General features: G+C 45.3%; 2 protein-coding genes across 7 annotated transcripts in view; one reads left to right on the top strand and one right to left on the bottom strand.

The window, feature by feature from the left end:
- MAEL (maelstrom spermatogenic transposon silencer) overlaps positions 1 to 2,844 on the bottom strand; it is an 11,970-nt gene extending 9,126 nt beyond the window's left edge. The window contains exons 1-3 of the mRNA XM_014882787.2: positions 2,695 to 2,844; positions 2,186 to 2,272; positions 29 to 131 (exon numbers count right to left, since the gene is read on the bottom strand). Coding sequence (XP_014738273.2) covers positions 29 to 131; positions 2,186 to 2,272; positions 2,695 to 2,826 — 322 coding nt within the window. The 5' untranslated portion in view covers positions 2,827 to 2,844. The remainder of the gene's footprint in view (positions 1 to 28; positions 132 to 2,185; positions 2,273 to 2,694) is intronic.
- A 10,681-nt stretch (positions 2,845 to 13,525) lies between these two features.
- ILDR2 (immunoglobulin like domain containing receptor 2) lies at positions 13,526 to 52,532 on the top strand. 6 transcript variants are annotated; one of them, XM_088158090.1, is made up of 10 exons: positions 13,526 to 13,631; positions 22,259 to 22,591; positions 23,674 to 23,793; positions 33,509 to 33,565; positions 37,858 to 38,004; positions 38,755 to 38,931; positions 43,897 to 44,013; positions 45,415 to 45,625; positions 46,573 to 47,269; positions 48,093 to 52,532. In XM_088158090.1, exons 1-10 carry the CDS (start codon positions 13,586 to 13,588, stop codon positions 48,126 to 48,128), a joined length of 1,941 nt encoding a protein of 646 aa, XP_088014216.1. In that variant the 5' UTR covers positions 13,526 to 13,585; the 3' UTR covers positions 48,129 to 52,532. The 6 variants fall into 6 exon arrangements, with proteins under 6 accessions (XP_088014216.1, XP_088014213.1, XP_088014229.1 ...); XM_088158070.1 differs by lacking the exon at positions 13,526 to 13,631 and adding an exon at positions 14,827 to 15,566; XM_088158079.1 differs by lacking the exon at positions 13,526 to 13,631 and adding an exon at positions 15,162 to 15,566 and having other exon boundaries at positions 43,900 to 44,013.
- Positions 52,533 to 70,856: the final 18,324 nt, after the last annotated feature.

Here is a 70,856-nt window from a genome sequence, read left to right as displayed (position 1 = left end):
GGATCACCTGCTTTAAAAATCACCATACCCTGATCATTCCTCCAAGACAGAGCAGAGGCATCTGGCAGAGGAGTAACACTGGGCACCTTTGTGGTCAGAGGAGCAGGAACTGCATCAGGCACATTAAAAGTCTGGAAAAGATGAGAAAGATAAAAAAACCCCAACAAACAAACAAACAACAGCAAAAGTCTTTTTGCTCCAAATAAAGTCATTCAGCTCCTTTTATCAAAGGAAAATGCAATATCCACTAAGAGCTGTGGTTAGCTGGAAAAGTTTTCTATATAAAAATGCCTGTATACTTGCAGGTCAGGAAGGCAAGATTTCTCTCCAGTACCTTTGTCAACCCATTACAATTTTAAAGAACTACAGCTAAATTTACAAAATGTAATACAAAAGAAAAGAAGGTTCAACCACTTGTCAGAGGCAAGGAACTCTTCAAACTAGAATTTAAAACTTTTCTCCATAAGTTTTATGAAAAAAGCACCTGGCACATGTGTTAGTTGTCGTTGACTAGGAAACAAGTTCATGAAAAGCTGATAAAGCCTTAAGGAAGTAATTGCATAGCTCTGAAAATCCATTAATGAACAATAAGCTTTAAAAAGGATGGGAAAAGAAACCTGGCAGCCTTACAGAATCTGATCATTCAAACCCGAATTGGGAATAACATCCACACCCAGGTACACTGACTGAGGATAACCATCTTAGCCACAGTTAATTGGTTATCAGTTTGAAGTATTTAAAGTAACATGAGGAATTATTCTCATCTAAGTAAGCTCTGGCCACCTCCAAAAGAGAAATATGAGCTTTCACTACACAAAGTGACCTTGGCTGTCTGTGTACAGGGCTGGGATTAGTAAAATAAGAGCACATAATCTCATACATTCATATTTGCCTATTTCCACTGACACAGTAAGGATGGTGATCTTTATTCTGGTAAAGCAATTATTCCTCTCCATGATTACAATCTTCTAAAATGCTAACTTGTGGAAGGAAACACAGAAGTCTCCATTTGTGCCATTTCACTTAGTTCTCTTTGACACATAAAAATGGAGTCTCATTAATTACACATGCTCAGCCTGCTAAATAACACAATGATGTTTAAACATTTTAAATAGCTTTTTCCCAGGCAGGCAGGCCCCCAAAATCAAAAAGCATTGCCTAACACCTCCCTTCTAGTCTAGACTGACTAATTTAGCTAATCCATTTTTACTAGCACTCCAAACTACGATCATCCTGTCATTCCCTCTATCACCACGTAAGTGTTTTGGTGTCCTGGAATTTATCCTCACCATTAATTCATAGTTCACAGTCATTAAAAAGTAAATGCAGTATTATCCATTTACTCAGTCAGTAAATGTGACTTTCTTTCCTTGGACACACAAGTGTTTACCCTACCAAAGAATACTGAACTGAAATAAACGGACACCTCACATAATTCAAACTCTTAAGTAACTCTGCTTCAGGGAAGTACTAGGAGAGGAAAAGCGACACAAACAAACAAACGAACAGGACAAACACCTTTTCAAGGCAATAAATAGCAGAAATTATCTGTTTAGCACCATTTCCAACCACAACCATACACACTTCACTGTCTACTTCTACACTGTTCTCCACAACAGTGTTACCACTCTCTCCCATATCCAACCAACCTGAAAATAATGGCAGGGTGTAATTATTCCATTTGTGCATAGACCACAACATTTTATTGACCTGGTTCACCACACAGCTCAAGAACAACGAATCAGCTGCTTCTAGGATGTCCTTTCAGGCCAGGAAACAAGAACTGCCTAAACCAACGATACCCACAAAGCAAAAGCAACATGAATCTATGACAAGAAGTAACACCAATATACAGTATAATTAAAAAAAAATTAAGACAGGCACTGCAAAATACTGTTAAAGCTAGGGTGTTAGAGAACTACATTTTACTTGGTAAAAGAACCGAAAGGAACAAGTGATGATTTAAAGAGGTATTGAGTATTTTCATCCTCGATTCAAACCAGAACAATCACCTCCAAAACCCACATGATGGCATGTACTAATACTGCAGCCATAACCTCCAGAGTTGGCTGGAGGATGTGGAGAGCAGGTGAAACTTCCATAGCATCCTATGGAATTGACCACACAGAGCTCAGTATCATTCACTCCTCCTTCTTATTGAGGGCATTCCATTCTCAGCATTTACCTGCTTCACTGTCTCCTGAGAGCGCTTCTTGCTATTCCATTTACGAGCCTTCTCTGCATACACTGTCTTCTCTTCCTCTGTCAGGGACTTGAAGGAAAAATCACCTGTTATAAAAAGGTTTCTACCACTTCGTTCTAGCAGTGCCACAAACCAACAAACTCCATGTGTAAGAAATCATTGCTGCACTTCCAAAGGGCATTATCGATGGCTGCCAAGCCTGACTCAAACACTCCCAGTCGCTTTTTTGGTAACAACGCCATGAGCCTTGAATACAAACACCGCAAGGCGAAGGTGGAATACCTCCGGATGAGGGCAAGCCACAAATAAGAAACCTCCTGGAACTATTCCTGCCAGCCAGGGATGCCACCACCCCACACACGGCACACGAACCGCAGCTGAGGGGAGGACGGCACGGCCACCTGAAGCCACACAGGGCAGCCATGTGAGATGGCGCCGAGCCGCCTGCCAGCCCACCCTCAGGAAAGGCCCCGCCGCCATCCCGCCCTCACCTGCCATGCCTGGGAGCAGTAGGGGACGGCGTCCGCCATGTGGGCCACGGGCAGCCCGCGCCGCTCCAGCTCGGGCAGCTGGTCGTGCACGAAGCACGAAAAGGCGCTGCGGCAGCCGCCGCGCACAGCCATGGCGTCGCCCAAGGGCGCTGCCCACACGCGGCAGCAGCGCGGCCCCTCATGAGGGGCGGGCGGGGCGGCGGCCGCGCAGTCCTGCGGTGAGGGCGGCGCCGCCATGACAGCGCCGCCATGACGGCGCCTCGCCGGCCCGCGGGGCGCAGTGAGGGTGTACTGTCCGCCCGTGTTCGAGCTTTACCTGCTCCTCATCAGCCCTAAAGGAGACTTTATGTGGGACCGACAGCGGCCAACAGGCTCCATAGAACGTTCGGGAGTTGGAATGAACCGTGAAGATGATGTACATCCAGGGACGCCTTCCAGCAGAGCAGGTTGCTCAGAGCTCCGTCCAGCCTGGCCTTGAACGCTTTGCAGGGATGGGCAACTTCCTTTGGCAGCCTGTTCCTGTGCTTCACCATCCTCACACTAGAAAATTCCTTCTAATATCCAACCTAAGTTTCCTGTCTTTTATAAAATAGACTGAGATATTATATGTCAGTAGAAGCAGATAAGTGGTTTGCACTCCTTAGTTGAGGACATCCTGTAGTGAACAAGCTCTGTGGGTGAAGTAAATCCAGGTGTTGATGTATATATATATAATATGTATATATTGCCAATCTGGCAAAAGGCTTAAGGCACATGCATCCTGTAGAATCCTAAAATCATCAGGGTTGGAAGAGACCTCTAGGATGATCCATCACTATTGCTTTAAACCCTAAACCACGAAACCACATTATCCAGTGTCACATCCAGATGCCTCCTGAGCATATCTGGATATAGGTGAACTACCTTCATTGTAATATTAAAAATCACACCTCCAGGTTAAAAAGATCCCTGTCTAGGTGAAGATCTTCCCCTGAATATGCAAAGGAGACAGGTGGGATTATGTAATTGTATTGTAATTATTACCAATCATACTTGGGACATACTAACACATTTTTGTGTGTAAGTAATGGCATGGAAAGCCCAGTGGGCTGTGCTTGATTTTTGAAATACCACCAAGCACCCAAGCTTGTGCAACTCCAAAATAAGTAAATAATCAATGTCTCTTTCAAGTGTGTAATTATTGGCTGAATCTGAATCTGAATTTTGTGGACAACAACCTCACAGCAGGTCCTGATGAGAGTGTGGCATGGCAGCTTTTCTTAATTTATTATATTTTTAGTGTTCTTTGGGTGCTGAAGGATAAGAAATACCCCATGGGAGCAGGAGCTTGCACCAGGTTCAGGAAGGAGAAGGGGAAAAAGTAGAGACCAACTTTAGGTGAAAACCCTGGGTTTAGTTTTGAGATATATGGCAGGAAAGTGGAGGAGGTGAGTGAGCATGTGTGTGCTTGGAAGGGCAAACTTATTAAAGGTTATTTTATTTATTAAAGGTTATTTGGGATCTCATGTTGCACAAAACTGAGGCTGCTGTTCAGACTCTCTTTGTGGTTTTGGGTTGTTTTTTGTGGCTGTTGGGGTTTTTCCCTTTCATCTGTCTCATTGACATAACTGACACTTCACTGAAAGTGCATAGGGAACCACAGTTCAGATGAAATAAAAGCTGGAAATAATCTGACCTGCATCATCTTGATAAGTGGCACAGAGTTGCTTCCTGCCTTAAGCTTATTGATCTCTCTCAAAAATCAAATGATCTTCACTGGCCATAGTAAAAATAAATAAATAAAGAGAAGCTAGCAGGGCAGTAATCACAGCAGGTCAATAATCACAATTGGCTTTAAAACAAAGTTTAATCAGTTTGCAGAAATCTGGTTGCCTGGAACAGAGGACACTACATTTGACATGAGACAGGGTTACTGAAGGGGCAATACTGGCATAGGCCCTGATTAACTTCTGGCCTGGGTTTCCTTGGTCAGGGCATGTGATGTCTCCCACATTCCTCACTGTTCCCCTGTCTTTTGGGGAATTCCCTCAGCATCCCTCTCTTCTCATGCAGCCATCTTCAGTGGAGTTATCCTGACAGTCTCCATGAAAATAAATGGTGTAGCACTGACATGGAAGATTCTTTGCAATTCTCCAGCCCAGAATCCTCTTGAATTTACTGTAAACTTAGACATGAGGATAAAACCAGCGATGAGACACACCCATGCATTTCCAAATAATTGGAAAAACCTGCCTCTTTACCCCAATCTAGTGCTTTTTTTCATCTTTGGCTAAGTCTGCACAGCTCCAAAGGAGGTAGCTGTTGTTCAGGCTTAAATCTTTGACTTAGCTGATTAAGTTTGTCAGTGCTGGAACTGCTATCAGGTAAGGTCAGACCAGATAGCTCTTGCTCTTGCATCTCCCTGGTGGCTGGTTTCTCTGAGGGTTAAAAAATGCTGGCTCATTCTGGAGGCAGTTCTGTCTTGCTCAAATCTTGTGAAACAGTTTGGTTTGTGTTCTACTTTTGAAATTTGTGTTAAACATACAGGAGGAGTCAATCACATTGTTAAAAATGTAGAAAATCATGACACAGCCTCAGTGAGAACAGGTAAGCATTTCAAAAGTCACTTTTACTGCTGTGGAAAATAATTTATATTCCAGTCTAGTTCCAGATACATTAATGCTTAAGTCTCTAAGGAAAGACTGCAAGAAATGACTTGTATCTTGTAAATATAAACATCTGCACAGAGCCTGGTTCTTTCAGGCAGAAAGGCAAGTGTTTACTGTTACATTACTGTAAGAGCTGTTGCTAGGAGTGCATCTGTGCACTTGTGTTTTATTTTTCTTCACATCATATTCTTTTCTCTCGTGTGCAGCTTTGGGACCCACCCTTCAGCAGCCCTTCCTTTCAAAGAAATTCAGATAATGTGTGCATCAACTGTTTGAAAAACACAAGGCTCCAGTGATAGCTCTCCTAGGGCTAAGAGGTGTGGTTGGAAAATAAAATTTATGAGCAGTAGAGAGAGAAAGGATTTTCCTGTGTGGGGTGGGGGTCAGATTAAACAAACAGGGAACAGATCATCTTCAGAGCATCATACCATCAGTATTCTTCCCCAGAGCCCTGAGGAGAGCTCACTGCCTCTGAAGAAACTCATGTTTTAAATCTTCATTTGTCTGCTGTTTAACTTAGCAGGCAAAGGACTTTTCTGGACCATTTACAGTGATTTGAAAATAACATTTGTACCACTGGAGCCCTTCCAGCAGATAGCAACAAGTGTTGTGTCAGTGTTTTATATTACTTGTTGAGTTTTGTTGTTTTGTTTTTTTTTTTTCATTTAAATGCCAACACTTTAAGTCCTCTGTACCTGGCTTTGGAAACACTTCTCCAGAATTTACAAAATCAGTATAAATGGTCCAAAGAACACCTCTGCCAGCCTGTGCTTTTCCATCAATGCATGGAGTTTGCCAGTATCTTAAAATAGGGTGTATGTACCCTGGTACTATAAGGACAGCAAAACTATCTGGAGCTTTGCTGCCAGTAATGTATTTTCATTCATTCATTTCATTCAAGGCTATAATCTTTCCTTGCAGTTTTTTGGTAAGAAATAATGGGCATAAAGAAAGAAAGTGATTTTAAAAAATATGACAGTAGCAGTGACTACCTCTGCTGTTCCCCTTGATTACCTGCTGGTCTGAGTCTGCAGCACTCCCCCACAAAGGGAAATATTTGGTGTTTACATTGGAGGAATCAGGCCAGATCCATCAGCCCAGGAGAGGCGAGGCTGATGCAACTCCACACTCCAGGTCCAAGTGAAGGGAGGTCAAGTATGTATTCCCAGCCTAACCCAGCTCCTCCTCTGGTTTTCCCATTAGAGATGAGCCCTCCTCTCCCCCTCCCTGGCTCTCAGGGCACAACCACCTTCCCACAGAGAAGTCCAGCTGGATTGTAACTAACGCTGTCACACTCAAACCCTCCTGGCAGCACTGACATGAGGGGTGCTGGCTGCTGGGCTGCTCTAGGGGACAGTAATGCTGGTCACTCCCTCGGGGCTCTCCAGCTGCTGGCACCCAGCCACACCAGTGCCTGCAGTCCAGACCCAGCTGGTGGCACCCAGATGTCATTCATTCCAGTTCCTGGCCCCAGGGACACGTAGGGGCTCTATCTACCGACAGTCCCACTCCACGTGCTGGCATTTAAGTCGACTTACTCCTGTCTGTCCAGTCGCTGTCACCTAGGCACACGGAATCTCCCACCCATGGCGTGACTAGAGGCTGGCACCAGACCCCCATACATATGCACGCACCCAAAACAGAGAGTTGTTCACTAAGAAAAAAGTTTTAAAGCAATTTAATAAGAAGAAAGGAATGCAGTGTACCTGAGGGATAAGCATATCACCCAACAAACTCTTCACACACAACTGGCTCTTTCTATTGCCTTATCCATCTACTTCTCTTACTTATTCCTTCCCAAATCACCTAGATCTCTCCCTTTCTTTGCCTTTGATTCTTTCCCTAATCATTCCACAAGGAGTCCTATGCAATCCTGAAATGCTCTTCCCTTTGCATCCTCTAATAAGTCCTGTATCTGTAGGATGCAGTCCCCCTCAGTCCTTCAGTTGTTGTGGTGTTGGCTCATCTTGATAGGCTCCAGCCTGCACCCTGGGGCCGAGGCTTTCCTGGGACAGCCCTGGCAAGAGCCCAGAATGGTTTTCCTTTGTTTTGAGTTTCTGTCCTAGGGTTCTCATCTTCCATTGTGTCCCTGCGTTTCTTTGGACTTGTGAAAATAGGCCACTGATGAGCTTTTGTGATGAGTGTGGGAGGAGCCAGGGCAGGGTGTTAGTTGGGCTACCAACCATTGAGGTGCCATTGTCTGCACTCCTTTGTGTGCTTTGGAGACAAGCTTTTGTCACATAATCTCACGGCTGATTTCTTTCTCAGCCTGGTTATGGAGATTTTAAAACCTACAAATTCTCCGGAGAGTGATACAAAGTATAGACCAGTAATTATTATTGTTTCACACTAATGCATAAACATCTCAGGGATGAGAGCCTGCAGGCTTCCCTTTCCCAAGAGAATGATTGAACAAGTCAGCTACAGCTCCCAGCTTCTCTTTTGACCTTTTGATTTAGTGAATCTTGGGTTTCTTTTTGAATAGTGCCATGACTGCAAGAGGAGTGCACAGTGCCTTACACCTCACCTGTGTGATTAAGGATGCAACTTTGAACATGTAGGAGTCAGGAGGCCTTTTTATAAAAGCTCACCCTGCCTTGTTCCCATGCCTGTCTTTGCAGGGTTTTGCTGAGTGTTGCACCTATTATGAATGTCCTGGACCAGGCCTCATGGGTGGTATCAGCAACTTTCTTCCAGGTTTATCAGGGAACTGAGATGAGAGCTGATAATGCTTCTGTCTTCTCTCCAGAAATGGTAGCATTTTTGTTGAGGGTTGCAGTGCAACAGGTCATGGAGTTGTGGGATACAAGGGACTTTCTGGGCAAGTGCAGCTGACACAGGACCCAGCACATCGCAGGACCACTAAACCTGGTACATGGCAACCAGCTGCCCAGGTGTGCTACAGCTGCATCCCCTCTATGCTATCAGTTTCAAATATCTTTAATGCCATGGCTCCAGTGAAATCCCCACATTGTTCCAAGTATCTTGGACAAAGTCTGGGAAATCCTTAACATCAGATCAGACCAGGTTTTTACATAGAAAACAATGACCTGGCTGTGACACACCAAATGTATAAAAGCCTTGCCTTGGGTGTTTGTTAGACATCTCTGTGCTCAGGACTATCTGGGTATGCAGAGAAGGAAAACTGTAAGCCTTTAGGCAACTTTGACAGTACATGTGCGCTTTCAGTCTCAATCTGCTGCTGAATGAGGTTTTTTTTTAAGATTTGATAGTTCTCAATGTTAGGTACTAAAAATTTTCCAAACTCTTGTTTTGGATCTGGACCTAAGTAGGATGACCTGAGTAATTACGGACCTGTTAGACTGACAGGGAGCCCAGGCAAAATAATAGATTTTGCTTCAATAATGAATTAAAGAAAAGTAACGTAATTAATGCCAATCAGCATGGGTTTGCAGCAAATACATTCTGTCACATTGGTTTGTAATTGCATCAAAAAGATATTAAGTGTGGTTACTAAAGGTAATGCATTCAGACACATGAAGCATGTGACTCGACCACACAACACTGAATTAAGGATACAGATTTATGATACAAAGACCATCCAGTCCCTGGTTAAAGCATTAGCTTAAGGTGTCTCAAAATGTAATTTTAAATGAGGAATTGTAGTCACACTTTTTATTAATATCTTTCTTAGGTTGTTTCTTGGCTGCATACTACAAAATACTTGTTAGTAGCTTTCAACAAAACATGTAGTCATCACGGTTACTTGCAAAAAATGCAGAGATTGAAGGAATACTTAGTAAGGTAGGTGATAGAGTGGGATATCGACCAAAGAGGAGCTCTCTGTGTGATTCTATGTCAAGAGGACTAATAGCATCATCCCTGGAAGGATAAACGAATATTAAGCAGGGGTGATGATGCTGTAATACTTCTGCTTTCATGCTTTTAGCAAATGGGCCTGGGATGCTCTCTCCAGTTCTGGTGTTAGCTCAGGAATATAACAAACAAACTAACAGTCTGGAGGATATTAAGGGTGCTTTGATCACAGCCTGCCATTAGCTCTTCGAAAATGCCCTAAAACTGCCTTGCCCTCTGGCTTGGCATTACTAGAAAGTGAAGTTAGATTAAATTAGGGGCAGGGTGAGGTCCCTTCCCACCCAAAGTAATCTGTGATTCGTTTTTGTAACATACAGGCTGTAGTTTAAACTAGTCGATATAGCGTGGTGAAGTGATGTGGCCTGTTTTATTCGGAAAGCTGGATTGGACAGTCACAAAAGTCCAGGTTATAAACTCCAAGTCCTTGAAGGTATTTGTGCTGCCCACAGTTTCCTCTACAGCCAAAACCTTAGAGGATTTAACAGCTTGTTACCTCCCAGGTTATCTGTAAATATGCAAGCAGAGTTTGTCCTATTGTGTATTTTTGCCTATAGTGACACACAAAAGATGGTGAGCTGGGATGATTCACTTGTGATCTTCTACCTGTATGATAACTTCATAAAACATTATTGCTGACATGCCATTAGTGTTTTAAATGAAAATTTCTGGTTCACTCTCTAAGTGTAGCAGAGGCATACTATGATTTTTGGTGTCTAAAAAGAAGTCAGGAGCAGCATAGGAAATTTATACAGTGGAGTAAATACTACAGGAGGATGCTATTCCTTGGGGTTCTTTCTAATGCTGAATTTATATTACAGACCTGAAGATTCATTGTAGCGAGAAAGCCAAATTTCTCCATTAAATACTCTAAACATTTCTTGGTGCAAACATCATGATTAAAAAACAATAGCAGTTTATATATACATATCACTCACTCCTGATGTTAATGGGACGCAAAAGCTTTGTATTATTGTGCTATCAAATGTAGCCAGGCAGCTTGGAAGAAAAAAAAACAACATAGAGAGTAAATATATTTCAACAATGTCTTGCTGTGAAGCTATCAAGGATTAATAGGGGATTCCAGTGTAACACAGCAAACGAGGAAAAGTTTTACTTACTAGCTATCTGAAGAGACTCACTAAACGCTATGAACTGATGGTGCGTCACCCAGGAAGTTCTGCGACCTGCTGATCTCAGTACTAAATCAAGGGAGCCATGTCTAATGGCTGAGTCTAGCATGGCATCCCAGAAAAGCTGTTGAAATCACTGTTTCTATGGAAATTTCTGCAAGGGAAATCCAGCCAGAGGGCTGAACGGCGTGAAAATCTTCATGCAGCAGAGTGGGCTTTCAGGGATGCTGAGGAGATGGGTCATTCTGATTGAGGTGCTGGTGTAAATCGTTCCACGTGGTGGTAACTTAAAAAGCTGACTCTGCGTATCAGCAGAGGAAACGACCACAAAAGATTGGTACTGGAAGATGAGACGAGGGAGGGAGGAATTAAGCACTTGGCAAGGAGAGAAAGGAGCCAGCAGCTGCCACAGCATGAGTAAAAATTTGTTTGTTTGTCTCCCCATGTTCAGCTGAATTTGTTCATGATCCCATCGCTTAGAGAGCTCCTTCAGGTGGAGTCACGGTATCAGCAGTGAAATCAAGCAGTGTTGCAGTGTGGTTTTCCTCCGGTTCTGCCTGGGACTAAATTACGTAGGGCAAACACCGGGAATTTGCTCATCCGGCGTCAGGGTTGTCAAGTGACTAAGAGAGATGAAGGTTTAAGTCCATCAGTGTGTTGTTTTTCCAAGGACAGAGGATCCCTGCTGGGCTGTGGCTTGAAGCCATCTGGCTAATTACATAGGAATTTCCCCACCGTTTGAAGGTGAAGTGGGGCTAACTGCGGTCATCCATTCTGTCTTGGGCTAAAAGGAAAGACAACATCCCAACATTAACTATTAAGCCAGCTCAGATGTTGCAATCATGAGATCAAAGGTCTACAGAGATCTGGAACATCTATTCAGGGCCTGGGCATCCATTTTAGGTGGTTATATACAAATGGCAGCTCATGCTAAATGAGAAAGGACCCTACAGTAAATTTATGAGAATTTCAAAGCAGATATAAATCCAACGTTACATGCGAAACAATGGTGCTTCCTTCTATTGAAAATCTTTCCTTCCTTTGTCGTGAGTCAAAAGTTTAGCAAAAGTGATGCCTGCCAAATTTAATTGCAAAAGCTGGAGTAGATTAAAAAAAAAAAACAACCTAACAAAAACCCCCAGTAGTAGCTAACAATAGTGATGCATAAGGGACTGTACTGCTCCCAGTGTTAAAAAGAGGAGATAGTATCAACATCAATATTGTCTCAGGAAAATGGATCAGAATTCTGGCCAGCTAAGTTACAATAAAGCAAGGAACCAGGATTTCACTTGAAATTTTGAGGGTTATCCGGAAAAATTGTTAGGGGAAGGAGAGAAAAATAGCTTTGTATTTGCCTTTTAGGAGTCTTAGTTCAACCCATACAAACTTTCATGGATTATATCCTACAGATAGGTAACAGTGGTGAGGCAGGCCCTGTGCTGATGCAAAGTATTATATTTCCATCTGAATTTTCTGGAACCACGCATTGCTGGAGGCTGAATTTGCGGCCCTAATGAGAATTTCTACTTTGTCTTCCACCTGCAAGTATGCATGAAGGCAGTGGGGTGTCAGATCAGTGTGCTGAAGGAGAGCAGCACTGCTGCACCTATATATTATTTAGTGTAACAGTGTAACTTCTTAATCGTAACTTTTAGCTAGTAGTGTAAAAAGTAAAATTCATAATGTATCAGGTCAGAGGAACATCAGGACACTGATTAGGGTGGGTGTGTATTTTTTTTTTAAGCAATGCTGAATAAAAATAAACTTCCACGTGAAAAATATTTTTAAATAACACTGAATAGCTCCAAATAAAACACTTAAAAACAGATCAACTGCCTAAGGATTGTCTCCTTGCTTAATTCCATTTTAGCTGTACTAACAGAGGGACTACACCTGTCTGAAAACAACCAAAGATGTTTCAACACATCTTTTATCACAGCAAACATGCTGGTTTGGTTTTTCCTTCAGAAATTATTGATTTTTTCATTCACAATTTTTAAGAAAACCTTATCTTGCCTGTAGAGAAGTTCAGTCTAAAAGGAGAAAATGATGAGGAATCTACAAGCAACTGGAAAACACCTGCTAGAATGTGAACAGCTTGTACAGATTTACTGCAGGCGTCCCAGTGCACCCTGCCTTTAGCAGCAGGACACACCAAGCGCTTTGCTTTAGAAAAATCAGAATCGTTTATGGTTTTTGGCAGATTCCAGATGAGATGAAGTTGCAGACTACTCCCATCTCTCATGTGGATCACTGGTGCCTGCAGCATCCCAGCTTTGGTTACAAACAGCAGCCAAACCTAGGTAAGAAAAGTGCCTGAGGATGAACAGCGCTCAAAGGGAAGCTGTGCTGGATGCTGTGAAAAGGGAGTGCCATTTTGCAAAGTGCTTCTCCCCGGTGCTGAGCCACAAAAGAAAGCATGATCCTATTTTAGCCAGCTATTTAGGCCCATGAATAATTCCACTGACTTATTAAGTTTTCACAGAAACTTTAAAAGTTTTAAGTACAGTTAATGTGAATCCACGTGGGTTTGCTGAGCCAGGACAATTTAATTTCTAAGCAACATGGATATTCTAAAATGTAATTTAAGGCTGTATGTGACCCCCTTCTCACAAAAACAACCCACAATAAACCGAAAACAAACAAAAAGTCCCCATCCCCTTCTAGTATCACGTTGGCGCGAAAACTTAACACCCGGCAAGTCGGCTGCCCATTGTTAACAGCCAGAACAATTCCTCACCTAAAACTATACTCCTTTATCTAAAATTGCAATAATTAGTTGATGTGCCCACGTTGGAAGTGGAAACTCCAGGGAAATTTAGAACAGGAACCGTCTACGCTCATTTCCCAAGGTATACATTTAGCTAATTTGGGGAGGACAGATGATCGGCGGGGACATTTTTAAGCGCTTACTAGAGAAGTTGTAAGAGCCCCTCTAAGAAGCGGGGACGCCGGGGGCTGAAGGAGTTGCAGGGGGACGTGCCGGGATGCCCGTAGGCTGAGGAGCGGCACCAGGCAACCGAAACGGAGGGAGGGAGGGCGGGAAGCGAGGCAGTTTCGGGAAGCCGCGTCCCCCTCCTCTCCCCGAGCCCGGACAGCGGCGGGGGCGGCCTCGGGGAGCCGGCCCGGGGGAGGAGCGGAGCGGAGCGGAGCCGAGCGGAGGCACACGGCGCGGCCGCTCCGCCAGCCCGGCCGGCTCTGCGGGGAGGCGGCTGCCCGAGCGGGGCCGCCCCCGCGCCTCTCCCGCCGCCCCGCGCCGCCTGGACCACTGGGAAGATGGATGGGCACGTCCTGGGATGGATCGTCCTCCTGTGCCTCGCAGGTAGGGAGGGCCGCGGGTGGTGCGGTAGCACCGACGTCCCCACGCCGTGTCCAGCCCGCCGGGGGGCGAGAATGGGGGGGGATTTGGGGAGATGCTGCGGAGAGAGCCGGCATGGGGCCGGGAGCTGCTCGGGAGCGTCCCGCGGTGCAGTTTGCGGAGACTTGGCGGAGAGGGCTGGGGCCGGGGGGCAGCCGGTGCCTCCTGCCCGGCCGGGGGCAGGGGCAGGTCCGAGGGGCCCCGGCGCTTCTCTCTGAGCCGTCCCGGCGGCGCTTGGGACACAGCGCGCCCGTGCCGGGGAAGGGGGAGCCGGCCCGGGGGTGTCGGAGTGTCCTTGGCCGCCGTGCGGGAGGGATGGCCACAAGCCCCCGGCTCCCCCCGCCCGTGCCACGCCGGGAACAATTGCAGGAACTTCTCCTTTACCCGCTGTCCTGACCGCACATGCCGTCTCAACACAGGTGTGAGAGGAGGGGGCTGCCCTGCCTCTGCCCCGGCTTGCAGGAGGGCAGAATTCCAGGGGGCCCTTCCCCGTGACGGTGCAGTTGAGCCCAGGCCTTTGTGAGCACAGGACGGGATCGCCCCCCAAGCCCACCGCTTGCCTCGGCGGCTCCCGAAAAGGTCGGGCAAGTCCCCCCTAGGGCAGGGGGAGGGCAGCCCGAGAGGCGAGCGGAGAGGGCTCAGTGATGGGGGAGAGGGCAGGAGAGACAAGCTGAAAAGGGGCTGGGTCTGAGAGCTGGGCAGCGAGGGAAGGAGAGAGAAGGGATTACAGCGGGGTGAGAGCGGCGGGGCAGCCGGGAACCGGGGAGAAAGAGAAAGCCATGTCAGGTGAGGGGCAAGATCTGTGAGCCGGTGCAGCAGCCAGGCACAGGCAGGAGCAGCAGGCTGTAGGAAAAGCTGCAGTAGGATGACTTAGCCAGGCAGGCTGGTTAGAAGCTGAAAGAAGAAACAGACACACTTGGGTTAAGTGGCATATATTTCCCACTGTCACCTATGTATTCCACAAAAAAGACCTCAGCCTCTTCCTTCTTCCTATTCAGATTTAGGATTCACAAGCAGTAAATTCGGCTTTTAGTCATAACACCTCTCTCCCACCATCCACCCACCCCTTTCCTTGCATTTTCACTCTGAGTCATCTTCAACACCGGTGCCTGCCTACTGCTCCCTTCCAGGGTTTCACGGCCTCATCTGGGGCTTCAGCAACTTCCAGCTCATCCTTCTCTCCCTTCCTCCTTCCCTGCCATTTGGCTGCTTCCAAATGTATCCCACTTGAGTGAGTTGGTCTGGAGTGCCCGCGCACCCACAGCTACCCCTCCTTTCCTACTAGCCATAGTAGTGTGCTGATAAATAGCATCCAAGGACCGGCAAAGCATTTTAGCTACAGGGTGTAGCTAAAGATGACATTACATTCCTCCCTCTTTTTAAAGAGCTTCTTTATCTGGACATGTCAGTCTAATCAGGACTTTTTTATCAAGCTAAAAGACCGGGCTGTTGACACTTTTCTCCTTCCACTGAGGGCAGTTCGCGATTCCTGGCAGCCAGCACTGTTTGGAGCATGCAGGGTCAATGCAGAGAGAGAGGTACCGCTGCAGTGGGAAGACCTTCCAGTTTCCTCTAGCCCTGTGTTTTTGAGACAGGACTGCGTGCTGCTGGTGCTGTGGAGAGCTGGCAGGCACAGGCTTCCGGCAGGCAACAGGTTATCCATAGCTGTGTGCTGAGGGATGGAGGCAGGCAGTGCTCGCCTGCTCTCCTCCAGCCTCTGCTGCCTAGCCATAAATCAGGAGCTGATGTCCTTTTTCACAGCCGAGAGCAAGCAAATAAGCAAAGGTGTGTGAGTGTGTTTGTGTGTGTATGCACAGAAAAGGAGGGGGCTAGCAAACATGGATTCAAGATTTTCCTCTCCCCAGTGGCTGTGCAAAGGAATGAAAGGTCTGCATCAAGGTAAGGAGCCCTAATCCAGCCAGAGTGGTACACTCCACTCTGGGGAAGAGAAGTGGGGGTTGGGAGGTGGAGGGGCCAGGGGACAGAGTGCAAGATGGGGAAGAAGCAGGGAGACAAAAGGGAACAGAAAGAGAAGGCTCTCATTCCCTTCCCTCCCCTCCTCCCTCATCGAGGCGGGCTGAGAAATTTCTAATCAGCACTTTCAGTCCCTTTCCTCCCAGCAGTAATTCCTCTCTGTCCTTTGTTTGTCTTTAATTTTTGGCTCTTGCATTTATCTTTTGTTTGGTTTTGGGCATTGTGAGTTCTTACGGCAGTTTCAAAAAATCCTGTGTGAGATACAATGGATCTGGTTTGGCTTCTCCCCCTCCTGTCCTGCTCTCCCACATGCCTAAAGCGAGTGTTTTAATAACAACAGCAAATGGATGAAGAGCAGGTCGTTCTTTATTCCTTCCTGTGAGGTCACACGGGTTAAGATATGTGTGGGACTGTGCTCTCATTCTATAAAAAGAAGATAAAATTTGCCAAGTATCCTTAGTCCCTGTGTAAAGCCTGTTCTTGTAAATTACCAAGTGCAGCTTGATTCTGGAATGAATCTTCCCCTTGTGTTTACCATTTTCTTATTAATGCTGTAATTCCTAATGCATTTAAAACAAGAGCATAGTGCTGCACTGGAGACTGAACTCCAGTTTTATGTACAGAACAAGCAGATCAAATTTTTTCTGCCTCACAACTTGGACTAAGCTTGGAAAAATTACAATTAGAAGACTGCCCACATTAAAATGGGATCTCTTCTTCCTGATAAGTACTTTTCCACCAGTAATTTAGCACTCAGTCCCTGTATGCTGTTGCTGTACCTGTTCTTTCCCAGCCATGGTTCACGAGGGCAGGCAGAGGGGGCATGCTGGAGCACAGCTGTGCTTTGCCAGCTGACCACACTTCTTGGGAAGGCAGGAAAATTGTTGGACTATTTTACTTGTTTTGATTTAAAGTGTTCGTCTGACTTCCCTTGCTTGGCTTCACAGAGCATAAGTGTAGCATAACTGGGAAGAAATCTCATGTTTTTCTTACTCTGTATTCCTGTCAGGTCACCTTGAGTGAAACTGGCAGCTGTGGAAATCTCAATGCCATCCCAAGGACAGGTATTATGGCATGGTATTACAAGGCTTGGAGAGACTCTTTGCATTTCTTTTGCTTTATTCTCAGGCTTTTGATGAGTGATATTTCTGGGAATGATTTCTGGGATGCCAAACCAAGTCTAAATCAGGAGGCATCTGACAACTGTAACTGCTTTCAGACAGTAGTAAGGCAGATGGTGGTTTTGATCGGGTGGCCAGAGCTGAGATAATTCACCTGAGAGCATCCAGAATGACTTTTGTGAATGTGTATAAGGGGCTGTAATGAGCATAGGGAGTGCATAGAGAGAGCACCACAGAGAATGTGGAAGAGCAAGGAATAGTCCAATGTCTGCTGCAGTCATTTTGCACAGTCTGGGCTGTCCTACATGGAGTGTTTTTGTGTTGAGGTTCTGTGCTGTGAGTGCTGGGTGTGCATGACTACACTTTTCTGCAGCTTTGGGTTTTCCCCTTTCCAGGTTAAGTAGATGGAGGGCTGAAATTCTTGGTTTTGCTATGGAGCTGTGAAAAACAGAACCATGCTTTCACCTCAGCTGCAGCTGACTTGTTCAGGCATTGGTTTCTTGCTTCCAAAAAAAGTTGACAATTAGTGGTCACGTGTCTAAGAACACAAGTGTGATAGGAACCAGACCAAGACATCCAATTAATTTCTCAAAGGCACTTGATACAATCTGATGGTGATGGCTTTTGCTGACAAATTGCATGGATTGGATGTAGTCCAACATAAGTAGGCAAGAATCTGTACAATACAATCTCAGCGATCCCACTGGCTCTCCATTCATCTGTTTACACATTTCTTTATCATGTCTGACTTTCTGGTCTCAAAGCCCAGATCTTGCCCTTCCTGATTCAAGCTTGATCGACATTTGAAAGTGTGAATGGTGTGCCAGTATTCAGTAGTGAGGTAAAGAACACTTTGAAATGATGCATAGTTATCCAAGGTGCCAAAACCAATAATACTTTTGCCCAACATTTTATTTTATTTGGGAAGTGGTATAACCTACCCTAAGGGCAGCTTACCAGTGAACTCATGCTTTTCTGCCGAAGCCCTGAGGTAAAGTCTAGGAGTAGCTTTCCTGAGGTGCCTGGATCAGGACCCAGTGATTTCCATTCTCCTCTGTGTACAATTGCCACTCCTGTCAATAAAGGTACATGAAAATGGGGAATGCAATTTTTTTATTTTCATGGAATCAGCTGTACTACCTCAGGCAAGCAGTGGCATGAGCCAAATAATTGCAAAGAAAGAGATGAGATGTGTGCACAGATAGGGAGACCGATGTGACCTGAAGAACAATTTGTGCTGCCTTCTCTTGGCCTCAAGTCTTGTGTGTTCCAGAAGGATGCAGCCTGAGACATGTTCCACTGAACTACAGGATTTGACTTTGCCATTACTTCCAGGATTGCTGCTTCAGATCAATTGTATTCTTACTATATGATATTTAAGGTCCCCTCCAACCCAAACCATGCTGTGATTCTATTCCTTGAGGCTGTGTAGTGAAGTTAAATCTTCCTGGGATTCATTTCACCTCGGGGAGGCACAGGCTTCTCTGGAGGTCAATGGCAAAGCAAGAGCCTCAGTTATCACCTCTCAATTGCCTTCTCTCCTGCTCAGGGAAGGGTTTAGGAAGATCAGGCTCAAAAGGCTCAAACCCGCCCTTACAAATATCCCCTCTGTAATCGCTTCCTGGAATTTTCTTTAATCACCAGTGAAATGTATTAGTGATAGCTTGTGTGTAGTGTTGATTGCATAGTTTGAATGCATAATCTGAGGATAGTTCAGAGAAGGAATCAGAGCAAGGAGACAAATGCACATTGCCGATTGAAACAGACAAACCTCATACAATTATATTTCAAAGTGTGATTATTTTTAAGCTCTTTCTCCGGGAGTGTGTGTATATATATTTGTACAGACAAACAAACCCATGGATTCTTTTTATTTTCTAAGAGAAAGAATAACTGTGTTTATAAGATGCAATTGATTAATATTTTCAGACCTTTTTCTTTGGGTTTAGGAGAGCAAGAATGGAGGAAACCAAAATAATCACATAGTCATGAGACTCCCAGGAGCTAGATTTTTTCTTGTGAAGCTTGAAACATTGTGAAATTCACAATGAACAGGTTCCTTCTCTAGAGTGCAGGAATTGCATTTCCATGATGACTTTGAAATAAGGGCTAATTTTACTCTGTCTGCATCAGTCAAAACATAGCACAACACAATTCAGTTTCTTTTTAGTCCTGTTTGTATTAAACTAGACAAAGAGCTACCACGGTACTGTCACTAAGCTTCTCATAATTTTTCACATATTTCACTTTTTTTTTCTCTCTCTGATGTATTAATAACAGAATTCTGTCCTGTGGTACATCTGAGGCTTTTCTTGTCTTGGCTACACTACACTTTGAGGTCAATAGTTTCTTCTTGAAGGTGAGGAAGTCCTATAATTCCCATGCCTGGACATAACTGATCACTGTAAAGCCACCATCTTGTCTTCAGGCAGTCAAACATCCTGGTGGATGTTTTTTTGGTGGACACTGTTGCAGCAGTGACATAAAACATGAATCAATTCCAGAAATTCTTTTTTGGCAGAGGAAATAACAGGTGTATGATTTCCCAATTCAGCCATATACAATTATATATAATTTAACTTAAATAGATCTAAAGTTTCCTCTGTTCCAGTCTCCCAATCTGAGGCACTGTGTTGCTCTTAAATGCTATTCCTGGAAGGAATCCGAAAATAATACTTAAGAAGTTAATAAAGAGCTTGGGATAGGATATAGAAGATGCCAGATAATTTTCTGCACATCTTCATCTTTATGCTTTTTGGTAGAAAAAGAATTCTTGTAGTTTCCCAAAAGCTTTTCTTTTCTTGATATAGACATTCACATGGGGGTAGGGTGGGGAAAGTTAGTCAGATGAGAATTTGCTAAAGCTCAGCTAATCATTTATTAAAGCAGTCCCTGGCTTGCCAAACTCATTAATCTCATTAACAGGGAAGGAAGGCTATGGTGCATGGTTAGCTGAGAGCACTGTGTTTATTACTAAGCAGCACACTTGGTTCACAAGGGAAAGATTGAAATATTCAGTGTTGTCACTGTTTTATCCCTGAAACTGAGGTAACGTGATGAGTCACTTGATCAGCTCATGCCACATGCTGGCTTTGGCCTCAGACTGTGAGAGGGGTCAGGCAGGGAGCTGCCAGACACAGGTTTGACATGGACCCTTTGGTTTTTCGAGGTGTTCTTCATGATTCTTGCATTCAGATGCAGCCCAGAAAGTGTGAATCTCTGGAGAGGAGAGGATTTGATGTCACCACTTGGTTCACCTTGAGAAGCAACTGGTGGTGTTCCCTTAGTGCCGTGTGGTCCCTATGCTTGGTCCCTGGGTAAAGGAAGCCTGGCAGAAATATCCCAGCTGTCATTTCCTAAATAATCTCTTTGCCTGTGTCTTGGGAAAGTGTGGGAGCTGCCTCATTCCCCTGCCTGTCCTGTGGGAGACCTCAGCTGTGCTCGGTGGCAGTCTGGAGAACAGCCACACTTCAGAGTTTGCATTTTGGTCCAGGCACTTCTGGCAAAACTGAGAACCTCCTGTGCAACTTCCACATGGCACAGGCACAGTGTGCATGGTGTCCTGCATTCATTATATGCATTATATAGAATTTATGTGCAAATTCCAGAGCATCCCTGTGCTCCTCAAACCTTCACATAGTACTTCCCAAGGTCAAATCCTGCCTAGATCAGTAAGTCTGTTAGTATCAGTGACCACCTTGCCTCTCAGAAATAAGTTTTCTCCTAGGTTCTGTCCATATTGTGTTTTCCTCTCCTGGGATTTATAGACTTCATTGTGCTTTACAATTCAGACAGTGATAACTTGTTGAATTTAATATTCATTGTTTTTCCAGCCTCTTCACTTTCCTTTGGTTTTGAATCCTGATCATGCAATCTCTGCTCGCTTTTGTGTTTCAGGTTTGCAGCTGTCTCCAGCTTGACCTTGTCTCTTCATGCCTGCTGTTTTTATACAGTTAATGCATTTATTGCTCTCTGTCTGCTTCAAGCTCCAATGCTTTAGTCTATGCCTTTTTTCCCCCCCGTTCTAAAGATATCTCCTGTCATTTCACTTTCTTTTGCCAATTTCCATCTCCTTTTCATCTCTGCTTTCTGGAGTGGGTGGGTTATTTTTGCTGACTCCATTTCCTCTCTTCTCTACATCGTTTCTGAATCTCCTGCAACCTGACTGCAGCCCTCTGTACTTATTTTTACCTGGGCTGAAACACCTTCTCCAGCTTCTTCCAACTGAATGCAAGCTTCCTGATTGTCATCTTGCTTATCCTTCTGCTTCTTATATTTGCTCTGAGGCTTTATCCTTACTCATTTTTCTTCTTTCTTGCATTTTCCCTTCTCTTCTACTGTTTCTCGATATCAGGAAGTTTTTTCCTCAGTCTTTTCGTTCCTCACTACGTTTCCACCAGTCCCTTCTCCAGATGTTGTGTAGACTTTCTCTTCTGCTTTGTTGTCTTGAATGTTTCCTTGTATTTCCTTTTTTTCCCTGTTTCCCTGTGTATTCCCTCCTTTCCACCTGCTCTGGGTGAGGTATGTGATAACACCAACATTTTCCACACTGAACCTGATTCCCTTTTTCCAGTGTTGTGTGAGTGCTCTCAGACATTGCTGCCTGCAGCACAAAGAGGGAAGCAAAGAAGGACATGCAGGGGAGGTTTGGCCATATCCCTGTGCTTGGATGGAGTGCCTCACTCTCCTGAGGGCTGACATTGCTCACTGACTCTCCCTCAGCTACACAAGGGTGTGGCAGCAGTCCCCTGCATCTTCTCTGGGACATTAATGCATCAGGTCCAGGCTGCAGCTCTCCTGTCAGCTGCTAGATAAACATTGCATGTTGAGAGCCCTCTCCTCCCTGGGAATGTGAAAAACCTGTGGGTTTGGGCCCTTTTTCTCCACACCTCCCACATGGAGCAGTTTCAGTGCTACTTGCCAGCCCTGGGAAGAGCTCTGTGATTTGGATCCACTCCTTCATGCATCTCTGGAGTTTGGCAGAGCAAGCAGCACTAACTGGGCACCAATGCAGAATGTGCTGGTCCAGGCACTGTGTGTTGCCTGACTTGTAAAGAGGAGGTGTGATGCCACTGAAACGTGGAGGGAGGTGATTCTGCAGTGGGGTTGTCATGAACTCAGGATCTGGCCCCATGGCTGACCTGGCACAGGTGGAGCATGGCCATCCCCAAAATACCTCTTCCTTATGTTTGAACCTGCCACAGAAGCTGTGAATCATCACACCATTGTGTTAGAGCTTCTACAGCATAAGCATGCTGCATCTGAGCCTTCAGCCCCATCATGCTGTGTTTTTCTTTGTCACTGTAAGCTATGAAAAAGCAAACTTATTTCTGCTGCCAACATCCGTGCTTGCATACATTGAGGAGTGTTGTGCCCTAGCACCTGAAACAGATGGACAGTTTTATGTATGTGGAGAGAATGATGCTGTGATAAAATGCAGTAGCTCCCTCTTCAAGTAGTGCTAAGACATATGATACTCATGTTTTTGTCTTCTAGCTGAGGTGGAAGGGTTGCAGGTCACTGTGCCTGAGAAGAAGAAGGTGGCCATGTTATTTCAGCCTGCTCTGCTTCGCTGTCATTTCTCTACTTCTTCCACACAACCAGCTGTGGTACAATGGAGGTACAAATCCTACTGCCAGGACCGGATGGGAGAAGCTCTGGGTATGGTGACTTCTGGTTTGCAAACAATGAGCAAGAGGAACCTGGACTGGGATCCCTACCTGGATTGTGTGGACAGCAGGAGGACAGTCCGTGTCGTGGCCTCCAAACAGGGATCTGCCATCACCATAGGAGACTTCTACAAGGAAAGAGACGTCAGCATTGTCCATGGTAACTCTCCTACTCCAGTGATGCTTGGGGGAGCTGGAATGGACCCTTAGCAATTTGGGATACTGGATCTGGCAGTAATTGTTTAGTTGACTCCCTCAGAAAAGGCTGTGGGAAGAGAGCTGTTGTATGTCAGACATTTAGGATTCAGCCAACCAATCCTAGACCCAAAGGTAATTTCCTTTGGCACTTCCCTTCAGTTGACTCCTTGTAGGTCTTCAATTCAGATACAGTATCCCTTTTTCCCTTCCATGAAGTGGAAGTTTTTTATTCCTGATTTCTGCATATTGCTGTGTATACAGATTTTCCTTAGCAAAGGGGTGGCAGCAAGAGAGATACACATTCGGTTTCTGCAGGATAGGTTTTTCTTCCTTGCAAATGCCACGGATGTTTTCCTAGTTCTGAAATACCAAGATTATCCTGCATGTCATGTTTGCTCAGCCATAGACTTCACCAGCTTACCCCGTCGTGAAGCTAAACCCACACAGAGTGAGAGGGTAGAGTGAGAGGAAGAGAGTCCCATGGGGCAAAGCCAGGTTGGGTGGAGATGGGAGATGGCAGGGTCCTTAAATATTTTTATCTGGAAGGCTGTGTGAGAGACCTTGTCCCTCCAAAGTACAAGGTGTCTGATTGACTGGGGAAACCATCTAGCCAGAAGTGGAGACTCCTTGGTGTGGAGAGCATGTGGTCAGCCTCACAAGAGGGAGTGTTTTCCTTTGTCTCTGTGTAACCTCTTCACAAATGGCTGAGGTGCTGTAGAGGAGACACTACGCCCTTCTTTCATGACATGAACAGTGTTGGGACCCCAGCCTAAGGTGACAGGAAGGACAGAGAGAGACATTAGTGACCCCTTCTGCTCTTGGCTCTTGCAGGGTGAGCTGCCTCTGCAGCATTATCTACAGCCAGAAGTCTTGACCTGTTGTGTTTTTTCCTGAATACTGTGAGATTCTGGATAAGGTTAATCCTCCTTCTTAGTAAGGAAATGAAATGGATGTGTGACACAAATATGGACCCAGTGCATTCAACCCTCCATTGTTCCTGTAAGTGTTGGAGGAAAAACCTGACTTCTGTTTTTTGCCTTCCAGATGCAGACCTGCAAATTGGGAAGTTGATGTGGGGAGACAGTGGCCTCTATTACTGCCTTATTATCACACCAGATGATGTGGAGGGCAAGAATGAAGAATCAGTGGAGCTGCTTGTGCTTGGTGAGGCCTCTTGTCAGGCAGCTTTTTCGGCAGATACCTGATGCATCTTTCCTCCTGCTCTCTCGCTGTCTCTCCATCCCTGTGCACCGTATTACTATGGGTGTAAGAGCTATGTAAAACAGTCCCTGCAGCACTGTCACCATTGCCTTGCACCTTGTGCAGTCATTCACACCTAGGCAAAGTGGGTGGCAAATGCTACCAAACCAGAATAGTAATGTTTACACCCACACTGCTCACACGCTACACAGGCGTAAATGACTGCAGAAACTGCGGGGCTATGGAAAGGCAGAACTCTTGTTTTTAAGGGATAAAACAAAAAAATTTGCAGCAAAATGAACATTTGAGACAGAGTCTTTTTAACAGCAGACACCCAGAAGACATCAGATCCTGTGATTTTTGCAGTGCTCATCCCACTCTTCTGACCTGTGAGGATATCAAGAAGCACTGTGTTGAATGTGTCAGTTTGGGAGATGTTTTTGTGTGCCTAATAACACTTGTCCAGTTAGAGGTGCAGTTTCACAGTCATCCTGATCAGGTTTGAGCTGGTGCTGCCACTAACAGCACCTAGCCCCTCTGTGGTGTGTGTGTGCTTGGCTCTGTTTGTGTTAAGCTCCCTTGAGCAGTGTGCTGAGCAGGATCAGTTTTTTCCTTATTTGCAGGGTATACTTTCAATGATGGCTTCCATGATACAGCTGACTGTAAAGGTCAGAAAAGCAGCCATTCCAGCTAGAGGAGAAAAGCAGAGTGGACTGGACTTTTCAGAGACTTTTGTTGATATGCCTGGAGCCAGCTATAGTACTTCAACCCTAGATGTTCCAGGAGAGCAAGCTGAGTTCTTCCAAACTTAACTTAAGACCTCACTGTGGCTCTTGTGAGTACAGATCTGTGCATCCTGTGATGGAAATATTAAAAAGCTTGGGTTGATAGTATGTAGGTGATCTGTGGAGGTGCACAATAGGACACGTGTATCAAGCAATCCCTTGATCTGCCAAAGGTCAGAGGTTAATTGGCATTTATATTTGGAGCTGTAGTTATCATCACCAAGTAAACCAGACTGAATGGGTGAGTGGCTGTCACAGTGCCATTGCCTCTCCTCACACCTTTAATGTCAGCCAAACAATGAATAGTTGGAGTGGAAGGTCAGTATGGTCACTCCAGAAACACAGTGTCACACCCCTATGTAAATCCAGTGTGACACTGTATCATCTGCCACTTAGTAACAGGCTCAGGGCTGACCTGTGTGAGTCCAGGTGAGGTTATCTCTGCCAGGTGCCAGTGGTAGCTGTTAAAATCCTCTCCTGAGGTCCTGCGTCTGTGTAGGGATGAGCTGCTGAACTTTTGTCCCTTCTTCACCTTCCTGTTTAGGATTTGGTGTCTTCCTCTTGTATATCTACAACTGTGCTCAGACACCAGTGATGAAATAGTGCCATGGTAACAGGAAGAATTGGTTTTTCAGTGTGTACAGAAGACTGTGGGGAGATGTCTTTACCCCCAGTTCATTATGGTTGTGTTGGGGGTCACATGTAGCTTAGGCTGCATCACCCTTGACCACATCTGCTTTTCTGTTCAGCCTCTGGGGCTGACCTTGCACTTTATGCAGCTCTCAGCCAAGTTTGGCAGCAGCATGAAAGCAGACTTGTCGTGGGCTTACTTCTGCCTCATGCTGTTAGGCAGCTTCTGTATATTGCTTTTTCCTGGATAGAGGCAACATTCCAGCTTTTGGTGCAATTCCAACGTTACCTACCTGTTTTTCTCCTTCCCTCTCTTCCCCTTCCCACCTTAATCTTTTCCTTTGCTGTTACAACCTTTGCTGTTACTTTTTCTTTGTTTTCCTTTATCTCTCCCTACTGATGGCTAAAGGAGGAAGCAGCCAGTGATGAAAATACCACTTCTTAATATTCTGCATATTCTGGGATACTTTTTGTTTGTTCCATCGCTCTGCTTGGAGGGAGACACTGAATACAGATGTAGGTTGAAGCAATTCTACAGTCCAGGGGGACATGTGGTAAAAGGGTTTTGTTTGCTGTTGTGCTGCTCTTTGGGTGGAACCCACATTCCCTGTTAGAGAGGCTGGAGCAGCAGAGGGATAGTGTGTGAGAGATGCTACGATTCCCAGAGCACATTGCTGTTTGTTCCCTGCTTACAGTGGTTTCTCAGATACAATTTACATTGCTTATTTTGGGGTTGCTGCATGATTTCTGCATAAATTCGAATTTTGAATAGAGCAGAGGTTCTACCCACTCACGTTATCCTTGGGGTGACAGAAGAATCAGATTGGAAAAGGAATCCCTTCTAGTGGTTTCGTATTAATGCCAGGATGAAAGGGCAGTTTAATATCACATTGAAACCATGAAAGGACTGAGAGGCAAAAATGGTAGATATCATACTTATAGAATCAATAAATTAATGGAAGTCTGTTTAGCTAAAAGTGGAGAGTCCTGCTTTTATTCAGTGAATCATACCATGAAAAATTGATCAAAAGGCACTTTATCACGACTTAGAGCAAAATCCAAAACCTGGGCAAATTACAGTATTTCCTTTTTTTTCCTAGGAAAGTGATCACAGAGACCTTCAGTGACCTCTTAAGCAGCCAGAGAGCCTGGGTCATGATGGGATTGCATGTTGGGTTTTGTTACCTGCAGGTGTCATGTTGACACCCAGAGCTGCTGGTCAGCTCTGGGTAGCATCAGAGAATCCCGTGTGCTGCTCTCATGTCGTGCTTATTTCAGAAAAGTATTACAAGCATTTATTTATATCCATGTGTGCTCAGCAAAGCTGATAGGATTAGTAAAGCATACCTGATGTTAGGCATGTGCTCATTATGTACTTTGCTGGAAAGCCCATTCAGTATCTTTTGCTTAGTCAGGGACTTTAACCCTCTAAGGGAATCAGTGCAGGTGGGGAATGAGGGGGTAGCAACCTCTGCCTCAGAAACACAGGAGACCCACAGTTAGAGAACCTCCTGTAGAGTAAAGAGAGAATTTAAATGAAAAGAAAAACAACTATTGTACATTTATTGTATTTTAAAAAATGTTCTTTAGTCCTTATTACTCTCTACAACTGTCTGGAAAGAGGTTGTAGCAAGGTGGGGGCTCATCCTCAAGGTGTGCTGGAGGGGGTTCAGGCTGGACCTCAGAAGGAATTTCTTCCCAGGAGGGTTGGTTAAACATTGGAATGGGCTGCCTAGGGAGGTGTTGAAGTCGCTGTCTCTGGGGTATTTAGGTAAAGACTGGATGTGGCCCTCAGTTCCATGGTCTGGTGTTGTTTGGTCACAGGTTGGACTTGATGATCTCAGAGGTCTTTTCCAACCTAAACGATTCTGTGATTCTGTGATATATGTGCATTTTGATGGCATTTGGAATCTCCAAACAGGATGTAGTGTGCTGGAGACTATATGAACTCTGCTTCTGCTGCAGACTAGTCCAGAGCTTAGCAATTCCACAGCAGGAATCAAGTGACACTCCCTGCACTCGTGTTTTATTAGAAAAGGAGAACCTTTGGTGACATTACAGCTAGGCTAATGAATCCATTTGCAACTTTATACATCTTATTTTTTAAACTTTTTAATGTGATTGAATCTAAAAGGCTGAATCCTAAATTGAAGAAAGTCTACATTTCTGTTATAGTAGCTGGCAGCTAATGTCCTGCTTCTTGAAACACAGACAGTGCTATTAATCATATTGTTATTTGTAGCCCCTGTGTATTGCTTTTTTATATGAGAATGTCAATGGGCTTCAGTGAAGTAATTCATTGCAGCCTTTCTGAAGGAAACTGCACGTGTACCAGTGCAGGCATGCAGTGTGCCTGGAGTAACCTTCAAACCAGAAGTACAGTGCAGTGTCAATGTCATCCTGGCTTCGTGTTGTCAGCTCACATCAGGAAGCAGTCCACCTTCATTGCATGGCATTGCAGGCAACCCAATAAGCCTTCCCAAGAGCCAGAATTTACCATCCAGATGCAGGGACCTAGGTAAGCTGCTACACTGCTGCCTTCCCAAGCTGGAACAGCTACAGAGCAGTGCCTGTACATACAGCTCAGCACAGCTGGGTACCCTGGAATGCATAGGTCTATGCAAGTTTAGTGATGCTTGCATTCTGAGATTTTACATAGCTTAGACATGCTTCACAAAACAGTGGCTCCATTCCCAGGACCTGTCAGGTTTCTGGAAGAGGCCAGAAAGTATTCCACAGCTGTTGGTTTGACACTTTGGTTAGTGATCCATGTGCTTCGCTGGACAGGTATCACCAGGTTTCTTTTCTATACAATTCAGCAGCTAATACTACATAAAATGTGTATGAGTGAAATATTTTTTTATGCTTAATCACAGAATCATAGAATCATTAAGGTCGGAGAAGACCTCCAAGATCACTGAGTTCAACCTTTGATTGAAGACCACTATCTCAGCTAAACCATAGCACTAAGTGCCATGTCCAGTGTTTCTTGAACACTTCAGGGGTGATGACTCCACCACTTCCCAGGGCAGCCCATTCCAGTGCTTAACCACCCTTTCAGTGACAAAATTCTTCTTGATGTCCAACCTGAAACCGCCCTGGCACGGCTTGAGGCCATTTCTTCTCATCCTGTCACTTTTTCCAGGGAGAAGAGGTCGCCCCATCTTTCCACACCATCCTTTCAGGCAGTTGTAGAGAGTGGTAAGGTGCCCCCTAAGTCTCCTTTTCTCCCATTGTTATATTTTAAATAACAACAATTAGCACCTGAGGTTTGTGTTAATTTCTGGAGACAGCTGGCAGCTAACATTGGTAAACTGACATCTTCTGCAGTTTATATTACCAGCCAATATCCATATAGGCTAAACCCAAAATTTAAAAAGTCTCACACCCACAGTAAAAGTAGTAAAGGATGTAAAGTAAAGAATGTAGACACATACACACACACAGAGCATATTGTACAGTAATTAATGTACTAATAGAGACATGTGTTGACTTTCAGTGAGGATAAATCTCCACTGAGACACGTGTGTATGGTATGCAATGCTAATAAGGCAGTTCTTACTCAGCAAAGTGACTCAATAGCTGGTATAAATATAGCCAGGTTTGGAGTCTCTTCTATGCCAGGAGAGACTGTATAATAAAATTTGACATGATTTCGGAGATTGAAAAGTTCTTGGCAGAATTTTCCCTTACATGATGTTGGTTTTAGGATTTTGCTCCGATTTGCTGAAAAGCTGCCAGTAGCATCCGAGCCAGTGCTCGGTCACAGGAGTTGGCAGAGTTGTGCTGGTGGCCTTGTGTTGGGGATGTGTTGGCCCACATCTCGGCTGGGAAAATGTCTGTGAGCAGCTCCAGGGAGAGGGCTCACCGACCTTGAGCTGTGACCAAAGGTGGGTAGTGCCAGCAGGGCGGAGGAAGCGATTGGCACAGGAGGCTTCCTCTTAAAAATCCTGGAGAAGTGTTGATGCACAGCCCCAGACCACTGTGCTGCTGCCTTTGTAACCCCAGTCCCTCCATCCTAGCCCAGCCTACTCCTGGTTGTTTATTTCACGCCGATTAGAAGTGCTACTTATTGCCAAGGTTTTTTACCCCTGTTTTCCTCCTTATTTGCCAGCGACAGCCACACGCTGCTCACAAAGGAGAGTGGTGTGATTAAAAGACGCGGTTACTACGGTAGCCATGGCGACAGCCTCCTCGGAGGTCTTTGTTGCCTGCTAAAACTTTGATCTCCAAAAGGGCCTGCTGCTGTTTCTCTGTCCAATTGAAGAGAAGGATGGGAAGAAAGGATAAAGTTTACTCCAAGCAGAGGAAGCGCAGAGCAACTCATTGCAGAGCCGTGCTCCCCCAATAAATGTCACAGCAGCTGCCTTGGAAAAGCATCTGATTTACAAGGGCCACACTTCCTCTCCTGTGCTTTCCAGCCTCTCCTCAGGGCAGCGTTCCTTGCCAGGGGCCTCTTGCTGTGGCACGGCTTGGCAAAGTTTTCCACCACTGAGAAGGAAATAATTCCCTCTGTAGTTGCTGTGTCCTGTGATCCCAGTGCAGCAGCTTGGGCTGCAGAAGCAGCCTTCAAACAGGAAAGCAGCAGTTCGTGCCATAGTTACCCAATATTTATCACGTTTATGCAATTGCCAGGATTTACCAGTTGCCATGTTTACCCAATTGCCACGTTTCTGACTGCACCTGGGCCTACTTTATTCATGCCATCATTTCTTTTCAGCTGCACCACTTACCCTAATTATTTTTGTGTCTCTTCTCTGCAGACTCTCTGCTAATTGTGTGCTTGACTCCAGGTCTTCCCTGCTCTGCTGCTATTTGCTCACTGCTCTGTCGCCTGCCTGCCTCCTGTGTATTAACTCCTGTCCTCGCTCGCCTCTGCTGTGTGTCTGCACCTCTTGGAGCTGCTCTGCATCCCCTCAGCTTTTCCTCTCCCATTCCTCCTCCTGTGCTCTGCCAGTGCAGATGGGGGGCTCGTGAGCTCCGTTGCATTTCAAGGCTGGCTGGGGCCTGGGGCGTGTGAGATGCCTGGTGAGAGGCCACTGTGGGCAGGTAAAACCCTTCAGCAGCGTGGTGGGGATAGAGATGGCACATGTCCCAGATCCTTGCAGAATGAGGACAAGCTCCTAGCTCTGACACAGTCACCCGGGACAACCCTGGAAAACGGGGCCAATTGTCTATTCCCTCTATCCCCTCGGTGGTGAGAGCTTGCACAGAGGACACAAAACCTTTGTGGGTGGGGGCACAGATCTGTGACTCAGCAGTGGTGCCCAGACATTACTTGGAGTGCCTGCAGCCCCTTTCTCAGGTGGGCAGAGCTGCTGTGGCCAGATGGTCTCTTGGCAGGATGTTTTACTGGATTGTTTCTTCCCCACTAATTGCTGTCTAGCCCCAGCATCCACTTTAAAATTTCCTAGAAAAAAGCTCAAAAATTGAGAGAAGGAGCTTAAAGCTCATGGAAGGAGCATCCTAGGCATGGAGAGATGGGTGGGTGCTGGCCATGGATGCTCTGACTGCCTCCTGCCTGCTCTTACAGCCATGGGTCCAAAAGGATGCCCTGCCCTGTGTGCTTTGGGCAGTGCGTGCCCCACCAGGGTGCTGCCCTGGGATCCTCTCTGTGGCCACCACCTGGCTCTGGGCTGTGCCCATGCTTGGCCAGGCTTGCAGAGGGCAGGAGGCGAGATCCAGTGGCAGTGCTGCCTCTTTGAGCTGCTCTGTCCCTGTGTCCCTGTGCCTGCCGACTGGCAGGACGGGGGTTTTGCTCCACTTGTTGCTGGCAGCAGCAGCAGAGGGAGGAAAATCTCCTTCAGTGAGGGACAATGGTGGGAGCCTCTGGTTGCTGGGGCAACCACAGGCAGCCTCAGTCTGTTGGCTTCCCTGAAGGAATGGTGTGAGGAAGGGTTAATCAGGGGATTTTTCCAGCCCAGGGCTGGATGGGGGCTGAGCTTTGGAAAGCTGCTGGAGGCATGGCAGTCTAGGGGTGGGCATTGTGCTTGCTGGCTCTCAGCTGGGCTGGGCGAGGCAGGCAGAGTTCAGGAGGAACTGTGGTGGGGTTTGCTGCTGCCTCGGGTCCTCCCAGGCTTTGTGCATCCCTGTTGGGGGATCTGGGGCCTCCAGGGCTGTGTGACTCCTGTTGGCAGGGCAGGGATGCAAATTCCCTGGGGAGATACTCTGGCAAAGCCAAGTGAGGCTGCACAAGCAGGGAAGTGCTGGCTGCTTGTGGGTAGCACAGAGTAGCTGCTTGGGTTATCTTTGTTTTTACCAAGCTCTCAGGCACTGTTATATTAAGGGGTGCTTTTTCCCTGTTGGACATGTGATTCCTCTTGGAGATCAGAAGGTACCCAGCACTAGCAGGGTTCGAGGCTCTCCAGGTAGGTTCAAAATAAAGCAGGCACCCATTTGTCAATGACCATTTGAGAAAAAGTTTCTGCTGTTTAAAGGTGTCATTTCCTTGCTTTTTTTACCACAAATAGAAGCCTAAATTAGCTATGTACCTCCAGCAATTTGTCCAGTGGCATCTGCTCTCACACTAGGGCTGCATGTGAGCTTGTGCAGAGGTAGTAACACATGGGAGGTGAGCTACATGCTCGTGTCTGCCCATATTCTGCATGCATGTGCTTCATGTGGGTGCTGTTCACACATGCACAGAGGCCTGCAAAATAATTATGTATTGTTTTACCAAAATAAGGAATATACTTAATATGCACGTGGAACATAACACACTAGTTGGGAGCTTGGACGCTTGATCCTTCCAGGAAATTGACTGCAAGGAATGTCATGAAACTTTTTGTATGTGTAGATGAAAATGTTGCAGCAGACTGGTGGCAGGAGTCCTCCCTCAAAGTGGTAAAATGGGGAGCAATTATGTGAAGCATCACCATGCTATCTTTTGCTAAGGATTCGGGACCACCTCATCAGGATGGGCGTTCCTGTGAGTACTAGTCAGCTTTGATGAGTTGCAACTGGCTGCAAAGCACTGCCTGCAGTCACAGGATATTCATTATGGCTCCAGCAGGCTTCCTTGTGGATTTTTGATCTCTACAGAGTCTCTGCTGAAGCACTGAGAAAAAACGGATGGTGGGAATTTAAATGTAATAACCTTCAAGGGCAGACTAGAGGCCGAGGAACTTGGGATGTGGTTCATCACTGTGTCTGAGTTGTGCACAGTGCAGGACCTGGAGGGCATGTGGGGAGGTTAAAGGTAGCTTTCTACCTCTTTTGCATTGCCTTACCCTGAGCTGCTCCTGCTGTTTTGCCCACAGTGTGTGTCTCTCTTCAGAGTGTAGCTCTCCTACCATATGCATGTCTTTAAAAATTCCAGCAGGATCCTGGGAGCTCTGAGGAAGAGTTCACAGCACAGCTGCACTTTTAGGGCTGTTCTGCCAATGCACAGGTGTGTGTAAATTACAGCTGAGCACTGTGCAGGATGTTTGCTGTGTACTGGAAATATCCCAGACATTCTCTGCCAAAACAAACAGGCACCAAGCTGCCTTTGGGCTTCGAGTTTGTTTGTTTGTATTTGGTTGTAAATTAAAAATTTGAAGTTGACTTGCCTTTTTTTTGGTTTTGTTTGTTTCCTTTTTCTTTTGCAAAGCGATCCCACAGATTTCTACACGAATCCTTCCCTGGTTGGTTTGCTTCCTTTGGGAGCTGGCCTTTGTCACACAGTCTCACCAAGATGCCTGTGCATCTCCAAATAATTAGCACATATGCACAGCATTCCTTCAAGGCTCCTTCCCTGGAGTTTTCTGTGCACTCACAAAGCCCCACATGGAGAGCAGCATCCACGGGTTTTGGAAGCATGTGGCTGATTTATCAATAGCTCTGGGTTAAAGATGTTTCATATCTGTAGAAACTACATCAGTGCTTTCAAAAATAAATTCTATCCCTCTGTTTAAGGGTTGTTGTGCATTTCCAGGAGCTTTTGTATGTGTAGAGCATAACTCCAGAAAGATGTTACCATGTAACCATGCTAAAGGGACTCCTTTTTCTTGTCATTTTGTGCCTAGATTAGAGAAGCTCTGTTCCAGATTCTTTCCCCCTAGTTCTGCTGATAAAGATAAAATGCAAGGACACAGAAATGGCAGAAGTGCAGAGGCAGACACCAGGCATCGAGCAGGATGACATCTGTGCTTGATAGGAATTCACATAACTCAGAGTGCAAGTGGGCTGATGAGGAAGGGAACTGGAGGCTAAGGCAGGGGCTGGGGAGTGTGTTTTTCTTGCAGTAACCTCTCTCCTTCTTCTCCTCCTTCTGTCTTTTCTAGGCAGGACAGGGCTGCTTGCTGATCTCTTGCCCAGTTTTGCTGTGGAGATTATGCCAGGTATTCAGTCATTTCACCCTTAATCATCCATTCCTCTGTCATCTCGTCTGTTTATCCTTCTGCAGCATCTTTATGTGGTGGTGTATGTTTCACTTGTATATGTTTTTCATCTGGGGATTTAAAGAGAAGAGTCTAGCACTTACTGGGAAAGTGTTGGGTTCAGATTCGAGAGAGCTGATGCTGGGCCATGCTGGGAGCCAGCACACAGAGATGGTTGATGTCATGCCAGGATCAGTGTGACAGCAGAAATGCCAGAGCTCTTCTGGGGAGGTTTTCTATCCAGCTCTCTGCTCTCCCCCTGCTAGCACAGAGGAAACTGCTGCAGCCTGTGAGACCCCACAGCCCTGCTTGGCTCCGTGTGTCATCTGCTCCTGTGCAGTCACTCGGCTCCACCATCAGCACAGATGGTGGCACAGGAGGTGCTGGGAATAGAGCATTGGCTAGCAACCCATCAGTGGCACAGCCCCTTGTGTGCTGCACAGCCAGGCCATCATCTTGGTGACACCAGGTGGCTGGGCCTGACGTGAGAGCTCCATGCCTGTGACAAATCCCTTGCTGGCCAAAACTAGTGAGAGCCAACAGTTGTGGCACTCCTTGCAGAGGGGACAGAGGCTGTGCAACAGATTGTTCTTGAAAGGGAAAAGCTGTGAGAATATATAGCCCTTGTGTCATCTGATCGTTCCCTGGTGGTGCCCGAGGAGCATTTCTTTCACACATTTGTGCAAAAATGCAACTGCAACATAAATGTGTGAAGCTATTTTTGAGCCTGTCCCAGGGATGCAAACAGAGAGAAGGCAGACACTCACCCACTTCCAGTGTAACCCAAAGCTCCCTAGAATTCCTGCATGGTAGGAGAGGGATTGGTCTTTTCAGCATAGATAACAGTTGATTCTCTATTGCCTAACACTCTTCCCCCTGTTATTTAGAATTTTATTGATTGGCTATAAAATTATGGTGTGTTGACCAGATATCTTTCTGGTACCCTCACTGCATGGATAGACAACAAGAAAGTGTAAGATGTAGCAGCAAACCACATTTCAGCTGTTGGTGTTTCCTGTTACCTGAGTAAAGAAAGCAGATACCTCTGCAAGCACAAACCAGTAGTTTCCAGACAGTGAGGACACAGAGTGTGTCAGCTTGGTAGTCATTTGAATCTCAGCATCACACAGTTGTATCAGGAACTGGTTGAATTCCAGTTTTGTGCATAAAGTAAGAGCCAGCAGGCTCCTTTTGCTGTTTGCTTAACCTCATCAGAAAAGGAAATGGTCCAACTTCCTGTGAAGTAAAATCCTGACTCACAGGTCTCTGTGCCTGGGACACTGATTTCAGATTTCCACTTTATATGCTGAGGGAGTATCCTGCAATGTGCAATGTACACTAACCTGACCCTCTTTTGTATTCCTACAATGTTTTCAGGGAAACCACAGATACACTTCTAATGGACTTGCTGTCTGTTTCTTTCCTCTACCAGGCTTTTATCCTTTATGGAGTGGTTGTAAACTGTCCACTAATAGCTCTGGAGATCTGACATCAGAGTTTCCCTGGATGGCTATGACTGGCCAATTGTGTCAAGCAGTGCTGTTTCACCTCCTTCTCTGTGTCCATGATGGTTATAGAAAACAAGATAAGAAAAAGAAAGAAAAACAGTTTTAAGCAACTAAGCTGTTGCTTAGATTGGCATAGATTAGGAAGTACAGGACTGGAAAGGATACTCTGGCTCCCTATCTTGCATTCTATCCCCAGCACCATGTAATTTCATCCTTTCAGTAAGCTTAGCAAGTTTAGGAGTAGCCTAAGGTTTGGCCTTTCTCTTTCCCATTGGATTACTTTCTTTGATGGGCCTTTTTTAGCTTCTCTCTACATCACTGATCATCTATTTCTGTCCATTTATATAAGATCTTTAACTACAATACCTGCTTTTCCTCCTGCATTTATCCTCCTACCATATTTACAGGCAGGACCTACATCTTCCCTCAGCCTTCTGTTTAATAGAGTAACTCAGCAGGCTTCAGCTCTCCTGCTGCCAGGCAGGCTCCACAGTCCCTTCATCCCTCAAATCCCTGCTTTCCATCAGATCCGACCTAAATTTGCCTTTTCAGCTGCAAAGATGACCAGAGCTGTATGACATCAGTAACTTCAGATGAAGTTTCATGGAGAGGAGGCCTTGTGTGATGGTATTGATATTTCCTCCATACTGCTGGAAATTCTTCCCTTATTTGGCCTACATTTGCCATTTTTGGTGGCTGTATTGTGTGAGTGGTGACAGTGATCCTATGTATACTGGATCATTTCTCTTGTTTTTTAGTTCTTTTCAATCAGTGAAGTCCTGTTCAGAAAAAAAAAAAATAGTTCTTGATCTTTGAACCTGTGACACTGAAAGCATTGCTGCATTCTTTGAAATTCAGGATAATACCACATTTTACATTTCCTATTGTAGACCCAAGAACAACTGGCCCTTTGTATAATATGTCCCAGCCTTTAGTGACAATGCATCCCTACTGCTTACTGTCATGATATTTTAACATATTCTTATTTTCTATGTCAAGGTAATTTATGAAAATATTAAACAAAACAGCTGCTAGAAGCAGAACTTGAGGGACTTTGTCAGTAATCTCTCAACTCTTGCCTTCCCATTCATGAATGCTTCCCTTCTGCCCATTCCTTACTTGTTAGCTGAATTTTTCTCAGCATATAGTAAGGTCAAAAAATTATTCCAGAGGGATCAAAATTAAATGCAAATTTAAATGAAATTCATCTGTGTCAGCCAAAAAAGAAATGAAGAATTAAAAAAAATTCACTCTTCTGAAGTGTTTTGATTTGTAGATGCCAGATCTTTGACTGACATTTTTCAAAGGAAATTTTAAATTCTAGATTTAAAATGGCATTTTTAAAAAGGGTAATTGTTTGTAAAAGAGTTAAGGAAAGCTCCAACAAAGTAAAGAATCCTACTTTTGTTCAAACAGAACACTGTAGATGGATCAAAAATGACACAACACAAAAATAAGAAGTATCAAGAGCTAGGAAAAATTCTATTTTGAATGGTCTAAGTGAAACATTTTTCCTTGACCTTTTAGCTTAGCAACACAGGTGAGGGGTGCACTGTTTTTCCAGTGTGATTCTTCATGTGGATTGCAATCCTTGTATCAATACTTCTTCATCTCAAATGATAATATACCAGGAAACTCTTAAGTGAACACTGGACTTGTGTTTGGAAATAGTGGTCTGCTGCTTTTTTTCCTCTGAAGTGGAGATAAAGCCTTCCCCACTGCAAAGCATCCCCATCATGTCTTTGTTTGCTTTTTCCATTTTTCCAAGATGGTTGGAAAAAAAGTTGGGTACACCTGAAGTCTTTTCCTCACCAGCAGTCTTGCTTGGAGATAGGTTGGTGCATTTCTCTGACATAAAACCAACTCCAGGCCTCCTGCATGTTCAGTCTTGTAATTTCTTGGTCCAGATGTGTTCTCTGATCATTCCCTTAGTCTGTGGAATTCGTGTGTGGCAGTAGGTGATGCCCTGGCACAGGCTGAGCCCTGCTCCCACCAGATTTTCCAGCAGCAAAGTTGGAGAAACCATTTCTCCCTCTCCTTCCCCTTTAAGCCCCATCCTGGTTTTTGTGGGCCAGCTCTTGCGTGCTTTCATTTGTAGGGTGTTTTTCAGCCCTTTTGGGGCCTGGCACACATCATGTGAGGCTTCAATGGGGGAGGAAGAAAGTGGTTGTTAGGTTTGCTGGCTGGCTGTGGCGCCTGAATAGGATGTTTCGTTCGGCACATTCAAAAGAAGAATAATTGCATGCGTAGGCCTGATGCGAAGGGGCAGGCCTGGCTCGTTTACTGGGCTATTTATAGCCTGCTTTTCACCATCCTTTGGCCCATTAAAACCAGAATGTGGGTAGGGAACAAACACATAAGCAGGGCATGAACATGGCCAAGAAGAATGAGTCTTTGATGAGGTCCAAGTGCTAATGGAGCACGTCCTGCGGGTTGGCGCAGGTCTGCTGGGGGGTGAAGGGTTTCTGCAGGGGAACCAGGGCTGCTGCTCTGTGCTGCTCGTCTCTCAGCCAGCCAGAGATGCTGCCAGAAGGGACCACATCTCTGCAGCTCATTTCTCACTGTCATGTGCCATTTCTGCTTTGACACAAGAGGAGGGAGTATCCCTAGTCATAGATGCACAGGGAGTCGCTCTGCTTCTGTTATTCACCTGTGTGTTTTGTCCCCATGCTCTCCACTGGGAGGATGTTGCTGATGTTCTCTTCCACAGCAGTAAGTGTCTCCCTTTCTCCCCTTGTTTTCCAGAGTGGGTCTTTGTGGGCCTGGTGATCCTGGGGGCGTTCCTGTTCTTCCTCTTGGTGGGGATCTGCTGGTGCCAGTGCTGCCCACACAGCTGCTGCTGTTACGTCCGCTGCCCCTGCTGTCCTGAGTCCTGCTGCTGTCCCCGGGCACGTGAGTGACCCTGTCCAAGCCTGGTGAAAATCCTCTTCCCTACTACTTCTGCTCCCTGGCAGAGCAGGAGGAGAATCTGCTCATATTGCTTCCTTTGCCCTGAGCACTTTGCTTGGCTAGAGAACTGGTTCTTAGGGAGTGAAGCATCTGACCTATTACTCAATGGTTGAATGCTCAAAGTTAATTACAAATGTAATTCCCCAAGCCCTCCCTGCCTTGGCAGCTGTGCCTGCTTTTCCAGAGTGTCGTGCTCCCATTCCAAAGTTTGTTGTTGTGTCAGTGAATGTTGCGGGTCAGAGCTAAGAGCATCCTGGGAGGTTTCTTCCTGGCAATGCAAATCAGCTGTCCTCTACAACAGTGCAAAATCCTTGCAACCCAGCAAGGTTCCTGGTCAGGCTCAGTCAGATCTGTCAAGTTCCATGAGCCTCATCCTGCTGCTTGAGTCATCAGTTATTTTTAAAGCTGAACTGCCACTAAATCATGGCAGTGGTAATGCTGGCTGTAACACCCTGAGTGTCTTTCTGAGCATCTCACAGTGCCATTATTATTATATGCACTTTTATTATATGCAGTGCATATTTTAAACTCCTGTCAGTACCCTTTGAGGCTTAGAGAAATTCAGGTTGGTCCTTGTTAATTCATTTGTGTGGTTGCCTCCTGTGGGGTTGCCACCGATGTTGGTGCAGGTTTTGTGCCCGTGTCTGTGGGGGGTGGTATGTGATGCTGACTCTTGTTCTTTTTCTTTTTCAGTGTATGTAGCAGGCAAAGCAGCAAAAGCTGGGTACCCTCCTGCAGTCTCTACCATGCCAGGTCCATACTACATCCCCAGTGTTCCTGTAGCTGGTGTCCCATCTCCTGCTGTGCTGATGGATAAGTCACACCCACCTCCCTTAGCCCCAAGCGAGGCCAGTGGAGGAAGCCAAAATGGTAATTTGCAGTGCCAAGCACAACATTCAGTCCTTTTACTGGGAAGTAGGGCTGGGAAGGGGAGGAACAATTGTCAGTGACTGAGTGGTGTGAAGAAAAGAAGCACAGGGAAACTGCATTTTAATCCTGTCTCTGACCATGACATTTACATTAGGGCCTCGTGGTCTAACTTTTCTGGGACCATCAACACAGAGTCAGTTTGTGGGTGCCTAATTAGGTCAGCAGGGAATGGGAAGCCGAGTTCCTGTGCAGGACCCTTCTCATTACTGCTGCAGATGTTCTCTTGCAGAGGACAAAAGGATGATGATGATTTCAGGAGAGCAGAGGCAGGAGCCATTTTCCCCGTAGAGCTGATGCTTTGCAAGCTGCTTTCTCTTTGTAAACTGTTCCTGCAACCCTCTTTATGGCACTGCTTGGCCTCTGGCAGAAGTTTTTGCTGCAGCATGTTTTACTGTCCCCCTGCCATTTTGGGCAAAGTAATCCCTTGATATTTCTGCCCAAGATCTTTGGGGCTGGACCCTGTCCTTTACTGGACAGAAGTCAGTAGGTCACTTTTTTTTTCAGCCTTTGCATTTGTGAAATGTGAGTGATGAAATGCTTCTGACTAGAAAGGAGTTGTGAATGATTATCAGAACTAGAGTAGCAGTGTGATGCCTCTTGTCTTGGGGAGGGTCATTTCTGCTGCTGCAAAGGAAGCTGCCATCAAGGAGAAAAGAGGGCAGCTATTTAGCCACATGCATTTCAGGGTCAGAGTGGCTGTCTAAATTCAAACATTCTGCAGCAGAAATGAGTCTCACCAATGTAGAGTCATCGCTGACCCAGCTACATGTCTGATTTCAAAGCACCACACTAAGTATCAGTGTATTGATAAAACACATCTGAAAAGACAAGATTAAGTAGCATCATTAATTAAGCTTCTGAAACAACAACCCTACACATGCTTCTGCTGCCCCAGTCAGTATATTAAACCTTTCTGGAATTACAAAAAGTATTTTCTTACAACAATCATACTTTTTTTTGCCCACTGAAATCAAAACAGAGCTCTGGAATGGAGCATTTTGAAATAGGAAATAAATCAATCACTGATCCAATGTAGAATGTATCCAATTGAAAAACCTTTGTCAGAAAATGATGAATGACACCCCAGTGCTTCAGTTTTTTTCTGCTGTGAAAAATGTTGCTGCATGTAGAGTGTGGTGTTGGTTGTGGGAACTCCAGGGATTTTTTAAGAGTCAGATCACAGCTCCCAGTCTTGTCTCTGCTAGCAGAGCACAAGTTCAGAATAAAAAACAGTGCATATGTTTGGTGGCCAAATGGAATGGCTCTTAGGATCTCATGATACTTACCCAGAAGGATGCATTTAATATATAATGCATCCAAATCAGATGTCTGGACTCAATCCCTTACCTCAGGACTTGACAGGAAATAGTATAAATGGCAAATAAAAACATTATCACAGAGCTTTAACCTTTGTGGCAAGACAACAGAGTTTCTTAAACTTGTTAAAAATTAGTTCTTTTTTGCAATAATACGGACAAACCCTTAGTCTGGATCATGGACCTGTTGTTCAAGGTGCATGAACTGTGGAGCTAAGGGAGAATTACAGCCTGTGTACTGTTCTTTTGGTCTTAAGGTCCTCCACAATGCCAGAATATCCCCTAATGACAGGCTGTAGAAGAGAAAACATTGTGTGGCTTTTCCAAGTTACTTCTTTGCTTGTTGGCCAGGCAGCAAGCTAAACAAAACAGGTAATGGTTGAGTTTATAATAAAAGCCTTTCTCAGAAGGAGAATAAAATGCCTCTCTGTCCTCCACACAGCTGCTGTAGGTCTGATCTGAAACTTTGCATCTTTAGGACTTCCACCTTTCTGTCAAGTCCATTTAAAAAAATGGTATAGGAAGTGCTGGGGGACAGAGACTGGAGAACTCTGTAATTCTGGCTAAAAACAACATCCTTTGCCCTAGATAGATTCTGTGCTTATAAATGACCCCTGTGAGGAGATCTAGTGAGCAAACTCAGGCCTGAGGATATTTAGAAAATTTGCCTGGTGTTACATAAAAGCTATGTTGCAAAACTCAGATTAAGCTTAGGAACTCTATCCTAAACTTAGGGCTGAATGGAGGAAAAAATACCCAAAAACATTTAGCTCTCTTATTTAGAAGAGTGTTGACAACAGATGAGTTAGAATTTATGCCCTATTTTAAACACAGTGGTTACCTAGAGGCTTTTGCATAGATCCTTTGAACTCTGCACACAGGGAAGATGTTGGTCCTAGATCTTTTAACATTAAAAGGGTATCAGGATGAGACATCATTTACTTCCTAAACTACTTGTCTGAAAAAAAATAGTGCTGTCCTTTCTGGGGAGGGAGACAGCTTACAGTTTAGGCTGAGTTGGTTCCACCCACAGAAGAATAAAAATAGTGTCTAGTTAAATACAAATTAAACATTAGAAATTTATGAACTGTTCAAGAGAAGAAAATATGGGAAGAATGTTCCATTCCCTTTGACTTCAGTGAGTGGTTCTGGACATGTGGTCAACATTTCTGCATCCTTATTTCTTTATAATTAAAATGGGCTTAAAATGATTCAGACCTAATTAAAGGATTATGGCAATTTACAGATGAAGAGTGTGAGGAAGAAACAGTAATATCTTTGGTTCTCAGCTGAAGGAATAATGAAGAGATTTAATAAGTTGAACATTTAGACTTTATGAGAAGTATTTAATAAACAAACGTAGAGACAAAACTGCTTCCTCTGTAGTGGAAAATACTTTTTATGAGCTCTTCACAGTCATCTTTGCAGATTTAAATCCAAAATTAATTTCTAGATACTTGCAGAATTAACCAAGAAATTAATTTGCCTTTTGGTACAGCTGCAATAGCAAGTTTAGTATGAAGCTAGCATGAAGCTTAGCTAATTCTCCCATCAGTTCCAGGAGCTATAGAGGTTGCCCAAATTGATGTTTGGCACAGCCTCAGTGTGAGACAGTCTGGAAGCTGTCTGTTCAAGTTCTCCAAAGGTGATGAGTAGGTCAGAGTGGTTTGCTGGCCTGTGTATAAATGAGCTCCTAGTCTGCACATTAGAAGAAAGAATAGTGAGAGGCCTCTTTCCTGGCATGGTACCAGACAGAATTGAGGTACCAGGAGAACTGCCCTTGCTGCTCATGCTGAGCAGAGCTGTCACTTCTGAGGCCAGTCAGTCCAGCCTCACTCGGGGAGACCAGCTGTGTTTCCTCTTCAGGAGACAGAGGCAGGATTCCTTGTGTTCTGTAAACCACTGCATTTCCAGCCACTGTGCACTCACTCACAGGGATAATAAACCACACTGCTGTCAGCTGAGCTGTCTGGAGGCACATTAAAAGAAGGACCCTGATAGACCCCTACTATATTTTTAGATCCTATACCATTCCCAGATGCAGACACCCAAGGTAATATCTCAAAATGGAATCACTTACCTTACACATGTGCAGTGCAAACCCACAGTGAAGCGCTTTGATCTGAAGCACTCTACCCATTTCTATGGCACAGCCATTCCTGAAGCAGAGCATGGTTATTTCCTAGTGCTCAGACACATGCACAGCAGTTTAGGACAGGAGGTGCCTAAGAATACCTCTGCCAAGTCCTTGCTCAGCCCACACAGCACATACTATGCGACGTACTACCGAACCCATATGTTAATAGCTCGACGTGTTGCGGTGGTGAGGGATAAAACAGAAGGAACAGGTTGGCTCAGAAGCACTGTCCAAGTGTTTAAATTGTTCCCCAGCAGGAGCACTCATGCAACACTGCAGTGCTCCCACAAAGGAACATGTTAACCCCATGCTAGGCAGTTCCATTTTGTAGTTTTTAAGTGAATTGTCCTTACAATGGTTCTCTAATAAGGCTGAATTTGAGGGTTGTAGTCCTCTCTTGTACCTAGACCTGAATTTCTGTCAATCCTGAAATAGCTCCAGACTGAGATTTTTCTTAAATAATCTGCTATAAAAACCTTATTTTCTTCAAAGAGAGAGTGGAAAGGTGGAGTTCTTGCTGACCATAGGCCTGCCTTACGGTAGTCAGGCTGTTTGTAGCTATTGTTAGTAGGTAAATTGTGCATGGAGCTAACCTGCCAGAGTTAAATCTGCTTTGGCTCCAGGTGTATAAGGCCTTCTTTTTCACACACAGGCACATGGACAAGTTAAAAAGCTGTCCAAACTTCCCACAAGTCAAGCATTTAATGTATAAGACATATACCTTTTCTGTGAAGTAAAGCTTGTAAAGAATCCTAGAGCAGTTTCATAGCTGCCAGTGACCTGGTTGGCCTCATCCCTGGAGTCAGTATAAATCTCAAAGCAGTGTGATGTGCTTTGTGGGACTTTGTGTTTCCTTCTGTATTCTCTGGAGCTTTTGCCACAAACTCCTCAACCTGTGTGAGGAAAATTCATGGGAGTGGGAGGGTGGAGTGGTCTTGCACAGTGCCAACTCCCAAATGCTCAGCCACCTGCTTCTCCTGCAGACTGAGAGCTTAGAGGAAGCCTGATCTGGGACTGCTTCTCCCATACCATGACAAATCCTTTCAATAGTGCTGAGGAAGGGGAAATGAGTTCTGCTTTTCTCTCTGCCGTCATCTGTGGGAGTTGGAATCACTCTGTGGCAATGAGGGGGGTGCTTTTGTTTTAGCTGGGCAAAGCGGGCTAACTGCAGAGCGAGCCTATCTCACATGAGAGGGTGAGGTGCTGTGAGGCTGTCCCACCATGCTCAGAGTCTATCACAAATTGGGCATTTGCAAACTTTTAAAACCATGCAAGTTCTTACAGCTTCACATCCCACACTGTAGACGAGTTTCTGGTGAAGCAGCGACTGACTCAGTGTGTTTTGACGCAGCCTACCTGCCTGCAGACGTGAGCTCAACTACAGAGGCAGTGTTGTGGGAAAGGCTCCTTGTTCATGCCTTTTCCTCTAATGTTTTCTTTTTTTCTCCCCAGCAGTGCGCAAGGGGTACAGGATCCAGGCTGACAAGGACAGGGATTCCATGAAGGTGCTGTACTATGTGGAGAAAGAATTGGCTCAGTTTGATCCGTCTAGGAGGATGCGAGAACGATGTGAGAAACAAGCATGGTTTGATTTTTTTTTTTCTTTCCCTACTGACCTAGGAGAGATTGGAAAATTCATAATTAAAAATGCACTTTGCCACAGGGTCAGCCCCTAGGATATGATATCCAGGATAAGCTAATTGGGACAGATACAATCTAAATTTTAGGTATCTGCAGGTATGTTCTGATTTTAAAGGTCTGGTGCTTATCTAATAATTCTTAGAGAAAAGTGAGGGATACTGAAAAGCTCATGAAAGTTGTCCACTCTTATAATTAAACTTTGAGATCATCAGCATCTGAAAAGCCAAGTTTCTACTCATACTTTCTACAGCCTGTGGTGTGATAACAGCTGGGATATTGCTTTCACAAATTCTTCAGAGTGTGGTGTCTGTAAATTCCCAGCATGGCAAAATAGGAGAGGGCTGATTTTATTGAAAGTGTGTTTTGTGGGCTGCAGTGACCACAGCATGGCTTGAAGGAAGCAGGAAGTTTGTTTGGAGTGGCTGTTGCCCTGCAGAAGGAGCAGGGTGGTGAGCAGGGACATGGTACAATCTCAGAACTGAGCTTCTGTGTGGAACTCCTCACTGTCTTCCCATAGCCTCTTGTAAGCTTTATTTCCTTAAATAAAGGCTGAGGCTCCACTTAATGTGTGTCAGAATACAAACCCAAGTGAGGATCTTTCCACATTAGGAGGCAGAGGTGCAGAATGGGACAAGGTGTGTGGGGAGGGCTTGCAGTGCTGCTTCTTGTCCTGTGGGTGCTGTGTGCAGAGGACAGTGGCTGTGGAGGGGGCTCAGTTCCTGTGGGCAGCACACAGAGCTAACCCACGTTAGGCAGTGTTAGAGGCTCACTTAAAAGAGACGTGTGGGATCCTGAAAATCATAGAAGGGAAGGACTTTAAGGAATGACACTACATCAAAGCTCTGTACAGATTAGGCATAACGAACAAATTATATATACTTCTAAAACAGTCATTGCTGAGCACACAGTCTTCTCCACCCACAAGATTTACTATAAAAAGACCTCTGCAGATTGGTATGTCAGGCCTACAGATGTCAGTGTGCTTGATGAGGTAGAGACTGACAGTGATTCAGACAGACTTTTACTTTTTTCTTAATCTTTTTTTGAGGGGGTTGTTTTGTTTTAGCTGGGCAAATCAGGCCAAATCCAGAGGCAGCCTGTCTCACACCAGGAAAAGGGGAGGTGGCACGAACTTCTGTGCTGTAGTGGTGTCCCACCAAGCTTGGTGACCACCTCACAAGGGCAGGGGGCTCACACCTGCTACTGAGGGGAAGCTCTTCCCAAAGGCTGAACTCAGTTGGAACACAGGCATCTCATGCCTTTTGTGATACCCTCAGAATCCCTGCCTGGCTGCCATCGGGTGATGCCCATCTCATTTCTTTCCTGCAGATAACAACACAGTGTCTGAGCTGAGCTCTCTGCACGAGGAGGACCTGAATTTCCGCCAGCCCTACCGGCAGGCACGCAGGAAACCTCTGCCCCCCGCCGGGGACATGGACGGCGACCCCGAGTACTGGGCAGGAGTCGTGGGGGGAGGCGGCACCTCCAGGTCACAGGCTGTGTCTGATTACAGGGATGAGAGGGACAGCTACTGGCACAGGTGAGGGACACCACGTCGGGGGGCAGCTCGATCTGGCAAAGTGGCAAAGAAAGCAGAAGGGACAGATGGACTGGTAGCTCTCCCCTATTTCCTGCTGCCCTTGCTCTGCTCAGCAGGGGAGAGGGGCCAGAGAGAAATAGGAAATCTGGACATGTCATTAGATGAGGTCAGAATGAAGCTGATTGCCACAAGCCTGCTGAAGCTTACCCAGCTGGGTAAAGCTAGGTACAAGCCCCAGTCCTAGTGGGATGTAAAAGTAGGATGAATAGGGAGCCAAGCCACTCTTCACGTAGTAGGAAAGTGCAAATCTTTCTCATGAGCTTTGTACCTGATGCCTCCAGCACTTCCCAGTGCTGGTGTGCTTTAATATATAGGAGGCACACTCTCCTGCTTTGGTGCAGCTAGATCGGTGCTCTAGGTGTAAAGGATTTGCACTTTGGTGCCTAAAAGAGAGATAGCACAACCTTACCTCAAGCTGCCCAGTATCCCAAAAGCAGTGGCAGGGATTTCCTTCCTTCAGTACTGGGCTGTTGTACCAGCTCACTGTCTTTAAAGCTACTTCAAAACTGCCCTACTGTGAGCTTCTATAGCTGGGTTTCTGGGTTTTTCTAGCTGGATATACACCTACAAGCTCAAGGATGAAGGAAAAGCAGGTCCAGCCCTGCATATTGAGGACAGGGCAGGTGCACCCTGGGGATAACCTCAGGTAACATTAGATATAAAGAACCTTAGCTATCTGCACCAAGCTACCTTTACAGCCAGCAGAGACACCCCAGGATTTCCAGGATGTGATAGATGTCTTCCTATGGAAGACGATGAAAACAGCTCAGATGACTGATGCCCCCAGGAGTGCCTGTTTCCCTCCATTGTCTGTGCAGGCAGCCGAGGGGATGAGCGCAGCTGGATCCTGCCCTCTGACTCTTATCTCCATCTCCTCCCTGTTCCAGCCAGCAGAGATCCAAGTCGGAGATGCTGTCCCGTAAGAGTTTCTCGGTGGGAGTGCCGGCCGTGTCCATGGACGAGCTGGCGGCCTTTGCCGAGTCCTACAGCCAGCGGCCGCGGCGGGCGGACAGCCAGGAGCTGCGGCGCTTCGAGCGCTCCGAGTCGCACGGCGGGCGCGGCGCCGGCGGGGGGCTGCCCCACCAGGACAGCTCCATGGAGGAATACTACACCAAGCGCTGCAGGGCCAACCGGGAGCCGCTCACGGACTCGGATCGGGGCTGGTCCTACAGCCCGCCCCGCAGGCGGGCCCACGAGGAGAAGCATCTCCCCAGGCTGGTGAGCCGGACGCCGGGAGGGAGCCAGAAATACGATCACTCCTACCTCAGCAGCGTCTTGGAGAGGAAATCCCGGAGCTACGATGAGAGCGGTGACCACTGTGCAACCCCCTCGAAGCTGAGCTCGCAGCCCAGCCAGAGAGGAGGCAGCACGTACTATGCCTGGTCGCCACCCTCCACCTACAAAGCCGACAAGTCGCAGCCGCCGCCGCCGCAGTCGTCGTCCCCCGAGCAGGACGAGGAGGAGGAGGACAGCCTGCCCCCCTACAGCGAGAGGGAGCTGAGCCGAGGCCCTTCCTACAGGGCCAGGGAACAGGCCTACCTCAATGCCTCTGACAAGAAGAGGAAAAAGGACCCCAAGAAAACAGTGAGGCCATGTCTGGTGGTCCTGGTCCAAATAGGCTGAGCGGAGAGCCACCAGGCAGGGGTTACTAAGCAGAGTTGATGGGCAAGGGGGTTTTCCAGGAGGGTAACACCTGGAGTCTGGGTGTCACTCCCTGGGGGAATGGGGGGAAGGAAATCAGAACTCCTACACTCTTACTCTTAGCTCCTACACAGGAGTCCATGATGGAGGGGAAAGGCAGATGTGCCTGGGACTGGGGAGGCAAGGGATGTCTTTGGCATCTGTGGCCTGATAGTCCAAGGTGGTGGGAGTTTATCTAGAGTTCAGGAGGATTGTGGTAGGAAAGTTACCCAGGCCTTAGAGAAGTTACAGAGCTTTGCTTTGGCCTTGATCCTTGCTAAGGAAGGGTTGAGAGCCTCTTGTTCTTCTTGACTGGGGCAGGGCTGGTAGCAGGGGATGATGTAAGAGACATCCCTTTGAAAGGGGTGAGATCACAGACTCCTGTGGGTGCATGGGCCCATGTGCTTCTGTGGGGGCCATTCATGCCAAAGGCATTCCTCACCCAGGGTACCAGCAAGTGCAGAACATCCTGCCACAGTGCAAGATAGTGAGGACTGTTGAATTCGTGGTTGCTGGAGAAGGGGATCTTCCCTATCTAAGCCAGCTGGGGAAGTCTGCAGGAGGGAGACCTTATCATTAGAGTAGCCTGGCTGTGGGAGAGAGGACTGGATTGTGAGTGGACAAAGCTGTTGCTGTTTAGTTGTCTCTGTCAAAGCTTTGTCTGTCCCTTTTTCTGTTCCAATGAGAGCTTTCCTGTTGACATTTAATCTTCTCTCTTTCCTCTCAGAATGATTTCCCAACAAGGATGTCCCTTGTGGTTTGAAGTTGTTGTGGACCTGTCATGTTGATGGGCTGGATATCATGAGGTGACTGCAGTGGAGAAGATGCAGAGCAACAATCAAGACATGCCTCTGTGAACCTTTGCAGCCATCAGCCATGCACTGTTTCAATTTTTTGCTTCATCCAGAGGAGCTGAGGCTTTTGTAAGAGACAGATTCCCATGGACAGCACTTGATCTCAGAGGCTGTGGGAGTCTGCCAGGACAATGGGGCTCTCTTTGGCACCCTGTTTTCCAGTGCCCTCTACTCTGCACTGGACAGCAGCCACATCCCTACTCCACCTGCAGCCCTGAACTACAAGTGAGGCTGCCTTTGTGCCTCTTGCCCTGCCCCATGTGCAGAGGGAGGCATGTGTACCTCTTGCTCTCTCTGTCTCCTCAGTTCTCTGTTTGGATCAAAATTGTCTCCATGCTTAAAACCTTTTTTGTATCACCCCCGTGCTGGGAGGAGGCTTTGTTCTTACAACTGCAGACCGCCTCCAGCTGATCAGTCCCTAAATCATGAAAGAAAATCCACATCCTTTCAGACACTGTAAGAAAATGACTGATGAGATGTTACCTTGATAAGGGCTGAATGGGGAAAGAGACAATTATGAGCTGGTTTGTTCAATATACTTAGTTCTGTTCGTTGTGTGATGAGAGTTGCAGGTGAGATTGATGTATTGTTTTGAAAGTGGGTCAAAATAGCTTTTATTGTGATGAGAGCATGATTTGTTTCCTCCCTGCCCCCAACTGTGTTTTGTTTTGATGCTGTTGCATTTCCTTGCATTTCCTTTCAACTGTGACCCTGTAGAGCTTCAAGCTGGAGTACCTACTCCACTGTTTTAACAGCAGTGGTCTAGCCTTCCTAGTGCTCTGCTTCCAGCACCACCAGACACCTCTGCCACTCTAGTGAGTGGCCTTTTTGTTTCAAGGAAGCAAAAAGGGGACAGTCTCTGTGAGAGGGCAGCTGCAGACCTTCATTCTATGCCACTGGTATCACTCCTTTCTGGGAATAGTTTCCCAGAAGAAACTACTACTGAAAAGAGTAGTAACAGCAGTGGGAAAAGAATAAGCACTGTGGATGGATACAAGCCTTGAAAGTCACCCCTTTCACTTCAAACCATTCCATTCACTTCGGCTGGGATGTGGTTTTAGTGGCTGTTCTCTCAGGAATAGCTTTATTTAGAAATGAGTGCTTCACACCTTTTGGAAGCCTGACATTCTGGTTTTTGCAGGGTATTATGCTGTCAGTTATTTAGCTGTTAAAATCATCATGTGAGGGAAGATGATGGGAACATTTTAAGGTCCATTTTAAGGTGTTTCTAGTACACTTAGAAACAACTTAGTGCCCTGTTGTGTTGTGGACATTATCAGCCTCTGAAATGACATCTTTGTTATTCCTCTGGGAATTTGGGAAGCTGTCTGGCCTCAGATGCTCATACTGGCAGTACTGTTTGGAACACAGGGTATATTAACATCACTGCAGTTCTCCGTAAAACCGATAGATTAATTTCAATAATGCTCCTTTGCCAGATAGTTCACCCACCAGGAATGCTCAGGGGAGAGGAAACATAATCTCAATATATTTGATGACAGTTTTCATGTGAGAAGATGAATTGATAAAAGGCTGATGTTCTTCTCCCACGCTCCTCTAGTGATGACTGTACTTTTGGAAATCCCAGTCCTGGGTCTTTCTGGCCAGAGAGGGATTAGCCAGCAGGAACATACAATTGTGGAATTGCAGAATTGTTTGTACAGGAGGTAGCCTTCAAACATTCCATTTAAAGTTTCAACTTTGTGCAAGGGACATCTACATATGAGGCTTGAAGCCCCATACAATTGGACCTTGAACACTTTCAGGGATGGGACATCTGCAGATTCTCTGGGCAACATGTTCCAGTGTCTCACCACCCTCACAGTAAAGAATTTCTTTCTTGTATCTAATCTAAAATTACCCTCCTTTACTTGAAAATCAATGCCCTGGTAAAAAGTCTGTCTTGTTTCCTCTAGGCACTGAAAGGCTCTAAGGTCTCCCCAGAGCCTTCTCCAGGCTTAACAGCCCTAACTCTCTCAACCTGTCTTTATAGAAGAGGTGTTCCAGCCCCTCTGACCATTTTTGTCCCTCTCCTCCACACCTGCTCTAACAGGAACATGTCTTTGTGTGGGTGGTCCCAGAGTTGAGCAGAGTACTCTGTGTGGGGTCTCAGGAGAATGGAGGAGAGGGCAATTCCATTCTTTGGCCTGCTGGTCACTCACCTGATGCAGCCCAGGATATGAGCACGTGGCTGGTTCATGTCCAATTTTCATCCACCACTATAAAATCACAGAATTGTTGAATGGTTTGGAAGAGACCTTAAAGATCATCTAGTTCCTCAAGTCCTTCTCAGGGCTCCCAGTCCTTTCTTCCCCCAGTGTGTATCAATACCAGGGGTTGCCCTGACTCAGGTGTAGCACCCCACATTTGGCTGTGTGGAACTTTGTGAGCCCACTCCTCAAGTCTGTCCCAGGGTCACTCTGGATGGCATCCCTTGCCTCCAGTGACTCCATGGCATCACCCAGCTTGGTGTCACCCTCAGACTGCTGAGAGGGCACTCAGTCCCAGAATCTTTGCCATTAATGAAGGTTGGACAGTGCCAGCCTTGGTGCAGACCCTTGAGGGACACCACTTGTTACTGATTGAGCCATTGGCTGATGCTCTGGATGTGGCCATCCAGCCAATTCCTTGTCCATCAAGTAGTCCATCCATCAAACTCATCTCTCTCCAGTTTGGAAACTAAAAGTTGTGTGGGACTGTGTCAAAGGCCAGAAGTCAAGGTGCATGACATCAGATGGATTTTCCTGATCCATCAGTGCAGTCACTCTGTCATAGAAGGTCTCCAAGTAAGCAGGAGTGATTTGTCCTTGGTGAAGCCATGTCTTTAATCACTTCTCTCCCACCCACATACCTTGAGATGGCTTCCAGGAGGATCTTTCAGGGCACAGGGGTGAGGCTGATTGGTCAAGGGTTCCCAGGGCATTGTTCTTTTATCCATTTAAAATGGGTCTGATGTTTCCCTTTTACCAGTCACTGGGGACATGACTGCCTGAGTGCCATGACTTTTCAAACAGGGAGAGCAACTTAGCAACTGCACTTACCATCTGCCTGTATTCTGGATGGAGAGATGAACATTTTAAGTATTTTTATCTTTTTTTACCATTAATAGTGTGTGCTTAGGAAAATCACAGCATGGTTAGCAAGAGGTGGGCAGGTGGCTGCCATCTAAGGTCTGTGAGGCCTGGAGAAGAGCTACAGAGCTATTCTACATGCTGTTGTAAATCTAACATTTCATTTCTGACATATGAGGATTCTAGCAAGCCCGTGTTTTGTTAGTCTGAAAGCCTTGGCAACCCCTGTGCCATGAATTTCAAGAGAGCTTAGCCTGCTTACGTTTCCATCAGACCCAGGAAACAGCTGACATAGAAATTTGAAAGTGCATTTGACTATGCCAGAAAGGGGGCAAACCAGTGGTTTTACAATCTCTGAATACCTCTATATTTTAAATCATACTGGAAGCCCGAGCATTACAGTCTTCTCATTTCAGTTATGTTCTGTCCCTTATTTCAGTCACTGTAGTTTATTTGATCAAGCCCTCAGGAATGAGTTGTGTGTATTAAAAATACAAGTCTTCATTTATTTGAGTCGGTTTTGTTTGTTCAGTGCTGGTACTTTAGGGCATCTGTACACTATGTGTAAGAATTTGCCATTTGTGTATCTAGCTTATAAATAAGTAGTTGCAAGCTAATTCTTTTAAGAAAACTGTTTTAATAGTACAAACAACTGTTTGTGAGAACTTGGAAACATCTCTTGAATCCAAGTACCTGGAAAAGTATTGAAGATTTTATGACTAGTGATTCCGTGAGTTTTACCAAATGATAAAAGTTTCAGCTGCAGAAAAAAAAAAAAGGAGGTCTTAATTCCCTGAAGTCAGATCTGAGCATCAGCAACCTTGCTCTAAATTTTTGGATTTTGTATCTCTCTGTACAAATCTGCAGGAGTTTTTCAGTTACCGATCATGTCTGTCCTCAGGCCACCTTTATTTTTCCCATTAGAAATGTGTCTGCTGCAGCAGGAAATGGACCAAATCGAGAAGTGAGGGGTGACTAAAGTATCTTCACAGCTACACAACCCTAATGACCTGTGACTCCTGCAGCAGGGGAGCAGGGGGCCAGAGTCTGACAGACAGCTCGAGAGGAGCCTCCTGTTTCAGGAGAGGAGTAATGGTTTGTGTCTGTGCCATCTTTCAGAACACCTGCAGAATGCTGGTGCTGGGAAATAATGAGCCTGGTTATTATGTGTTCTCAAATTATAAGTTTTCCAGTGATGAATTTTTATTGCTGGCATAAAATTAAAATCCTTTTCTTACTGGATATGGATGTTTGCGTCATGTCAAGGACATGGAGACTTTTCTGGTCTTAAAATCACAGCATCACAACAGTGACTTACTAAGAAAACAGATAATGAGAGAATCCTCTAAAAATTTAAAAGAGCCCCTAGAGCAAAACTAGGATCAAACTTTAGCAGTAGATTTAGCTGTGCTGTCAAAAAAGTGATCCTGGCTACTGAAAAAAAAGGTTTTGACATAATGGAATGGGAAAATAAATACCAATGCTAATGACTTCTCATCAATCACATTATTCCTTTAAAGTACATTGTAAAAGTTCCAATGGGTGGCTTCAGTGTGAACATCCTCAGAACACTCCATTTCCACTGAAATGGAAAATTAACAAAATTAGCACTTTGAATACTTTAAAATTTTTCAGAAACCCTCAAAATTGATAAGCTGAAACAGGCAGCCAGAATCACTCAGGTCTTTGTGCTGGCATATGGTACAGGGGACTGGAGCTGTAACATCCCCACGTTTGTTACTGGAGTTGGATCAGGAGTGGAATCAGCATTGCACACCTGAGCTGCATTTCTGAGAGACAAAGGACAGCTGCGGGGAGAGATCTCTTAGAAGGGGCAATCACAAGTCAAACCTTGCCACAAACTGTTCTGGGTACATAAACGCAGCACCACGGTGTTCATCATGCCTGGGCTATTCTGAAAATAATTTTAATGATGTGGAGATTGTTGAGGAACTGCATGGAGCTGTCTTTTTCTCCAAGTAGCTTTCACTCAATATGTGGGTGAGGATCCCTTCTTGGTCACCAAGTACAGGGTTTGGAACATGTGGAAATAAAAGCTAAAGGGGCTTTAGCTCATTTTTTGCTGGAGCAAACTAGAATCCAGGAGCAAAGATGTTTTTGGCATCTGCCAGGTGCTGCAGATTTTTCCCTATAATTCCAGAAACCTCTGTGGTGTAGCATCTCCTTCAGGCTCTACTGGCTGTATGTGCTTTCTACAACAGCTGTGATGCTGAAACCACCCTCATAGTCACCTGGGGCACCTAAGGTCCTTTCTCATTTCCTGGAAGATCTGAAAAGGTGTCTGTTGCATAACGTGAAGGAACAGCTACCATTTTGATGTGATCTCAAAAATGCCAGCTGGATTTACCAGCATTAGAAGCAGCAAAACTGTAAAGAATAAAATTAGCTAATACTAAAGGAAGGAGCCTTCCATGATTCCCATATGAATTCTCTTGTGACCTTTATAATTTTCTCTGACATTCACCCCTGCCTGCACAGGGGCTGTTGCCAGTGGAGGCCATCACCTCCTCTCCCTTTTGCCTGTCACTTTTTTGTCATCCTTGTAATGCCTTTCTGACCCCTCTGCTTTCCTTTGGCTATTTCCAGTCAGCCTTTAGTGTGGTGCCTAGGGGTTCCAACCAGTTTGGATGTAGAATGAGTGGCATTTTGTGAAAAGGCACTTTTACCCCCTATAAAAACAAAAATTACAGAATGCCTGCAAAAAAAACCCCAAGCTCTCCAGATATTCTCTCAAGCCCAAACAGGGGTGTTACTGGAAACATTTTTAAAATTAAAGCTGAACATAATTTCAAAACAGGTCAGTATTGTTTTGAATCCCAGGGCAGCTGCAGTCGGAGCTGTGGAGTGCAAACAGCAGGAGCAAATGCTTTCAGGTTTCATTGTCTTTGGTGAGAGCAGTGGCAGACAGGAGCAGCATTTAATGAGTCAGAAAGTAAATGGAGTTCCAAGGTGCTATTACTTGCATGTGACTTAGAAGTGTGAACTAGAAGTCGACAGGCTTGGCTTGAAAGCAAAATTCAGTCCAGGGAAATTTAAGCCCTGGCTCAGGGGTTCAATCCTCTTGCTGTTTACAGATGGGCTGCGCTTTTTTCCTGCCTCTGTTTGCTGCCTACCACAGCCATTTCCCAGCCATTACACAGTGAGTGAGTGGCTTTCTTTGCTGCTGTTATTTTCCTTGGATTGTCCTCCCCTGTAATGAACTTTTTTCAATATGAGGGGGTGAAGGACGCAACAATACTCTATAATGAAAATGTAACACTTTTATAGCTTTTTGGGAGACATCCACATCCCCAATTACCAAGCATTATACATTTGCCATGCCTACAGTATCGAACTTGTTGCCTTTGAGTTGTCACCATGGAGAATAAAAGCAGGAAAAGCTCCTACCAATCTGCCTTTTTATTATCCTGCAGGCAAATAATTTGCCCAATTTTTGCTAAGATATGAGCAATTTACATGAGTAGTTTTCAACCCCTTTTTTGATTAATGAACAATAAACCAAATATTTTCCAGTGGAGCAGCAGATCCTTCATAAATCTCATACCATTCACAGGATAACATACAAAAACATTCTGCCCAGAATTTTTATACAAAAAATTCATGCAAGTACCCTATGGGGACACAGCTTCAGAGAAACTATAAACTCTCCCCTGCTCTTGCAGATGTAAAACTTTTTTTTTTTTTTTTAATTCAGAAAACTTTTATCTCTTTAGTACAGACACGATCTTTTCTTTAGGCCTCTTTGTCCTTAGGTCTGCAGTGCTCTGGACTGGTGATTTTTGTGTCATAAACAAGCAACTTCATTCAGATTCTTTCTCAGTGTTGTAAATAATGGATTAAGACTCACACAGTTTGTAGGTGTAACCTGAACAGCATTTACATGTTTAGGTAGCTTCTGATAGGTGTTATCAGCAGTCAGGTGCAGGGGAAGCAGTTCCCAGCTCTGCTCTGTATTTCCCTCTGCAAGGTACAGCATCTCCTGGCTCGAAAATTGTCACTCATCCTCTATTTTACCACCTGTAAAAGTGTTCGGTGTTTCTTTGGGCTTTTTTGTCATTCCTCCATCCATCCCTCAATGCTCCCCCTCTGCAGAAGTCTCCAAGCCAACCTGGAGCAGGGAGATGCCCATCCATACCTTAAAGACTAATGAGGGTGAGGAAGACCTGACAGCATTGAGAGGTCACCCAGCTCAGAGCTCTGCAGGAAACCACTGCTGGGTGGGAAAGTGTTTGTGCAGAGGTGCCTTGCAGCTCCCTCTGTAATTCCTGGTTCCAGCTTGCACTCTGCCATGCCCAGTCACACTTATCCATGAGCCTGTAGGTACAGGTTTGTGGTTCAGGGCCATTTCTGAATTAGAGAAAGGAGTCTGAAAATATTGCCTCAAATGGCACAGGACCACTTATGACAGCAGGTGCAGTGTTTTCATTTAGTCCTTGCTGTGTGACAGAAATCCTTTCTGCTTGCATGTCAAATTGGTTTTCCATCAGCCTCTCCAGAGCAGGTGGGAGTGATTTTCATGTCCCAGTTATCAGATCTTCTCTTTGAGCAACAAATCACTCAGTGCACTTGTCTCTGAATAGGTACTCCAGGGTGGTGAGAGGCAGAGCTCCAACTGGTTGCATTTTAAACTCAAGAGCCTGCTAAATCATTAATTAATTTAGTCTCTCAAAGTTTTCTGCTTCCTGGCAAAACCAGAATGTGTGTTTCTACAGGCCCTAAGCCTGCTCACCTTGGAATTACAAATTTTGGCAAAGACTTTTAATATCCAGTAGGGGTGAGATCAGGTAAAGCAGTAGCACAAAAAGCTAAAAGCTTTAGCTTGTGTAAAGTGTGTAAAAGGTGTGTAAAGTGTGTAAAAAGTATAAAGATACACTGCCCACTGCTGTGTCCTTCCAGTATGTCTATTTGTCATTACTAAAATTATGTGCAATGACAGCAAAGACACCCATGGTCCTTGCAAATGGATCTCTGACAGGAGGATGTAGGGGGAAATGTGGGTTAAAGCAAGTCAGCCAAGTGAGAATGCCTAGAGGTCTCTGGCACCTGGGACTGTGCCCTGTTGGGAAGGACACAGCCCAGCAGGATTTAGTGCTGCTGGCTCTGGGCTGCCCTCAGGGAACAGCCCTGCTGCTGACAGCATCCCTGGCAAGGGGTTTGCAACCAGTTAAAGTTTGAGCAATGCTGGTCCTACAAATCTTCATGAATGAACTTGGCCACAATTACTGAGTGCAATACAGAAAGGGTGTGTGGATCTGGAATCTGGAACACTTTTCTTTGTAACTTGGAGTCCCAGCTCCTTGAGCTGAAGCTTTCAGCACAGTCAAATGCTCAGGATTTCTGAGAAAGTAAAACTACTCAAATTGGTAAAACCACAGTGCACACAACACCCCAGGGCAACCAATTTACAGAGACAGCAATGTGCAACTCTGGCAGCCAGAACCTACTGATGCAACTTGGAACAGCATCTTTGTGGAGCTGAGCTGCCAAGGCTTGGAGAGCACTTGGTCCCATGTGCTAAAAGGCCTTCACCCCATGGACAGAGTGGCAGGACTTGTGTGGGTAGCAGCCTCTGAGCCTAAGGTATGTTTTAATTAGTACTGGGGGAGGGAAATGATGAAATGGGTTTGAGGTTTGTATTTTTTTTTTCTCTTTAAATAGAAATATATATTTATATATGTAATTTTTTGTCTTTGCTCCTCAGAAGAGAGATCCAAGGCTGCCTTCTGTTCAGGCCAGTATGGTGCCTGAATGAAAAATTTCACTCCCCAGTTTCAGTAAAATGCAGCCTAGGCTGGTTCTTGTGAATAGCTGTAAAAGGAAAGTTACTGTAGCAGAGCTCTGTAATCAAGAGGTCTCCATGGACAGCCTGTCATCCTGATGAGAGACACTTCTTAATTAAGAGAAGATGCTGCATTGTAGATGAAACAATTCCTAAGTGTCCCAACTTCCCTCATTGTATCAATGAGCCTGGAGTTACAGAGCTCCCAACAACAAGGGGCTATAGAAGATTTCAGGAGAATTAGAAGTCTAAAAGTTCAACACTCAAGCATATGCAGCATGCAGAGAACACATTTCAAAATGTGTTTGAAGAGCAGAAGCCTAGTTTTGTACTACTTCAAAGATCTTTGAAAGGCAGAGTGTGGATAGCATCCCAAGTATTTCTGGGAAGATCTGAGACCCACACACTTCTGTGAAAAGCTCAACCTTACTTGCAAGAAAATCAATTAAAAAGCTGCCCTTGCAGCTAAGCTTAACTGATTTCCTGTTTGAGTATCTCAATTACACTTGATTTCATGATTAAACTTGTTCAGATTAATGGGAAAACAAAAAAGAGTCGTGGTCAAAATACTGGGCAAACTGTTTAGGTGAGTGAAAGAGAACACTGGTGTTTGTGAAGCAGCCAGTAGGGAGAGTCTGGAAAAGGAAAACAGCTGCCTGCAGATTAACACTAAATTCAAGCAAAGTGAAGGGTAACACGCAGGCAGCACATCAAGTGGCAACACAAAACCACTGCATGAGCACTGATCATCTTACCCAGCTGATCAGGACTCTTATGTGGTCTTCACCGTGTGTAATAACAGCCCCAGGGAGTGAATCTGGGTGCTGTCCCTGCCCATCTGATCTGCATAAGGTATTAGTGTACTACATCCTATATATATATATGTAGTATATTCTGGAGTAAAATTATTGCCACAGCCCCCAGTCAGTCACTCTCAGTGCCAGATGAGCAAGGCTGTCCATGGGGCACTTGCAGAAAGAGCTACAAGTCCAGGGCACAAGGTGCACCAAACCCAACATGTGGTCCAGGCCACTAGTTAGGTGGCAACCTGGTATTTTTAGAACATGACAGCCAGCTGTCTGAGAAGTCATGCAGTCAGGCAAGTCCTCACAACAGTTTTGTTTGCCATTTCTAGAAAGAGGTTGATCCCAAAATGGCCCGCTGCCCATTCCTCCTGTACCTCAATGAATGACTAAGAGAGAATATGAAAAGTGTGGGACAGAAAATGTCCTCAGATGTTCATAGTGCTCCCACTCTGCCTGGCTCCCAGCTAAAGGAACCAGAATTAACCATGCAATGAAGCTGAATTGGATGCTGTGGTCTCTGAAACATGAGATTTGTAGTGATGGCAGGAGTGGAGAGTGAGAGCACAGGGGCTGATCAGCAGCAGTGTCTGTGTGAGGACTTATTGGGTGCAGATAATGCCCATCAGCAGGTTCTCCACGTGCCTGGTCTGAAAAATGAACAGTATTAGAGCAGAAGAGTTCACCTGGGCTAATATTACTTGGCTTCTGTGCCCCCGGTACATTTTATTCTGTAAATGTCACCATCCTAACCTTGCTTTGTCCATTCCACAAACGTACATAATTGGCTGCAACTCCAGCTCTAAGGCAAGAGACATCTTTTCAGCCACTTTATGGGGGCAGAATTACCATTCAGAATAAATAAATGTTTTGGTAACAGCATGTGCAGCAAGGACACCACCAAAATGAATTGTAGTTTCCATCCTCCAGTGGCAATGGACTTTCTGATGCGATTGGGAATGCAGAAACAACAAAGGCAATGTGTCAGACTTTTTCAGAAGAAATTTAGAAACATTTAAAAAAAAAAAGGGGGAAGAAAAGCAACAAACCTCTTAAATGATGTATTTTTTGGAACTAACAGCAATACTGGCCACATTATTTCTTTCCCTTTTTTTGGCCTGTCTTTTCTCTGACCCCAAGCCTCTCAGTGGTACTACATACCCTGCTCCTCGTGAGCCTGTGGTCTGGATTGGACTGATGGAGTTTGGAATGAAGTCTCCAAAGTCTGTAATTTAAAAAGCACAGGTCATCTCATGGATCTTAAGAGCACAGCCATGTGAACACTTACTCAGCACAACTGTATTAATTCAGGCTCTTGGGGAGAAGGTGAGAGCAGAGACCAAATGATTCAAACCAGATCTGCTGCCAATGGAGCAAGAAGTTGTGCCCATTGTGGCAGCAGCTGGAGGCTAAGGGAGGCATGGATGTATCCACATTACTCAGACAGTAATTCCAGTCATATTCTGGCCACAGCTTGCTTGTTTCCTCAGGATCCTGTGCTCCTCATGCTGGGCATTCTCTTTGCCCTAAGTGATCTCCCCCATTTGGGAGCTCACCCCTGTGTGAAAGCTCAGTGTTTGCACCAGGCCTGTGTGTGGTGCTGAAAATAAAAATTCTGCAGTGCAACAGACTTGAAGGCTTCGATTTCTTGCCTGAAGCACACTGTGATTTCTTCCCCTGTTTGTCTTCGTGGGTGGAACAGGCATTTCAGTATATACTGCCACGCTCATTACAGGGAGTTCTTCCATGCTGGAGATATTAACATCTTTGTTATTACTGCCAGTTCCCTCCTCCTCCCCCGTACCAAGCGGTCGCCTGAGCTGGAATCCCTATTAAGGACAGACTTCCAGTAGTAGTATTCTCCTCCTCAAGGTGAAGAAGATCTTTTCAGAGGTCAGATCCTTCTGCTTTCTCAGAATCCCCCATCCCTCATGTTCCTTAGAAAGTAATAATTAAAACTGTCAAAACCACTCACAAAAACATCACAGAAATTCTCGGAATCGGTTGAGAAATCATAATTACCTCTTTGTAATCATTAACAACTCAAAACCGTGGTGTTTGAATTCAAAAGCTTTATGCAAGAAAAAAATGTTTCACATTTAATATAAAATGAGTTTGACACAGCTTATTTTTCAAATGCCATCATTTTTCTGTTCATTTTCGGTTCATCAGACAATTGAAAGACTACAATTGAAAAGGTCATCCTAAATACTTTTTAAAGCCTTATAAAAACATTCATAAAGTGCCACCCACAAAAAGCACCTAACCAAGACTCGCTGCACGTGTATGGCCTGAGCCCTGTGTGGATGTGCTGCACCCGGAGCAGATGGGGGGATGCTCCACACCAGGGGCTCTCCGTGAAGATGCTGCCCTTCTCACCAGAACAGGGTGGCCTAACCTCCTCTTCCTCGTCACAGCCACCTTGCTGAGCCCCTGAGCGAGCATGCTGACTCCTGTGGCTGTCCCCAAACTGCTCCTCTCCTCCTCTGGAGCCCACTGAAACATGTCCTACAGATCCGTGCTTTCAAGGTGATCTGGGAGGGGCCCCAGCTCACCACCTGGAAAAAAAAAGTATGGCTGTGATTCCCACTGGGAATTGGCACAGCAAACAGGCAAGCTGTTACCTTGGGAGTCTTGTTTACACCATGTAGGAGAAGCAGCAAAGGGAAGACTGGGAGCAAATGGAATCCCAGCTCTGCAGCCTCACTATGTGACCCACAGCAGACATGTCATGAGCAGCAGGGCCAAGAGCAATGCTACAGGTGTCTCCCTATCTCCAAAAAGCCTTCACACATTCCTAATATTCCCTCTTCCTACACATCCTTACCTGCAAGCTGACAAAGGCAAGCAGGCTGCCTTCCCTGAGGGGGAAAGAGCAAGTCTCAATGTGACCTGCATAAAACAGAGTGGCTCAAAGAGCACTGAGGCCGCCCAAAGAGCATTTCACTTGCTCTGTGTTTATAAACTTACATAACTTGTTCCTCACCCATGTGTGTCTCCTCCAAGGCTTTGAATTCTTGCACTTCTCCTTGGTCCATCTGTGCAGTTACATCAGGTTCATCAATCAAGGAACCTTTCTTGCAGGAGCAAACAAAAGCAATCTTAGCCGAATAGTCAGCAAGAACTCATCATATTGTCTTAAAATCTACTGCCCTGCTGACTATGGGAAACAAACAGAGTGGTTACTTAAAGAAATAGAGTCAACCAAGCAACAAATATTTAAGAACATCTTGTGTTCTACTGAGGCATCTGGTGTCAGATATTTTTCTTAAAGGACACTCAAGGTTGTCCCTCTTCTGATAAGTGATACACATCAGGACATGCACTAGACGTGCTGGGCTCAGAACTGGTTGACAGTAAGCATAGATACAGGTGTCAGAAAAGAGAAAAACCCAGCCACACTTATACTTCTTCAATAATGGCAGCCAAAAGTCTAATTACTCTCCTAAAAGTATTTTAAATAGAAGACTACATTTTAGATACCAGAACCTGATTTTTGTATTCGCTATCTCACCTCTTCTTACTCCTCCAAGGCTCTCAGGCTGTGGCAGACAAACCCAACGAAAAACCAATTTGATGTCTTGTCTGCTCTAGCTGGGTTCTGTCACTTCCCAGCCTGGCATCCCTGCTGAGCTCCAACAACCACCATGAATGCAACTGTTGGGCAGGCTGCCCTTACAAATGCCATCAACACCCAAACCCAGAATTTTTCTGTCAGTATTTGCTATTTTGAGGCCAAAACCAGCCAAACAGTAAGCAACAGCAGTTAGCATCAAGAGGGTTGACATTAGCAGTTGCTGCAGAAAAAAAGCAGAAGAACAGAGAAAATATAATGGTAAGAAAGATCTCATTTTATATTAAAAGGTAAGAAGCAAAGATAGCAGGAAAGGGATACTGGGAGGATAAATCTAGGAGCAGGGAGTGACATGTACTACAGCTAAAGCTGAGATCACTCATGGGAATATTTTTAAAGCTTTAAAGACATTACTTTCCCCCATCCCACTTTTAATCTTTAGAGTTACTTGCTTTCATCACTTCAAAGATGCTGCACAACCACTCAAGCAAGTTCCAGATGGAGCTGACTTGCTGGACAGATGGGCAAAACACTGCAAACTGATGGGTGCCCACACCACTTCATCCACCACCAGCTATTTAATGATGGGAATGAGGGATTGGATAGTGTCAGAATCAAGGAGACAGCTCAGGTGAACAGAACAGTTTTGGACTTCAGGTGCCAAGGATTATGAAACTACCAGTCTTTCCTTCTGTACCAAAGCTGGACAGAACAAAAGTGAGCAAGAAAACGAGAAAAGAAAGGCTGCAATTGTGAGCTGCAGAATCATGAAGGAAAACATAAACAGATGAGCAAAATGGAAGCTTTAGTAAAAATTAAAAAAAAAACCCAAAACACCATAATCTGAGTCCTTACTTCAAGTATTTGCTGAATGCTGAAGTGGACCACCTGTGCAGATGGATTATTTCCAGCAGTTCTAAGCTGATATATAAAGGGAGGTTGCTTTCTGCAGCCCTGCAGCTCTCAGGATTTTGCTACTCCTGAGCATTTCTGCTGCAACAGCTTGGCAGCTCAGCCAGCCCAAGCTATTTGCACGCTGCAAGATGCACCAGATGGGCAGCCCCCACTCCAGAGCTGCAGTCAGAACTGTGTCCACACACAGATATTTCCCCCTGGGCAACTCACTACAAACAGAAGGGTTTTGCTTTGAAAACTGTCAACAAACAGGAACTTTGGAGGAGCAAATCCATCAGCATTTTAGAGGTGCTACCAGCATCTGACAAATGCCAGACAACCACTGCCCCGAGGAGCATCTCAGCAGGCAGACAGGGTAGAAGGAAGAGTTCCCTTCTGACCCTGCAAAAATTCCTAGTTCAGGTCGCCACTGACACACAGCTGTTATGCTCAGATTTGCTATGGCAGGAAACAGGTAACTTCTACACAATAGGGTAGTCAGAAGGAAGAAAGAACTTCTTCCTTTCCCTGGATCTCAGTCATGTCTCCGTGAAAGGAGGGCACAAACTGCATCAACAGAGGGGAAACTCCTGCAGAGTTTCATCTGTTACTAGCAGAGGCATAGCCTTGGGTGCACTGAGTTATTGCTTGAATGTGAAAACCAAAACAGAGAGATCATCTGTGCACATGAAGTTCCTGCAGGCAATGTCCACAGCTTTACTAAGACCAGGTATGAAGCTTACCCAGTCTGGACCTCCACTGAAGGCTGTGCAAACACATCATATTGTTCCCAGGGCCTTGGCTTTATTGTTGTCATACCCTATTTTGTGCATCTGGGTCCTACAATGGATGCTCTTCACCTTGGCCACTCCGTTTCTCTTCCGACCTCTCAGCCCTGTATTCCTGGCATGGCTGTAGGGAGGTGTGGAGGTGATGGGACCCATCCTAGTGCAGAGCTCCATGCTTTCAGCTCCCTGTGCTCCTGACCTGCCACCAGCAGCCCAGAGCTCTCCCCACACTCATGCTGGGCATGTTCAAATCTTCCTCTCCCCAGCTATTTTTTGGGACAGATAATGATTGCAGTAAAATCAAAAGGTGATGGCATTTTTTTTTTTTTTTAAATCAGAAAAAGCGGTTAATTTTGCAGCTGCACCTATTGGTGTGGTGGGAGCCCCCTTCCCTGCGCTGTCAGAATTGATGATCACACATTAGGGCTGGGGGCACAGGAGGCAGAACGGGAAGGCCATGACGAGTCTCTGCCAAGGCAGGAGGGGACAAGGATTTCCCACTGAGCAGGGCTGCAGAGCTGGTGCGATCTGGGTGGGAATTGGAGAAGGACAGACGTTCCTGTGCGGAGGATGGGAATTGCGGGGAGGGAATTGCGTTCTCGGCGGGGGATGCGAGCAGGCAGGGACGGCAGCGGCAGAAGGGACGAGCTGGTCCTCCGCTGCCTCCTGCTCCGGCCGGCTCCTTCCTCCGCAGGGCCGGCACACCAAGGCTCTGCCATGGGAGGGGTTCCAAGCCCGGCCCCGGCTCCCCCAGCCTTCCTGCAGGGATGCTCCACGGGCAAAGGGCGCTTCCTGGGCCGGGTGGCGGGGAGAGAGCCGGGGGGTCCTGGGGGGATTCTCATCTGCACCGGGATATCACCGCCCATCCCCGGGATAAGCCCCCGCTGCCCTGGGATAACCTCACTGATCCCCGGGATAAGCCCTCGCTGTCCCCGGTACTCCCCGCATCTCCGGGATAACCCAGCCCCGCAGCCCCACCGCCCGGATTCAGGTGGGAAATTATGTTGGTGACACGCCGGTGCTTTGGTTTCTGCTAAGTCGTGTTTATCCTAAGTCAAGGACTTTCTTTTTTCCCCCCCACTTTTTTATTCGTGTGATGCTCTGCCAGTGAGGAATGGCACGAAAGAGAACGGAGAGGGAGCATAGCCGGGATGGAAGACTGGAACTGGCTGAAGGGATATTCCACTCCATAGAACTTATGCCCAGTGTGTAAACTGGGGGATTACTTGGAAGTGGGACCAATCTGGCTTCAGGAAGGGGGTAGTGAACAATTGCTTTGTGCTCACTCCTTTTTTTTTTTTTTTCCTCCCTTATATTATGATTCCTATGTACTATTATTATTACATTTTATTTCGTTTTCGATCATGAAAATGTTCCTATCTCAATCTAAAAGTTTTACTTTTGATTCTCCTCCCCACTCCCCCAGGCTGAAGAGGAGAAAGAGGGGTTGAACAAGAGGTTGTGTGGTGCTTCATTTCCAGCTGGGCTTAAACCACTGAACAGGCAGGAGCTGTGACATCTCACGGCCAGGCTTAACTCAGGGGGGTATAGTACTTAATCAGTGGTAGAAACCAGGACACACAGGAGTTCCTTGTGAGGACAGCACGCTGTGCCAGGTGGAAGGTGAGATAAGAAGTCACTGTTGTGGAATTATTTGCCTTATGTGGCGTTTCCCCAGTGGAATGAAATGTACACATGTTTTTACATTGTGGTGCCTGCTCTTCTTAATTTCTCCAGGTAACACATACCTGGAGGGAAGAAGGAATTTGGCTCTGTGTGTTTTCATGAAACGTGGTGGAAAATGTGGGAGCTTGGGTGCTCACTTGAGTTCTTCCCATGCTGATGCTGGAGAAGTTCTCCCCACACAGGAGGTGACAGGAAAGGGTTTGCTTAGGCATGGTAACACTTGCATTTCCCTGCCACCTTTCCGTGAGCAGGTTTGCAGACAAAGGAAGCCACCCTGTGGCCACAGGTATGAGACAGCAGATGGGTTTCCCGAGGCTGTAAAAAGCCAAGTTGTTTTTTACCTTGGTTCCTGTATCCCAGCTGAGGAAGACATTGCATTTATGGGTGATGGTTTTGCTTCCAAGTTATAATAAAGAAAATTACCCAGCCTTTCTAGGAGCTAAAACACCCAGGTACTTTAGTTTGTGCTTAGCAGTGGTACAAAACAGGTTGGCCATGAGTTGAGGACCCAGGGGTGACGAAGAAAGGAGTGTTTTTTCAGGAACCTGAAAATCTTTCCTGCTAATGAAGAGAAAAATACTCTAAAAGCCTCCAGATTCCCTTTTCACTTCAAGCTATTGTAAAGAGGGCACGAATGTAAATTAGTCAGCAACCTTAGTCACTGCGTACCTTGAAGTGTATGGGAATTGCAGCAAGAGACAAATGAACAGGGTTCAGTGTTGTCCTGCCGAGGCTTTGTTTGTTAAAATACCAGTTTGCATTAAAGACCTTTTCTGTTGGAGAAGTGATGACTGATACAGGCTCATTAGACTCAATGGCTGTGTACAGATGGAGAAACAGTCGTCAACAAAATAAAATGGGAATACTAAAATAGAATGAAAGGGAAAACATAACCCCATCAATTTATAAAACACTACCACTGACAGGCACATTGCTGTATCCTCTTTGTGCTTGTGCCATACAGCACATTTGCTTAGAAGTGTGGAGGGCTGGAGATCATTGTGCTCACAGTCAAAGTATGAATGTATGCAAAAGGAGGAAAGGGGAAATTGGCTGGTTGCTGGATCTCCATCACTGTAAGTTTTTGAAGCGTGGCCAGACAAAGCCCTGCCTAACCTGATCTGGTGCTGGTGATAATTCTGCTTTGAGCAGGAGGTTGGACTCCAAAGGTTTTTTCCCATCAGAATTCTGTGTATTATTTCAGCGGTTTCTGAACCATTACATTTATTTTGAAATGCTAGAATTCTCTTAATACCATACTGTCTCCATCTTGTAGACAGTTCAATGATTAGAAGTTGGTAATTTGGGAGAAATCTTCAGAAAAAATTTGGCTGTCTTAAAAATACATAAAGCAATGAAGTGTACAAAATGGGTAATGTGACTGTATTTCAAGGAAAAGGGAAAGAAACAGAGTAACTCCAGGTTGATATAAATGACAAGCCAGCATTTACTAGATCACTATTAAAATAAAAGTGCCTGAATCTAGACAGAAGGTAAAAAAATTCTTATATTTCAAAATATCTGTAGTAGTTCAGAAACACCACCGTGTAAAGCCTTGGCTCCCTTTTTTTACTACATCAGAGCAACTTCAGTCTTTGATTACTTTGAACTTCAGCTGGCTAGTGATTTAACAGTTACCTTTCCTTTGTTTTTGGTTCTGACAGGTCAATATATCAGTTTTAAAAGTCTCTATGCTTTTATTGTTTAAAGTATTTTGTCTTTAAAAAGTCCATGATGCTTAAATAGTTGAAATGACCAAAACCCCTATGTTGGAGAAAAGCAATGAAAAAGCCCAGGTGGAAATGACAGCATAAGTAGCAGTAACAGAGTAAGACAACAGTAATGAACTGTTTTTCCATTTTGCAGCAAGCTCTGGCTAGTCTTAGCCTTTGCATTTCTCTTGGTATTATAGTGCTGAAAGGAACACCATACCTACCTAACAGCTTTTATAGAAATTCATTTACACTGAGCAAAGCTGCCTTCTGAATAGAAGGAAGTTTAATAAAGAGATTTGAAGAATTGTGGCTGCCCACTGAAGATTGTTTCTTAAACTTAGGTATTGATCAACCATTTTCACCTGCACTGAAAGAACTTTTGGTGTGGAGTGATACATCAATCACTTATATGCAGAAAGCACCAACACTTTGAAGAGCTGCTAAAAGAGAAATAAACAAGGAGAACAGTTTGCTGTGTTACTCTTCTTCAAGCCTGTTTGACAGGAAATTCTATTCCAAGCATTTCAGCTCCATCAACACATGCAGCTTTCCCTAGCCTGGAGAAGATTGCTTGTTAACACTGCAGAAAGTTAAGTGAAGTGCTTTCCAAGCAGATAATGGCAGCCCTAGGTTTGGATGCGAGGTATTAAATCTTCCCCCTCTCCCAGAAGTTTATGATGTTGGAGTTACAGACTCTCAAGTTGGAAGGCACCCCTGGAGACCACCTAGCCCAACTCCCTGTTGGAGCAGGGCCAGCCAGAGCAGGCTGCTGAAGGCCATGTCCAGTCAGGTTCTGAGGATCTCCAAGGGGAAAAAAGTGACAGAAAGCAATCTGACACCAGACTGAAAAACTGGAAAGCAAACAGTTGCTGTATGAATGCTAAAATGCAACTACCCTAACCTAGGCAAGTGCCTGTGGGAAAAACAAGGGAACAAGCAAACTGCCAAAAGCTTGGCAGCATCACCATGTCAGGTTCCATTTTTTTGTAGTTCAGGGCATCTTCACTGTGTTTTGAGGAGATGCATGTGCTTCACACCACAACAGGTGCCAGTATTGTGAGGGGATTCCATCTAAAGCTATTCATATATCGTGTTTGATTAATAACTGCTGCTTTGAGCTTCTTACATTGAGGTGAATCTACTAGCAGCCTTAAAAATGGGTGCAGGAAGAAGATCTTTCTGTCAGGATGCTCAAGGACACCTGTGACAGACTGGGACTGAGATGGCCACCAAAGTGATTACAAACACATTGTAAGGGTAACAAAAGGGTGCCACAAACTTCTTGTTAGGTTTGATTCAAGCTTTCCCAAACTGGATAAACTGCAGATTTTCCAAATAAAAAAAGATGAAAATGTGTGCACATCCTTGGACCTGCTATTTTTAATGCCCCGTTTTATTTACAAATGATGACATGAGCTCCCTTTATGAAGAAACTAACCTTTGTGTTTGGCCAATTACATATGAAATGCAAAATCATAGTTACATTTGTGCACCAGGTTCACCACTTTGGCAAGCGAAATGTACTTGAGGAGATTTACTTTATTTGATGTATAATCTCCCCTGTAAAACACAGGGGGAGATCACTGGGGGTTTTTCTAGGTTCACACTCGTGTACCAGCAGTCTGGAGCTGATGTGTGAAAATTAATGCCAGGAACCTTGGAAGGACCCTTCCCTCACCCAGAACAGAGAGTAGCTGTCATTGTGTGATTTTTAAGACCCCCACCCCCAACACTAAGTAAAACTCAATGAAAAATCCCTTGTAGACATAAAGGAGTGTAACAGGTAGGGGAAGAGAATCCACCAGGGGCAGTAGAAGCATTCCCAGCTTTGAGTAACTGGAAAAAAAAATATTAAAGAGAAGATTAGAACAAAGAACAAGTGAACACAGCTGTGTGAATTTATCAGAGCCAGCTCCCAGGACTCTGGGGACAGCTGGCCAACCCACTGGTGCATCTTGTCAATGGAGGCTGTGTTTGTATCCCCAGAAAAGCAGTTACAGGTGTGTCTCCCTTATCTCAGTTCCTGATTGTCTAATTACCTCTTACCTGCATTTATGGCTTTGGCCATGCACTTACAAAATCAGCTTTTCCCTGGAAGTTGGAGAAACCTCAGAAAAGCAACCAGGGAAACTGCATTGAGAAGTCTTTCAACAGGTGCTCAATTTTGTTACATCTTTAGAAGACAGTCAAGATTTAAATAGTTTGCTGGTTAAATAGGCTCAGATTGGATATTACAAAAAATCTTCACTGAAAGCATGGCTAGGCATTGAAATTACTGTCATACTCAGTCACACTGAAGATCCTCCTGAAGTTGGAGGCCTGCCCATAAGAAAGGCAAGTTGTTGAGTGATGCTTCCTTTGTGAGACCCTTCTAAGTCCAGCTTACCTGTGCCCTGGCTGCTTTGCTCAAAAGTTGTGCCCCCAGCTTTGTGTTCATGTGGTTGCAGCAGCAGGGCTCTCTTACGTTGTAATTTAAATTGTCATTTACACCACAGTTTTATACATTTGTTTTTAATAGTGTTTTTCTTGTGACTATCTGAACACTATATTCTAGTAAACTTCTTTCTCGAGCTTTCTGCATCTGCAAACAATATTACCTACTGATTTCTTAGTTTTAATTAAACTCAAAATGTAACCTTAGAGGTCTAGAGGAAGAACTCAGCAGATAAAGGGTAAAGTGCCCTTAATATATGTCAGTTTTGCAGTAAAACACTGTGGTTGTTTTTCACTGAGGCATTTCAGACTGCTTGAAGTGTAATGCAGTCTCCCTTACTGAACTGACATTTGCCTGTGGGAGGAAAAAAGGCTTGTTTAAGGAACGTGGATGAAATTCCCTCAAGTAAAAGGCAAACATCATAGATCACAGCCTGCAATTGTCCCTTGAGTCGGGCATTGATGAAGCTTGCTGCTGTCTGCCAGTGTATTTGTAATACCCAGACAGATTTCAATATTGCACTTGGTGATTTGTGAGCCAGTTCTCTCGTTCTTTTCTATTTGTGCTAAATGAATTAGGAGATCACTTTTATTTGGGATGCAGAGTCGGTGTGAGAGCATTGATTAGGGATTTAGAAGGAAACATTCAAAAGGATCATGCTGAGCAGCAGAAGTTAGGCAAAAGGAAGTGACCAGTGTGCATGCATTTTTCCAGCAGTTTTCAGGGAAGTAGCAAAGCAGTTCTGCTGTAGTCCTGTGCATGGGAGGGCATCAGGCAATTAACAGCATTGGGAAGCCCATCAGAATGGGTGAAGGGAAATGTTGTGTACAATTGTGAGAAAATTGGAAGGAGAGAAACAAATGAAGTGCTTGTTATCTGTATTTGAAAGCTTATTTTTCACCAGAGAGGACTTGAAACTTGCTTTTAATCGCTTTAACTCTGCTTTATTGACTTTTAAAATTACATAAACGTCCTGGGGTGTGCTAAGAAAGCTGTATCTTGCTCTCAGATGTCTGGGGAATATGACGTTCTTGTACTGAAGGGGTCAGTCTTTCCCCACTTTTTTCCCTCAGGCAGCGTGTTGTTGAATTACTTCATTTTAGATTGTGGCTGATCCGGGGACTGAGCTGTATTAGCATGGTTATTTGTTTAAATATTTATTTTCCCGGCCTCATCAGTGTAATTGCATTATGCAAAGTAAAAGGGAGCAGCCCTGGGTTCTGCTGCAGCTCCATTTCCATTGGGACTGATGGGCTGACAGCTTCCAAGTGCATCTGCCTACCCTGGAATTGCATGCACCAGCCTTATCTGCCCAAAGGTAACGGCACATGCAAATTATCTGAGCTCCAGTGGTCTGTGGGTGCTGAGAAGAAATGATTAACCATGATTATGAGGCTACTGCTCTGTGAAGGTTTTGCACAGCAGCCCTGCCAAGGGAGGCTGGAGTTATTCAGCTGGTTTTCTCCTGAGCCTTCTCTAATTACAATGACTGCCTGAGGATCCAACGAGCAACACAGCTTAAAACAAAAAGCTTAGACAGAGCTGCCTGTAAATATCTGCACAGGTATAGGCACACCTGCACAGGCACACAGCTCTTCAGAACATGAGAATAATGAAGGGCACAGTGGTTTTGTTGCCTGGAAAGGCTGACCTGGAACAGAGACTAGACAGGGCAAAAGGAATAAAGTAGGAATTTATTGAAAGGATTCACCTTGGGCAGTGCAAGAGCCTGGCTGGGGCTGCACCCAAATCAAATCCAAGATGGATCCTGGTCACGAATTTTTACATTTTTATAAGTTTTGGTTCATCCACACATTGGGGTCAATTGTCCAACCACAGCTCCAGGCCATGAAGTCTCAGCCCCATGGCTTG

The sequence above is a fragment of the Sturnus vulgaris genome, chromosome 2, assembly GCF_052056855.1.
Source record: "Sturnus vulgaris isolate bStuVul1 chromosome 2, bStuVul1.hap1, whole genome shotgun sequence".
NCBI lineage: Eukaryota > Metazoa > Chordata > Aves > Passeriformes > Sturnidae > Sturnus > Sturnus vulgaris.
Note: the sequence above shows the minus strand (reverse complement) of the source record. Positions and strands in the feature narration are given on the sequence as shown.

Bases quoted from the DNA above. Each gene is read 5' to 3' on its own strand.
- ILDR2 (XM_088158070.1), top strand. From the start codon at position 15,506: ATGGATTCAAGATTTTCCTCTCCCCAGTGGCTGTGCAAAGGAATGAAA. The intron at 38,932-43,896 runs GTAATTTGCAGT...TTTTCTCCCCAG, and splicing joins CAGTGGAGGAAGCCAAAATG to CAGTGCGCAAGGGGTACAGG. The intron at 44,014-45,414 runs GTGAGAAACAAG...TCTTTCCTGCAG, and splicing joins TAGGAGGATGCGAGAACGAT to ATAACAACACAGTGTCTGAG.